This window comes from Scomber japonicus, chromosome 23 (assembly GCF_027409825.1).
Source record: "Scomber japonicus isolate fScoJap1 chromosome 23, fScoJap1.pri, whole genome shotgun sequence".
NCBI lineage: Eukaryota > Metazoa > Chordata > Actinopteri > Scombriformes > Scombridae > Scomber > Scomber japonicus.
Genome location: NC_070600.1, coordinates 19,839,565 through 19,911,168, shown reverse-complemented (window position 1 = coordinate 19,911,168; position 71,604 = coordinate 19,839,565). Strand labels below are relative to the sequence as shown.

Below are 71,604 nucleotides of genomic sequence, written 5' to 3'. Positions count from 1 at the left end.
GTGTGACACCCATAGCGGGCCTGTTTCTGGGCGTCTGTCTTAGGGTGATGGGTGCTGCCGAAGAGGGGCATTGTGACTCCCAGCGAGAGGAGGGGAGTGGAGGTTGGGGAGGGTTATTGTCCCCAAGCCTGCGGGAGCTGCCATGCACTCCGGGGCCAATAGCAACACAAGAATGCTGACAGGACAAAGGCCATAACTCCATTCTATAGCAACACAAGCGGGGCATTGTGTTCATACAGGCACACACACACTCGTACACGCACATGCATGCATTTGCCATTACTACAATAATACACACACACATACAACTATACCGGAGCAAACTATGCATCTGTGCAAGCATGCCAAACACTCATTCATCAACTAGTTTCCCACACCATGCAACCCCCCACAGGACATCTCCATCACAGGCTGAGAATGGCCAGTCATTCTGGGGACAATGAGTGAGCCAGCGAGTAAGAGAAAGAGTTGGAGAGCGATGAGGTCCTTGGTTCAACTGCAGCAGTGCATGTGTTTGTGCCTCCCCTGTTGCGTCTATGCTTCAAGGCCAGTTCCCACCACGTAAAACAACTCCTTCCATTCAAAACCTGAAGGTCTGTGCTGAGCAGTGGTGGAAGAAGTAATCAGATGCTTTACTCAAAGGGGTTGTGTCATGGTGATTTCAAGATCAGTTGTATATTTTTATTCTGGGGCTCAACTGGAACATTTTTGCATGATTTATAGTTCAAAAACTCCTTATTTATCTTATACTGGACTTTCATGCAGCCCCTCAGTTCAGCCTCTGTCTGAAACAGTCTGGTTTAGCACCTGTCTCTTTAAGGCCCCCCTCCTAATTAGCCCACTCTGCTCTGATTTCACTTCTTCGTCCCATTTTTTACTTGAAACATGAACTTCTTAAATACATGATGGAGCCCGAATCCGATTTGAATGGACGGCCATTTGTGGGCATGTGTGAAAGATCTGATGTAATCATGAGGAGAAAGTAGGAGTAAAGTTATAAACTTTTGGCTTTTGACCTGCAGCGAGCAAGTTTTTCATCTTTGACCATGTTGAACATCTAATCATCATAACAGCATAAACATCATGATATGACCCCTTTAAGTAAAAGCATCTGTTCAACAATGTAAAAATATTCCATTATAAATGAAGTACTACATTCAAAATCCTATTCGTGTAATGGTATATAAGTATCTAAAGCAGTCGTAGAGGTGGAGCTAGTTTTAATTACTTTATATACAGTTCAGTTTAATCCACTGGCTCCCAACTAAGGAGTCGAGCCCCCTCCAGTGGGTCATTAGTTAAATCTGAGGGGGTCATAGGATGATTAATGGGTCTTTAAAAAAGAAAAGAAAAGCTTTGTGAGACAAACCTGCCTTCATTTTTATACTTTTCTCTAAGATTTGCTTTTTTGGTGATGAAAAAAAAGTTGAATAATTTGACCTAATTTGGCCATAAAATGTTATTTACATGAAACTTACTGAGAAGTTTAGAGGCAAAACATATTTTTGCTGGAACTAATAACAACTCAGACCTCTTAAAGTGAAGTAAAAAGTGCATTTTTAGAAGTTTAAAGTGGCATAAAATGTAAATTCTCAACTTAATTACAAGTGCCTCAAGATTAAATACAGCACATCAGTAAATGTACTTAGTTACTTTCCACCGGTTGCACTGAGGCATTCCCCCCAGTCACATTCCTCTTCCCTGTATGCACTCGTTCAACTTTTCCCCTGCTGTCTGGAAACAGCCCGGCAGAAACTAGGAGGAGCCGTGACCCCTCTGCCACAAATCTGTGAATGGACCGTGAATGAGGAAATGTGGGTACAAGAGGCTATCCGGCCTCGGCTGCGAGTAAAAAAACATCCACTCCTCTTCACCTCTCGCTGTCGAGGCGAGGCCGGCAGACAGGTGAGTGACCTTTGACCTGGCCTGCTGCAGAGTGCTGCTCGACGCGCCAGGAATGTGTCCACACCTCTCAGCCAACCACGTCACGGCAAATGGGCGAGGAGGCGGCAGAGAACACGCACTCCGCCTAAACCCAAACAGAGTGTGTGTGCTCGCCCCGGCCTCTCTGTTTTGGTCTACATTCTGTGGCGCTGTGTGAATGTAGGGGAGAGTGTTTTGGGAGCGAGAGTGATGGATGACTTAATCTGAAGGGACACAGTGAGAGGAAAGAGAGGTGTGTGTGTGTGTGTATGTGTGTGTGTAAGAGAGAGAGAGAAAGAGAGAACAGGCTGATAAGGATATTTTTGTCCAATTTTTGTGAAGTATTTCAAGGCCTGGGTGGTTATATCAACTGTTGTTGAGAGTTAGTGTTCATGTGACTCGAATGTGTCTGGGAGTAGTTCTTCCTCAGAAAACAATGTTTCAATGACGGGGAGAGACCTCTGCACGCTATTAAAAGATAATTCATCACAACTTGGGTCTTGTTTTCTGAGTTTTGGCCATCGTTACTGCCAATAAAAATCTTGCATTCATTGAGTTAATTGCAGCCATGTGGAAACCAGTGACATCTCTAAAAAGAAGACAGACATAGTAATAAATATAAGCCAGACGATCATTGTGGTTGTAAACAAGCTCTCGGGTAAAGGGGACATATTCTTTTTGGGATGTCTGTTGTTTTTATGCTGTCATAATGTTGGATGTCTTTGTTAAACCTCGTAAAAGTACCTAAACTTGAGCTGAATATAAAAATGCTCCCTCCAAATGAAAAGTAAGCTCTGAACACTAGCTCGCTAAATAACTTTAAAGTTATAATATGTAAGATTTGGCTCGAATTTTAGTTTAAAACATTTCAAAATTGACTTAAATTTACAGCAGAATGTGATTAAATAACTGTTTTGACATTGGTGTTGCAGAGATATCTACTGAAGTTAGCATGCCCCGCTTGACCTATATTGTCTTGTAATACCACGTTGTTCCTCAGGGGGCGATAGTGAGTCACTGTGGAGTCCAGTCTGCCCTCAGTCCAACATGAGAGGAAGTAGAAGTAGTGTTGCCCAAAAACACCGGCAGTAATGATGGAGTCAGGCATAATCATGGATGTATTATAACACCTGGATATGGCGTCTCCGCTTTTTCCCATCAGCCGATTTTTCCCAGTGGTCATTTCAACGAAAAAATCCCCCTGTGGCCCTCAAAGCATTTTCCATAGACTACCACTGTAAAAGAGACATCCGTAAAACTGATGACAGGACACCTTGAACTGCAAAACAAGATCAATTATGACTCTTTCTATTATACATTTTTGATTAATGGAGGTTTTATATGTGTAAAAACCTTCCTTGAGCCAAGAAAAGCATTACAGAAAATCCATAAATGTAAAGCGGGCACCATTTTTGGTCCATTATCCAGCTCTTATAAAACATCCATGGGCTAAATGTTGTTGAAATCATCACTATAGGACTGTTGTTTGGATAAACTGACCACATATTGTGAATCATAGTTACTTTCTCACCTTAAAAATATATTAAAACTTAATAGTGACATATTAACACCTGTTTGGAAAGCTGCACAGACGCTGTTGGAGCAACTGTCTGCAGCTGGCCGGGAGAGACATCAGCTGATCATGTCAGCTGATCCGATGAAGTGCACTGGGTGTGTAAACTGGAATGAGCCATTTGGCATTAATGGCTGGACTGATACTGAAATATATCAATAAATGAGGTCTCTGCTGGAGTACTGTGTTGTAAAATTGCGTGCAATTAAATGAAAAAAAAAGATGCTGTGTGGCGAAAAAACTGCTGCTTTATGAGACAGGAGTTTAGGGTAGAGTCTTGGGTGGATTTACACCTACCCTAGAGCCATGTGTGTAATCATTTTACATGTTATGTTGTAACTTATCTTGGTGTTGCAACCACTTTCTGATCTCACTGTCTGAATTTACTGTCTCGAATGCAGCATTTTGGTATCTTTGCACAATCATAGCACATATTCACTGTCAGCAGTTCATATAGTTACAATCTGCAACCTCAAAGCTAGATGCCACTAAATCCTACAAACTGATCCTTTAATGTGCAAAATAATGGCTACATACATGATGTCATGCAAAAAGACTGAGGCTAAAGCTGCTGCGAAACCTAGAAATATAAACCCAAGTTGTCATAAAGCGGATTAGCCTTTGATATTACCATACACAAGGACAAAGAGGAACAATAATATTTATATAGATATATACAAATAATACTGTACAAGAGCACAAAGGAAGGAATAACAAGAGTTTTCTGAATTCAGCAGTGGAGTGTAATATGATGATTCAATATACATAACGCTGTATCATAAACATTGGAACGGCTGTTTTTTTTTTTTGTTGAGTACACAAACCTAAAGAAAAGCTGCAGAGCTGGACTGAATCTGGACTGTGCTCGTAATATACCTCTGCATTCAAACATTTCCTCTCTCACACACTCACACACTCACACACACACACATTCAGACACACGCACATTCGCAGGCAAATACATTCACGTTTGGGGTAAAACCCATTCACTCTGATTTCAACACAGGCACACCTGGACTGGCTAAGATTGAACCACCTGTAGTGGCTTGTATGGCTTGTTCAGCGTCACTCTGGTTGCTTTGCACATTACATCTGCACATCACACACACTGCTGCCTCTGTGAGTGTGTGTCCACTGTAACTGAGCACACACACACATGGATGAGCTCCATTCCCAGTCACACTACACATACTGTGATTGTATATGTGTATGTGTGTGTGTGTGTGTATGTATGTCCTTCTCTCTTTAAGTGTCCATATGTCCTCAGTCCATCTTCGGCTAAAGTGCTGCAGAGAGGAAGAGAAGTTTTGTGTGTTTTTTAAAATGTGTGTCAGTGGGTCCTCAGGGACATTCAGTCACTCAGATTAGAGAACGATTGGCCATAGCGCTGAATTCCTCAATTTCTCGAGCTGCAGCAGCGACAGCAAAGAAGATTTTTGCATGAATCTTACACATAAATGTAAGAGTGACAGTTTTTCTCAGATGTGAGACAGATATGTCTTTATAAAATTAGGTCCTGTGTGCTTTTAAGCTGAAACAATTCACCAGCAGAATCATGCTCCCATAGGACAAAGCAGAGCAAAGGTGGGGTTTAAATCGTCAGTTCGTTACCCCAAAGAATCTCCCACAGCCCAGTGCGATTTAATCCACATCTGGAGGACAAGAAAACACAAATCCAGTTTTGTTAACAACAGTCTCGTCTGTCCACATGTGTCCATCTGTCCCTCCAGTGTTTCTCGCCGTCCATCTACCAGTTGCAGTCTTTCTTGAGTAGCGTAAGGACTTTGCGCCCCAAGCTGGCTTTCCAAGGCTTGACGAAGCTCTTCATGTTGACCAGGAGGCGACCCTGCTTACGGTCCGAGTGGCCCGCCACCAGGTACTCCACCCCTGAGAAATGAGGGCAACAGGTCAAGCATACTTTACCACACAGAATGAATCACTGTAAATAAAATTTTAAAAAACGTTGTGAAATATACCGACTGTTTCAAGAGACAGCTGCATATCTAATCAGGATGTTATCAGCCAGCTAAGGAAAACACTGGTGTCTGTTTCTTGTTTTCTTTGTAAGCCTGCATACTGGCAACATCTTGACACAAAATATTATCCTATTTCCTAACTGCAGTGTTCTTCCACATTTCATAACATACATGTTTTGCACATTCCCTAAATTGTCAAACCTCAGATACTGACTGCTTTGACATTTGAAGGACGAGAACGTGCCTCTGTGGGCCGCATGGAAACGAATGTACATGATTGTCATTCAGAGATGTTTTTGCTGGGTTTTCTTTTCTACTTGTACATATGGGGGTAAAATATGAAAGTTTTTTTTCTTTTTGCTCTTTCAAACCCAACTACCAACAGGAGCTTGTATCAACATATCAGGTTGTTTGACACGTGTTGCTGTAAGGATCTTCGAGCTGTGCGTGTTGGCTCCCCTGCAAGACTTCGTGACTTTAGATTTACCAGTATCTGCATTGATCTGTAGACCTTTAAGTTAATTTCAGAAACACTAAACTCCACCTTCACATACTTTTCAAATGACATGTACTTAAGGTATATTCAGCTGCAGGTAACCATAGCAACATCTCCTTTTTTGGCTTGGCTTTTTGAATTTTCTGTTAAGAGACGTCTCATGTCATCGTTAATACAGTGTCATTTTTTTTTACATACTAGAAGCATGTTGGAAAAATAAATAAATGAAAATTGCTTAAATGTTCTTTTTGTGTCTGTAATGTATAAATAAATCACATCACAAACTGACTGCAAACAACCTGTTGCCCTTTTGGCCTGTGGTTGGTGGCCATGGTGTAGTATAAGTGCAATAATACACTCTGAGGTGTGCTGATATAGAAAATAATAGACCCGAGGGAGGAAACACCACTGATCTGCCTCTCCCTTTTTATACCTTATCATATTTTATTGTCATTTAATCAAAGATCAGATACGGTCCAGACATGCTTTGCTATTGTATAACTGATATAATAAATCTTGCTTGATTCACTGTTCACCTGATTAATGCTATACCAGCACCAAATCACATTTTGATCGCCTTTGTAACACACATGGATTCATTTATTGCCCTTAACTTGTGTTAAGTGTTAAGTAAAGGTCATTATTAATCATTCATTGATATTTTTTATCCATTTCAATCCAAAGTATTCGTCTTTATAAACTGGCTGCACCCTAATCTTCACCTCTGAGCTGTACTGGAGGAGGGTGACAATGTGTGTGTGTGTGTGTGTGTGTGTGTGTGTGTGTGTCTGACCTGGGTTGAGGATGGGGCAGGTGCAGCCCCGCGCTGTCCAGGACTCGGGGTAAAGGGTGACCCGACCCCGCTGTATCTTCACCTTGGCGTTCTGACTGAGCACCTTCTGAACTTTGACCTCCACCTCGGCATGGGAGCCCTTGTCGTGGGCCGACAGCACCTTCACCTTCAGCACTGAGGGAGGGAATGTGAGGAAGAGGAAAGGAGGAGTCGGGAGAAGGAGGAGGGAAAAATGTAAGAAAAACATTAGCGTACTAGTTTGTGTGCCAAGTGTCAAAGTTGGGAGCACTTTTAAGCTAAAAATTATCTCTTGCCGGCTACCAGAGGTGATATATTTTACACAGGAGGACTTAAAGATGGCAGCTGCTGTGTTTTATCTGTGGAGTTTTATCTGATAATTATAATTCTTTGTAATTGGAGCTGAGTTGTATCTTTATTGCTATTACTCATGTTTTTATCACCAGTAGAAGCGATGGCCAAAACTATATATTCTAATTACAGGCTATTTGTAGTACAGACAGTGTGTATGAATTTCCATTATGATTCTTTTAATTAATTCCAGTAATATATTAGATTTTTGACACTTGAATCCAGCTGATGAGTTACAGTTATGTGTGTAAGTGTGAGGAAATCTTACCGTATGCATAATTCATGGTGCAGAAGAGTTTACTGTTGGTCAGGGCTTGCTCTTTGCACTCACACTTCTCTGCAGGGGACAGACACAGGCACACATTAATATTTGTACTATAACTGATGTTATGTGTGTGTGTGTGTGTGTGTGTGTGTGTGTGTGTGGTCTCAGATCTTGTACATAGCGTCCTAAGGATGCAGGAACATTGTGTGTGTCCAGTGAGGAATGTGCCTATGAAAGCTGGTGGTGGTGTGGGGGGTCTAAGAGAAGGGACATTTGGAAACGACACACACACACACACACACACACACACACACACACACACACACCTTTGTCTAATGTCCTTCTGAGGCCCTATCAAGACTTTCATTACTTAACCATTAACGCTTGGTCACTGGACTGTGGAGGAGGATGAATACCACACACACACACACACACACACACACACACACACACACACACACACACACACACACACACACACACACACACACACACACACACACACACACACACACACACACACACACACACACACACACACACACACACACACACACACACACACACACACACACTTTCTGCATCTCACCTGAGTAGTGGAGGGCAGAGAAGAGTTCGTCCGCTCTGAAGATCCTGACCGGCTCGCTGGAGTTTCCGTCTAAGTTGTACAGGTCCAGATCCGAGCTGGCAACACAAACACGTTGCTCCATTAGCACACACACTCCAAGGAACGATAATAACGAATGTTGAACTACCACATCTATTATACGAAATTGTTTGATAAAGGTTTGATAAGATCTAGCTAGTGTTTGGTTTATGCTCCAGAGCCGGTTATCTCAATAACTACCAGCTACAATGTCAGGTCTATATTTTCCTTTGGCAAATAGAAATAATTTCAAAATACAATAGCCACCATTTACATGATTCACCTCTTTTCCCATTTAGAAACTTCTTCCTATCTGACATTTACAAAACGACAGAATTAACAACTTTAGCAACGAAGACTATTGAACAGACAGCTGTTTATGATGTCATCATGAGGAGGATGTTGAGGTAACTTTGCAAAGGAGGCTGATGTCTTGGCATTTTTACATATATTCACCTCACGTTTTGATGCTTTGACCATCGACATAAAAATCTGACATCATAACAGGATAAAAAATAAACATAAATAAGAGAGAACCACAAACAGCATGATGTGTCTCCGTTATGCCTAAGTTAACAGGGACACCAGATCTCTATGAAATTTGCAGATGTTTAAATTTTTGTTTTCCTCTGAGCATTTTGTGGTGTTTGTTTTTCCGATTCCTGTCTCCAAGGTCAAGAATAAACTCATGAATCTTAATGTTTTGGCATCTCTATCTGCACCATAAGGCCAAACTTTCTATTTTAACAGAAGTAATCTTGTGGTCACATTGCAATAAGTTATTTTGAGCTTTGAAGGACAAACTTTAAGAATTTAACAAGGACACAACCTCAGTTAGACATTCAATTCTTGTCCTCTAATTCCTTTTAAATCTCTATTTTCTATTCTTTATCTCTTATGAAGTGGATGCATTGTGATTTTTTTCTTCTCTACTCACCCAAACATGCAGTCTCCAGTGAACGGATCACAGTCTCCTGCACAGTCACAAGGACGGCAGCCATACTCGTGGAAGCCCCAGTATCCCACCATGCAACGGTCGCAGTGGGCTCCGCCGACTCCCGGTTTGCAGATGCAGTTTCCGTTGGAGGGGTCGCAGAGCGAGCCGTCGGCCAGGTGGAACGGCATGGAGCCCAAGGGATGACAGTTGCATGCTGGGAGAAAAAAAAGTTGACAGCGTGAATATAAACTTGTAGCATTTTAACATAGTTTTTGGGGTATTTTCGCCTTCTTTTTTTTAAGCTAGAGGGCAGACAGAGGGCTGGCGTGTTTTCAAGAGCGTGAAAGGAAACACCCGGCACTCCTTTTCCAGAAGATCCTGGATCCAAATGGAAAAAATGTTGGCTCAGGGCTTCAAACCGGCTCTAATCAAAACCAATAGGTGACGTCTCACCTCACTACATCCATCTTTATATACAAGCTATAGGTCAGACAACACTTCACATGAGCTAATACTTTTCAAGCATAACTTAGCCCTTAGTCATACTTATAATTCATATGATACTTGACATTTTGTTGGCATTAGCAGCTGTGAAACTTAGACTGTTTATGTTTAAATTTCCTCTCGTCTACACCACTGACCACTCCTGCACCAGCTCCATTTATCATTAAAACTTCATTTTACTAAATCTATATTAAAGAAAACAATCAGGACTTTAAATTAAAAAGTCATGAGAGGAGTGCAAAGGTCCTTTACTGACCTACAAATCCTTATTTATCACCACAATTTAGTATTTCATCAGTCATCGGTTTTGTCTGTCTGGTATTGTTGCAGGAGCTTGTAATACAAAGGCCTCTCTCCTTTTCTTATCTCAAAACACACCTCTGCAGCTTTCTCCCTCCCTCGTGTCCCCTCTAATTGTGTGCTGATATGGTGTTCCTTAAACAACCTCCAAAAACAATATACTTGCATGCACACACACCACATACACACACACACACACACACACACACACACAGAGTACATAACACTCATCCGTGTTTCCCCCCGGCAGTCTGAGAAAAACTAGTGTCTGCCGTCTTTTTTCCCTACTGTTGTGAACGCAGAGAACCAGACCCCTGCAGGAGGTGTCGGTCGGGCCTCCCCCATAAATCTGTCCCTATCTCGGGGGCAGACGCAGAGGTAGGACGCGAAGGGAGGGAGGGAGGGAGGGAGGGGGAGGCAGTAGGTGGAAGGGGCGAGACGTGGTGACGGAGAAGCAGAAGACGAAGAGGGAGAAACAAAGAGGGGGTGTTGTTTTGGAGCCATTTCTCTGCAGTTTAATGATGCTTGAAGCTTCACTGGCAGTAAATGACTCCAAGTATTTACAGTAAACTCAAAGCCCTGTCTCCCTGCCTTCTTACCTCTATTTTTTTTAATGAATGCTCTTTTTCATTCTAGGTTATAAAAGGGAAAAACTCAACTTTAAGTCATAGATATAATGACATACTCATGATATGCTATTAAATTCACTCACACATTTAAAAAAAACACCCATAATGTATTATTTCTTCATTCTAAAATGTGAGTATTTATTGCTTTCCTCTATCTATTATTGTAAATCAAATATCTTTGGGCTTTGACATTTAAAGACATGTATAATTTCTTATTATTTGCAGACATTTTATAGACTAAAGTATGAATAAACTAATAGAAATAATCAACAGATTAAAAGATAATGTAAAGAATTGTTACTTGCAGCCATTTGAGGGTTGCAATTTAAATATATATCACCTTAAAGATATGATGTACTTCTGTGCTGTACAGGGTGAGTTGCTGGTTAAACTCCAAAAATAAATGCAGGTAAGGTATTTTTTTGCAACACTTACAAGAAAAAAAGATGTCACATCGGTCCTGCTGACTTCCCAGACATGTTGCTGTCTTTATCAAACAAATCACCCGGGAGAACAAAGATGAGATAAGATAACCTTATCATAAAGACTAAAGTGTACAATATCAGTAAAATCATAAAGATATCGGATCTATGGATGAAGACATGCGCATAACCGCTCACAACTACTGAACATACAGTATACCGACTCTTAAAGGGGTAATAAATTCCAGAAGGAGAAGAGCAAGAGGTCTGATATCAGTCCGAAAAGTGTGTTTTTGTGTGTCTGTGCTATTGTTTAGTGAGCAGTTTGTATATGTTAATAATTAACAGAGATTAAAGCACAACCTCAGTTGCATGTAAAGCCCAAACACGTGTGGTGATGTGTTTATATAACTGTGTGAGAATTTTTTTATGGGCATATGAAAAGGGGTCATCACACAAGGATTCCTGTATGTAAATATTGGTATATATGGGTATGGGTGTGTGTGTGTGTGTGTGTGTGTGTGTGTGTGTGTGTGTGTGTGTGTGTGTTGAAGAGAGCTCTGCAGGGATCTTTACGAAAAAAAACTTAACGACTGTGTGCTGAGACATGACAGGACACTTGCCTGAACAACCCCCCCCTCGATGTATAGGCAACAAGCTCAACACAAACACATACTGTAACTTTCCCTCCTTTAAGTGTTTTGGTGTGTACGAGCTTGCGTGGAGTATTTTCTTTCCCGGGCCCCTCGGAGCCCTGGTATGAAAAAAATGTTCCTCACAACCGAGGGAAATTCCTCCATTGTCAGCAAGCGTCTGCGGCGGGATTTCACAACCTGCACCTTTCGTCTCAGGGGTTCTCCAAGCATGCCGTCGCTCCTTTTTTTCCCTATCAATCAGCTGTCAGTGAGGATCGTTAGCTCTCCAGCCTCCACTGTTAAGATTACAGGTGCAAAAAAAAAAAAAGAAGAAAGAAATGGAAACACAGCTCTGACTGATAAAAATTAGATGTTTCCAACTAAATGTTTTTGTATGGTCTGGTGCAAATTGACAGTTGTTTTAGATTCATAAGACGGACTTGACAATCTTTCAAGTCCTGTCTTAAGACAACAGTCAGGTGCTCAAAATGAAGTTTTTCCTCGCTGTAATCATTCCTCCTGTTCATACTGACTATTAAAAAGATGTTTTCAAAGTAAGTGACGGCGGCCAAAATCCACACAGTCATTTAAAAATTGATGTGAAGCTTATATTCAGAGTCAGCAGTCTGAGTTAGTCATATCAAGTGATATCTGGCACATTTACAGTCTTTATAGCATCAACTTCCCTCTTTGTGTTTCCTTGTTGAGCTGTGGTGGAAGTATAGTAACAAAAAGAAGGACTTTGGCACTAAAAAGACTTCATATTAGCTTCAGATCAACTCTTAAATACATTTCTTTGCACAGAAAGAAGGAGGACTGTGGATTTAGTCCTCCATCACTTACATTATAAGTACATTATGAAGAGATCTTCTAATGGTCAGTATGAACAGGAGGAATGATTCTATGTTCATTTGAGCACCTGACTGTTGTTTTAAGACAGACTTGAAAAATTGCGAACCCATCCTTTAAGGAGACGTGTGTGCATACATGAATGCACACACATGTCTGAGCGTTTAAGTCCAGCATACCTGCAGGACTGAGCATACTGGGTCAAATCTGACAGATAATCGGAGGGAGAATGTAGCCACTGCTCTGTGTTTATAGATGCCTATCTCGTGTTTACTTAAGACTTGTCTCATCACTGGAGGACAGCACGCCGCTCGACCCACCCACACACACACACACACACACACACACACAAACACAAATACACACACACACACAGAGGACCCTCACACATTTACAACCAATGATTACCCTGAAGCTACTCGAGTTGTGAGTCACATATGAAATATGGCAAAACAAGCTGAGATGGACAAGTGGGCTTGTGTGTGGAGCTTCCAGTCAAGACTCAGGTATGCCACCATCTGATGATTAACTATGGTGTAAACTTTGGACGCAAGCATGGGTTGTCTGCGGTCTCACACACACACACACACACATACATACATACAGACACAGACAGGCGCACACACACACACACACACACACACACACACACACACACACACACACACACACACAGCCAGGTGCCCATCAGGAATCAGCGTCATCCAGCACGTCCCGGCTTGTGATCGCAGTCCTCGTACTTTCCTTTGCGAGGATGAAATTGCATCGGCATTGCAAATGTGTACGAGGTTATAATTCATACCAGCAACATTTTATCAACACTGGATATGATGAATTACGCTTTATGACATCTTACAGTGTGTTTTACATGTTGCACTTGTGGGTTTCTGAGTGTCAGATTGCCACAAAAACAAGCGCAGGTTGGAAAAGCCCCTGCATCTAATGCCTACCAGTGAAATTCCTGAATTCCTGAGGTGATGTTAACATTTTGGGTGTTTAACGGAGCAGTGACTGAGATCATTATGAAGAACCTGGATTACATTTTTTAAGATACATTTCTCCATATAATTATTTTTGAATGATAAAAACTAAAAAAGTGGGAAATATATGCTATTTCTGAACATGAAGACATTTCTACTTACTAAATGAAATCCCAAAAATCACATTTGAAGTTAGGAGCACATCTTTCAACTTACTTGTATTCTTTATTTAACCTTCATGTCATCATCCCGGGTCAAATTGACCCTGTCTGTTTTGACTGTTCCTTCCTTCCTCCCTTCCTTCCTTCAGTCTGTCTTTCCTTCTTCTCTCTTTCCTCCTTTCTTCCTTCCTCCCTCCCTCCTTCTTTCATTCCCTCCGTCCTTCCTTCCTTCCTTTCCTTCCTTCCTTCCTCCCTCCCCTCCTCCCTCCTTTCCTTCCTTCTTCCCTCCTACCTTCCATCCTTCCTTCCTTGACTCGAGGACAACAGGAGGGTTAAACAGGAACATAATAGATGTCATACTTGAAAAGGTAGTGCATACATCACAGCAGGTGCAATCGTCTACTGTAAGTGTGCCATGTATGTGTCAGCCCCTCTAGAGTTGCCCCCAAATCTAAATATTCTTTAACATCTCTACAAACTTGAGCAATTTAAGGGTTTTTCATTTTTTATAACTCAAAGGTAGATGAATTTCAACACTAGAAAAACTTCTCAAAGCAAATTCTTTCACAGTATGCTCACTTTTTCCAACTAGAATACATCACTAACTGGCAAATTAACTCGTATAACTTGGTTTTAGCACAGTAAATTTATTATGGTTGACATCAGTGGTGGTCATAATTTCACAACAGGGATTCTGTTACCAGTGCTTCATTCAGATCTCATTTCCTAATAATCCCTTCCTTCATTAAAACAAGATGAGTATATAAGATTTAAACAGATTTTTTCCCCAATCTTCTTTCACTGTTTTTTCATCATGTACCACAACCAGACACTCTGAAACCGCTGGTTCAGTTTATAGCCCCCTTGTTCTGCTTTGTGCTATAAAACAAAAAAACAGCCTAAAGATTCAATCCAGATGCATAAAAAAGGTCAAATTTGGGGCGGCAGCTGGCAAAGTTTTGCTGATCTACTGAGTAATGGTCTTGGTTGCTTAAATCAAATATTGTGACACTTTGAAATGAGTAGAGTATTTATGAGATACACAGAGCAAATTATTGACTTTGTTCTGGGTATTTTTTCTTTAAATTCATCTTTCTATACCCCAAAAGATGCCCACGCATGTTTACTTATGATTGCTTGTGTTTAGTAAGAGGTGAATGATGTATGTTTTGGTGTATGTGTGTGTCTTACGTTTGCAGGAGTCGGGGGCGGTGGGCGGTCGCTGGGGGTCTCTGAAGAAGCCGGCCTTGCAGTTCTGACACTGGCGTCCTTCAGTGTTGTGCAGACAGTCACACACGCCACCGCTGCGCTGGCCGGACTCGCGCCACGCCGACCAATCAAAATGGCAGCTCTGAGCGTGTCCGTTACACTTGCACTCTGCGTGGGTGAGAGATCGCACATCGTCAGGGATTTGAAATTAAATCAACTTTGAGTCACTTTAGTTTGCCGTATGGTGCATCCTACTGTCATGATGCATTAACATAGGAGATATTTTTGTTTCTTACAGCTAGCAGTAGTAAATAGGTATCTGTTAAATTTTGTTCATTGTAATATTTCTTTGTTGATGCCAAATCTGCTTTACCAATCATTACTGACAGAACTTCTTTCACTACCTGAAACCTGAATGTATCATCCTGAGCAGAGACTAAAGGATGAAATAAAAGTAGTACAAGTGACTATAGCTACACATTACATGAGATGTTATTAAAGGGAATCTATTGTGCTCATTTCTAGCTCCATATTTTTATTCTGGGACTCCACCAGAGTGCCTTTGCATGATTCACATATACTGGCCCTTTATGCAGCTCCTCAGTTCAGCCTCTGTCTCTTAACAAGCAGTCTTACCTCCTGTCTCTTTAAGACCCCCTCTACCAATGAGCCCACTCTGTTCTGATTAAATTAGCGGCTGTATCACAGGTGTGTTAAGTTACCGCTGATGCAAACCCAACATTTCCTGCTTTACTGCTTCATATTAAAAGCTTTTAAATGACTGAATCAACAGAAGTCCAGTCCACATTTTACAGCTAAACTACTTATTCTTTACCCCACTGCGTTATGGTGTAATGGAAAAAAACATTCACAAGTGTGCCAGCTCGACTTGCGTCATAGCTTGGTGTGACTAACTCCAAAAGAATGAAAAAAATGCCATAATGTTAGCAGAGCAGAGCAGTGAACATATGACCATATAAGGAAATCTGTCACAAGTTGACGTCAGATTGGGCTAGAAGTAGAAAAAAAGGTTGGAAACTGGTGCTTTTTGCTCACAGGGATTACTTCTACATATCTCATTATTTGGCATTTTGTCCACGTCTAACATGAGCATCCAGCATTGTAACATTTGATATGTACTGTATACTTCCTGTAGTGGAAAAGGTGTCAATGTAAGACTCACTCCGACATTCTTGTGGAGCCCCCGTCAGTCCGTCAGCGGGCTGCCAGGGTCGGTCGTTGTAAAGAGGTGCGCAGAGCTCGCAGTGATCACCTGCAGTGTTGTGTCTGCACACACACTTCCCATGGACCTGAGAGAGAGAGAGAGAGAGAGAGAGAGAGAGAGAGAGAGAAAGAGAAAGAGAAAGAGAGAGAGAGAAAGAGAGAGAGAGCGCTCATTAGCAACAGCCGAATGATAGACAGAGGTAGAGATGGAAGGACGGGATGAACAAAGAGGTCAGTGTGATGGAGAGGAAAGTTTCCCATGTGAGAATAGGCCTGTTGGAGGTGAGGACTTCCCCTCCTTTCCATCTTAACATTTCTTCTTCTCTCTCGCCTTTCTTTTCCATAACTCTCCATCTCTTTCTTTTCCTCTTCCTCTTCTTCTCTACTTCCTCTGATTTTCTCACTCCAATGCTTTCCAGTCTCTCTCTCTCCCTCGCCTGAAATTAGTGAATGGAGATTGATTGTTTGGCTTCATCACTGGAAACAAGAACGGGCCTCTGGACTGAAAAGCCTTAGTGTGTATGTGTGTGTGTGTTTACAAGTTTGTGTGTATGAGACGAGTGCAAGTATGCGGCACTGAGAGCACAATAACAATCTCCTTGTCATTCCTGTGAGCTGGAATGCCATGCATGCTGGATAATGATTGAAGGGGGGGTAGGGGGCAAGGCATCTGAGGAAGCTCTTTATTTGTTTGCGTTACACCGTGCAACTGTAATGTAGGACACACACACACACACTCACACACACACACACACACACCGAGAGAGTTATACAATGATTACAGAGGTAGACACACACACAAATATGCACGCTAATTTCACTAAATTCGTTTCCCACGGTGTGCGATGTGTCACTGCCTCACAAAACAGCTCTGATTCATGCATACACACACACACACACACACACACACACATATACATATACATATAGAGTTAAACACATCCACATGCTATAGGAATACAACAAACATGTCCTCTGTCTGAACTGACCTCGGATCAGTCCAGCACTGTGCAGGTGAACTCACACACACACACACACACACACTAACACACACACACACACACACACGCACACACAAATACACGCACACATGACTGATTTTACACACATCACACACCATTTCAATCACTCTAATAGGGCAAGCAATTGCATAAATGAGAGGTAGGCATGAGACCTAATGACACATATCTCAAAAAACCGAAGAAGGAGAAGTAATTAATGAAAGTTGAAGAAGTCCAGAGTGGAGAGAGAAAAGGAGGGGCATGGAAAAAGAAAAAAAAAACGACCAGGAGGAAGGAAAAGAAGGGGAAAAGGCCAGCAGTAGCTGGCTCGGGTCCAGACAGCTGGTATTTCAACCCATTTCATATGTTTACCATACCGTGATACGGGACAATTAACACATGTACACACTGAGAGCCGCACACACGCAAACCATGTAAACTCTGCCATACAAAGGACAGAACAAGGCTGGACTGATACAGGACATTGCTGACAGAGATATTTCTGGAGGCTGCTGATAGTTAGCATGTTTAAATTCCACACTACTTTCATGCTAAAAATGGGGCAGCTTTGAACTCATTTGTAACACATCCAAACGCTCTAGGCTTTTTTCTTTTTGTCTGGACATCATGAGGCGTCTCAGATGTGGCAGCATTTGTCGTGTGGTGTGATGGATGAATAAAAAAAAAAATTGTGCCTATTTTTGATCCTGATACTCTATCTGCTGGGTGAGGCTCATGCCATCATCCATTGGATTGCTTTGAAGCTGTGTGAAGTGCAGAGTTGAAGCTTATGATCAGCTCGGCACCATCTTCTCTGTTTGGAGCGACGACCTTCCAAATAATGAATGTGGGGTGTTGCTTTTCATGCTCTGGAAACACACCACGCTATCTCAGACTATAGCTTATATGGTGCACACTTGGGCTATATTCTTTAGTTAAATTGTACTAACAGGGCAAGTATCGTAATCAAGCAACAATAGTCCTACTCAGTATAAGTCTTCAAATCTTATCAACGGAGCGATAATTTCTAAAATGACCAGCAGCACACTTATTAGAGGCCCCCAATTTAGAGATTAAGATCATAATGATTAGCTGGAAAAAAAGATTGACTTTGTGTTTCTAGAGAGAAGTTGATGCTTTTTGAATGGGGGTCAGTTGGATCAGATAGTGGCCTTCAACCTCAAGCCTTGGGAGCGGCCGCGCTTGGTCCTTATCAGGAGAACATCGTGTCGTTTGAATCTGGTATAGGAAACAGAAGCTGAGAAAAAAGATTACGTGCAACCAAAAAAGAGAGTCGAATAGTAATGTAGATGAAAAGTAAAAGAAAAATGTGGAAAGAGATGCAGATAGATACACACACACACACACACACACACACACACACACACACACACACACACACACACACACACACACACACACACACACACACACACACACACACACACACACACACACACACACACACACACACACACACACACACACACACACACACACAGGCTGAACTAATTGCTGCTAACGCTCCAGTAGCTGTCCCTGGATGTCATTATGTGTGTGTGTGTGCGTGTATGTGCAACTATATGTGTGTGTGTGTGTGTGGCTTTGTGTCAAACTAACAGACAGTGTAATCACCCTGGACCGCAAAACCCCATGTGGGGGGGACAGGAGCGCAAAAACACAACAACAAACAAACCAGTCCCTTCATCCTCGTTCACACTGTCTGGGCAGTAATGACGCGATGTATCAGGGCCACTTTCACACACACACACACACATACACACACACATATACAAAAACAGGCACACGCACAAACAGACACACACAGACAAACACACACACACACTCAGAGAGCAGACAAAACATTGCATGCTTAAGCACACACACCTTACACATGCAACAGACCAAACAAACATAATGTACATTATGTTGAATAGGCTAGAATAGATTAGACCTGGCTAGAATAGAAAAGACTAGAATAGATTAGAGTAGAATAGAATAGAATAGAAAGCTATATTATATGTTTGCTGTATATGCATGTATGAAAAGCCACGAAAAACAGACAGACACACACACACAAACACACACACACACACACACTCATGCCCTTCCCTTCCCTTCGTAATCTCTGCCCTCATCTCCTGTCTTGTGCTGCTCTGCTTGTTTGGGTTTTGCCAGAAACATCGGCTCTGGCTCGAAACGGAGACACAAAACAAACTGCTGATAGGCGGGAAAAGGCACTTATATAACCTCTGTGTGTTTACCGAACGCTCCCGCATGGCACACACACACACACACACACACACACAGACAGACAGACACACACACACACACACACAGTGCAGCGACACTCTGATGACCTGAGGTAATGTTGCCAGGACGGTCGAGAAGTATTTACTGTTCAAACTTTAAGTCAAGTGCGCAGTTAGACTAATATTTATTGGTCAATTTATGTAGATAAATGAGCTGGGCTTAAAGTAAGCTTTAAAATATTTTTTATTTCTATTAATATAAAGGATAGCAGAGAATCGTTTTACAGTCTTGAGGTCTAAATATGGCTTTAGAGGATTTTCTATCCCTCAAAAGAAGGAAATCCTGATGAAAACACTCCTTGGAATTTCTTGGCATGGGAATAAGTCAGATTTGAAAGATTTAAAGAGCTCCAACTTCCTTCCAAAAACACATATGAATCGTCGTGTTCATTCATCATGTAAAATACCAAACATGTTCTCTGATTCATGTCAGTTAACGTTTTTCCAGCTGCTTTTCATAGTGCAATATCTGCACTCTAGTAACTTATGTTGGTATTTGTCTTTTTTTAAATCGTTTCCTGCACTATATGATTGATTTAGTATCTGAAAGGATAACAAGTATGAGCATAAAATAATCATTACTAAGAGCTCTTCATGCATTCTCCTTCACATATTGAGTCTTATTCTTGTGAGGGATATTCCAGTGAAGGTTTTTGGCTCCTGAATCTGACTCAATAACTTATATCTGCTGCCCAGTTCACATTCAAAGCCACATCCTAAAATAAGATAAGAAAAGGCCACGACCTGGATGTCGGAGAATCTTCAAAGACAAGATAGAACTTAATTCATCCCAAAAGACATTTTTATTGCCAATGATGTTCAGCCAGAATAAAAAAATAAATATATTCAGAACAGTAGAAGACACGCAACACTGCAGCTGCAGCTACTAAATGTGGCTCACATTATATTTTACAAGCTACTGGAAGTCCTGCTTCAAAATTATGAATTCGATTATCTTAAATTGTTAATATGATATAAATGAGAGTTCAACTTGGGGAATGTAACTTCTGAAATTCATGTAAAACCAGTAAACTTGCAATTATAAAACATTGTTAAAGTGAAATGATTTTGTGGCCGAGTACAGACAGCAGTGTGCAGAGAGCGCATGTTTAATGTTGGGCTTCTGACAAGTTACAGGATTAACAATAATTAACAATAGCTGATATGAACACTTGCAACATTTTCTCATTTTAACTAGAGACGGTAAAAATGAGAAGCCGCAACCTGAATCTTTTGTACACTTCAATAACACAATAGAAAGAGATTGGCCACCTAACAAATTATTATGAGATATGTAGCTACTGATAGCAATCAGGAAAAACAAAAGTGCTATCCTCTTTCCTCTTTTGGTTGACTCGCTTCCTTTGTGCCGTAAAATCGAGGCTTCATTTTCCCATGAGATGGTACGGCGGCAGACAGAATTGCATGGTGAAAACGAGGCTTGTAGGAAACCAGTCTAAACGTCGATGGTATCATTATTCTATACCCATTACACTGCAATCTACATTTACTCCATAATGATAAGATAGAGCAAAAAAAGTGGTGTACTTCCACTTTAATTTGGGGAGTACAATGTCTAAATAACCAATATAAATGATGTCTGAAATGGTGAAAATTAGACTCAAGTTTTTGTCTGGCTGTAAAATACTGTGACTAAAAAACTATTGCTAGTACAGGCACAGGCAATAAAAACTGTGTGTGTGCACTAATGTGAAATCCAGGAGAGATGTTGCATCAGAATTAGTTCAGATTGAGAGCATCTCATAGAAAACCAGCCACAAATACACATTAATATGAACCCACATCAATATTTTTCATGTTAGAGGTGAAAAATTGACTGAATTCTCATTAAGAAAAAGGCCAGTATCTGTCTTTGTGTATACTGTAGTACCACTGTTTATCTAATGTCTTTGTTTATAAGTTGTAAGGGAAACTCCTTGTTGACTCTCACTTTCCCTGTCGAGCTTCACTGATTGCAGCAGAACAGCCGCTCTGCTTCAAAGCCGTCCAGCGATTCTGTTTGTGGAGATGGCCGTGATAGGAACCCGCCTATGAAACACTTATGGTTGATCTCCAAGTGAAAACACTGTCTGTTCGCACCTTTATCAACGCGCAGACACATCATCACCATCATTAGCCCTCGGATTAATCAATATCTACATCTCTCTGGTTGTCTTCCTATCAGGAAAGGCAGCTCTTTATCTGACTAGACAGAGTCAGAAGACCAGAGGAAACAGGAGAGTGAGAGAAAGGTGATCCTCCCCCCTCCTCCTCCTCCACCACCCCTCCCTTCAGTCTGTTATTAAGACGACTGCCAACACAAAGTGACGCAGAGCAAGCATTTTGTCTGGTATCAAGCATTATAATCTTGATTTACATAAAAACAAATGGAAAAAGCCTCCATGATAATTATCAAAACAAGTGAAACTCAAAGAAAGGAAAGAAATGTCAAAACAAGTCAATTTAAGGACGAGTGCTGAACTGCTTGACCTCTTCTCTGGGGAAAAACTGCTGTTTCTTAAGGTTATGAATGAATGAACATTCACACAAAGTTACGACTGATTCAACTGTAATTTTATAGATGTAATTTTTCATGTTTTTAAAGTTAGTTTTCATAATTTACCAGCAGTCTTTGACTACTATTAGTGCTATGGAGCAAGTGTGTTCCTATTTTGTTGTATCTTGTGCTCTTCTACCACCAATTGGTGTCGACAAAAGTGTAGTACATGCTATTCCATTGAGTGACAGCTGGTGGCGGTGATGTGCTGAGAATATAGCGATGTGCTGGCAAAAGGCCAATAAGACTGCTAGCTGCTGTGAAATGTTTTTTTCTTTTATAAAAGGACACATTAGTTAGTGAGAAACACAAAAAACTCTATAGTGTACTTTTAATAGTTTAGTAAGATTTAGCGGAATTCCTCCTAACTCAATATCCACGTCTCTGCTCTCAACTGCAACTCACAGTCTTCACTCGAGGACGGAGGTTGTTCAGATGCCATAGAAATATACGACCAGCTGCTATCATAACTCACGTTCCATACGAAGGTCATGTGATGGCAGCTGAACCATCTCCGTGACAACTGAGCAAAGTCCATCCATTGATAAGACATTGAGATGTGGCTCTGGAGAAAGCTAGGATTTCAAGTTAAAGGCTGTTATTTATTTGAATTTTCAGGAATTAATTTTCAAACTCAATAAAAGAAAAAGTTGGAGATTTTTTTCGAAACACGCCCTCGCTACACTTCACTTACCACGTGGTTGGTGCGGTCTCTCATTGGTTGGTACCCTGGAGCGGGAACACACTGCTCGGCGTGTCCGTTACAGAAGCAGCTTCCCTTCACAATCAGGTCATAAATGGCAAAGTGTCGAGTGGGAAGTGCTTCGTGTACAGCGGTTGGATCTTTGGCCTGGCAGGGACACGACTGGGGTTTCAGCAGTCGGATTCGGACGTTGGTCACCCTCAGCTGCTGCTGGCCCTCCACCCCAAACGGATCCAGGGACTCCCACTTCGGGAGGGTACGGTAGATCACCTGCCAGTCAAAAAGAGAGACAGAGAAAAAGATCCAGTGTCACAATTTATAATGAATCAGCTACATATAGAGGTTGTACCACCTTCAGAATTTAGGGGATTCATTTCAATGGAAAACACAAAACAATTCGATTAGTTCACAAAACCAGACCTCTTTTTTTTTAATCAATGTGGTCTGATGAAGCCCAATCTACATTTTTTAGCAACTAGACTGTAAAACAGATGATTATTGGAGCGTGCCACTCACTGAGCCATCACTAGTCTTTGCTTCTGAGTTTCAATACAATGAATTTCCTCTCAATTATCCAGCAAACTTGGTTTATGAATGAATTTGAGATGGGGAAACAGGCAGTGCAGGTGCAGAATCATGTGTAGCTTTACATAGTTTAAATAGTTCACAAGCTTTGGGAGTTCTAAGAGGCAGCAGGTCAGTACCACTCTAATTAGACTATTGCTTCAGGCTATAAAGCTAAATTAATTCTCAGGGGATGTTTTCCAGACAAAATTTGCAGGCATGTCAATAACCAGTTGTATCAAATCAGACTCCAGGTGTTGCTCTGATGTGTTGTTGAAGTGGTACAAGAATTCGCACGCTGTTCATTTGAAACAGAAATGAGCTGAAACTCACTCCTTATGTAGCCCCACTTCATGATTTAGAGGGTTCAGACGAGTGTATTTAGTGACACAATCGGTTTCATTGATGCTGCTCATGTTACTACATCTGTCATGTTAATGGGGTTTATTTTGGTGCCATTTGTGCCACAAAACTATGGTCTCACACCCGGTCGTCATTGACTACATCCTCACGTGACCATGAGGGTGCTGGGTGTCCTTGAATGAATGCACACAACCTTTCTCTCTCTCTTTCTCCCCTTTTTCTCTCTCTTCACCCTGTCTGGTCCCAGACCTTCAAATCGAGGATCCCTTTATAGGCTGCCATCGCCATGGCTACTGCTGCCACTAGCAACCAACACCGCTGCTGTTGTCAGGGTGAAAAAGTTGGTGTCTGCCCCAACTCTCGCTGTGAAACAAAAGTGTGTGTATTTGCAGTGTGTCTCTTCACCAAAGTGTGCGTTGTTGTCACTGACTGGCTGTCATTGATATTATTGGATGAGTATTGTGTATGTGTGTGTGTGTGTGTGTGTGCGCGTGAGTGTTTTTGGTGGAAGGTTAGGGGGAGATGCAAGCAAAGCCCCCATGCTGCTCCCTCATTGGCTAGATGACTGGCCGAGAGTGTGATGGGAGGAGCACTATTAATTTCCCTGTTGTTGGAAAAGGTCACGGGGTCACGGCATTGTGGTCTGCAATTAAGAGAACACGACAAATAGGACGAGGGGCGCCGGTCCGCGGGAGAGCACGGAGAGCAGGACCAGACAAAGACAGGGACGGAGATGCAGCTTCACATAACTCAGGGCTGGACAAAAGGCCTGCGACAGCACGGCGACACCACAGCAACACCAGCACACGCGCGTGCACACACACACACACACACACACACACACACACACACACACACACACACACACACACACACACACACACACACACACACACACACACACACACACACACACACACACACACACACACACACACACACACACACACACACACACACACACACACTGGCCTGCACACAGAAACACATCAGCATCGTGCATTCTTTAACACAACAAACATTGCCTAGAGAGGCCTTCGTAGAGCTTTTACTACACAATCCTCATAGTTTCCTTTTGAATGTGAAGGCAGAAAAATAGAGTTCGCAAATACGCTGATGACACGCATGTTTATGTTACTCTCTGTGTGCTGCAGAGATGGCAGTCCATGGATGCCCAAGAGTCTGTAAAATCATATTTAAGAGAAGTTTAACTAACCTATAAATATCTGTGTTTATCTTCTTTTTGTTTTTAAATGGGTGACATTTGGGTTTAAAAACATAAATGATACCAAACGCAGGGTGAAACTGGATGATGAAAATAAGATCTGAAACAGAAACAGTCAAATGTTCAACAGCTTTTTGTCTTTTCTCTTTTTATTAAATGAAGCCTTTTCAGAGCTGTATGAATGAATCTGCTCCTTTCTAAAAATCTGGACATTTTTCGGTGAAAACCTCAAAAGGTACAAAGTTTTTGAGCATTAGTGGCCTTTTGACGCAATATTTTGATGTGAGAATCTGTGTTTTATTTGTATCTCATGCTCTACTAGCATGCACATTTTTGCACATGCATGTCACAATACATACTCCTAACAATTTACTGCTATGACAGAAAAGTAGTGCCACAAGAGGCGGTAAAGAGGAGGATAGTTACAAAATGTGGATATAAACTAATTCAGTTGGATTTGTTGTGAATGTTACCATGAGTGTTATTTACAAAGAAATTGTACATGGAAGCTTTAGTAATACTGAAATTCACTGAACATTACGAGTAGAGAACACAAAGCATCAACTATTTTAATCTACCTTTCATCGCTACTGTACCACTGCGGTTCTTCTAAAGTCTTTGAACAGTTGTTCTACAGAGGTCATTAATCATTAGTATCATTATAGAGGTTGGAAACATCTTGAGACATGATGGAGGTGCAAAGTCGAAAGTACACAGGTGAAAAAGTTCTAAAATATGTAACAAGAAGAAATATGTAACAGGTTAAATGAGCTATCATTCAATTTTATCTCACTGAGGCCCGAGGCAGTGGGTTCACTATGGGCCATGTGTCTACTCATAATTGTTCTTCCTGTTTCGGGCCGAAAACTAAAGTAAGTCTGGCTTTAACAGCCCTAATTCCATCAAAGCACTGTGGACTGTAATCTGGTAAACAGGCACAATGGGCATTGATGGAAGGAGAAAGACGACGGAGAGAGAAACAGAGAGGGGGGATGGGTGTCTAGCCAACAGTATACCGACATCCATCAGAGCAACGGCACTTCCTCCCCAGCAGACAGACGGAGAGCCGACTGTATGTGTTTATTTGAAAGGGGCATGGAAGTGGATGTGTGTGTGTGTGTGTGTGTGTGTGTGTGTGTGTGTGTGTGTGTGTGTGTGTGTGTGCTCGAGGAAAAAAGACAGAATATATGTGTGCTCCCTCACTCCCTTCCCTAAGGAGGTCAGTCTACAACAAACACTCACATTCTTCAAGCCCAGCTGACCTCATAAATAAGACAAGGAGCTCTACACACACACACACACACACACACACACACACAACCTTTTCTCCACATTACAGGTGAACATGAAAAGCTTCCAGCACAAGAGATGACATGCTTTCATGTTTGCAGGAGAAAGAAAGGAGGCAGAAAGCTGAGAATACCTGCTCCCTGTAACCCCCTCCGCCTCCTGTTCACCCCTCCACCCCTCCACCTCCAAACCTTCCCTTCGCTGCTATCCATCACAGCTCTCATCATCTGATCACGGAAAGCTCAGACGCTCACATGCAACCCAACATGCTTTGATACACGCTACAAAAATGCACGTGAAACACTCAACAGCGATCCCGCACACATGCACGCATGCAAACGTGAAATCGAGTTATCAGTCATGTGATGTGTCTTTTTTTTTTACATCACTTAAATAATTCAGTTCATATTGTTGATGCAATGACATTTTATCATGTTCATAGTTCAAGTTGCCAGTTTTTAAATCAGTCAATAAAGTTGTAATTCTGCATATCGTGAAAAATTTGAATCACAAGTTTTTGTTTGACCAAGAGTTCAAATTTATGATGATATAAAAGAGAATGAAAACAGTAAATCCTCATATTTGAGAAGCTTAAAGTAGCATTAAATGATAAGTTTTTTGAGAAAGGGGTAAATAAATGATTAGTTATCTGAAAAATGCAGTAATCAAATGATTAATGTTTCATGGTTGTTATCAATGACAACTAAGTCTGCTGATGGAAAAGCTTTTAGAGATTTTTAGTAAATGCTATTTATGTGATTTTTTGTCAAAATAAGATTTCAACAGCCAATACTGAATCTTGAGAGGTTACACTGTGCAGGTGCATATTAATGTTCATACATGCTCTTCATATTTGTGTATAAAACAAAGAGGAAGTGAGTTGTTGTAGCCATAAAACACTTAAATTTAACTTAACACTTAAAAATAATCTTGTACGTACCACAGACAGTATAACTGTCAGCATTATAGGTGATTCACCACCACAACAAAAATACAAAGAAGCAGAAAACGTGTGAACAGCTGAGCAGCAGCAGCAGCTGTAGCAGGTCTGTCAGACACTTGACCTCTGTTGACCTCTGGGTCACTGATGCAGGGGTTGAATAACAAAAGTCATGCTCCTAAGCACAGGTGTGTGAGGAAGCAAACATGCAAAGCTCAGAGTCAGAGAGAGAATAAAAAGAAAATAAGCTGCTATTTTCACACCTTCATGGACAAAAAGTAGAGAAGAAATCATGTTATAAATGCAGTTTCTGGCTTCTGTCTACAGACATGCAAACTCGTTTACACATACAAACATATAAGGAAACACAGCAGGAATACATAGAGGAAGATTTATGTTACAGCAGCAGAATAAGGCCATAACAGCTGTCAGGAATACTTGGAGGGAGTCGAAACAGGGAGAGCCCATCAAAGAGGGCGTAAACACACATTACATATGAGAGCACTGCAGGGAGCTTCACCACGCTTGGCATGCGCCTCCACACACATCTGCAGAGCAGCTCCTGACACACACTGCTTCAATTAAACATCAATAGGCTTCAGGAAGCCCTCTCGTGCTACAGTCAAAGTACGCCTATTAAACACTCACTCATGCACATACACACACACTCGCGGTGCTACCCCCACCTGGCAGCTCAGTGTGCTAAGTACGTCGTATGACTCTCGCATGTTGCGTGACTTACTGCAGAGAGAACTGAAGTTGTTCCAGCAGGCACTGTGATGATAGAGAGGGTGCACTTTAAATCATCTGTTTAGAAAAGAGCGAACATCTATCTGTGTGTCCAGAAGCACGGTTTACCTGCCATAGATTGCATGTATGATATGACATCATTAGCACTCTGTAATACAGAGAGGGAGAAGAAGCTGCCTACTACTGAGAAGGAAACTCCTCTGGTCGCCCCCTCCAGCGATCCACTGCAGATGTGTATCTGCCCTCCTTTCCACCTGCATTAACCTGCTTTCTGAGTGATCTGACTGTGTTTGGGTTGAGGAGGAAAAATGTATGAAATCCAGATGGGAATGGGACTAATACAAATCGGATCATGGCATGCAAACACCTCTAGAGGTTGCATGTTATTTGGGAGAAAGAAAGAAGATTGATACCACTACTACTTTTTTCAAATTATAAACATAGAATTGAAATCAGATTTCACTGTGTAAATGTGATACAGACACAACTGAATTTATTACACGTTTTAATATACTCAATCGGTCTAATGTCGCTCATACAGAGAAGTACTTTAGCATGTTTCAGCTCATTATTTTAGTCCTTGCACTGTGTTGGATCATTAACTGTGAAATTCGGCACACTATCAATCACTTGCACTCACTTAAGTAAAGACATTTCAGTCCTCAGACCTTCATTAGGAAATGTTCCTGTCATGATTAAGTGAGTTAATTAAGTGAGTTCATTAAGTGGTCAACAGTGCAGGATTTTTTGATCCTTTCACAGCTCATTGTTTTGGAAAGCAGCCAAGAAAACCTGCCGTTGCACGTTTAAGAACTGTAACTTTAAAGAGTGGAGCTTATGTGGAGTTTTCCCCTTATCTGAATTGAGGGTATAAGCATAGTAGATTCCATATGTTGGCCAGATTTGAGCCCTTTTACCCCAATTTCTGATTTTTGCTAAAGATAAATCAACTTGAGACAGACTTTGATATCTTACAATCTGGACGAGACACACAGCTTCCACCTCACCTCTCCACGGTTGCAAGGATAAGCCCCGGAGTATTTGGAGGTGCAGATGGCTCCGTCCCGGCCTGTGACTGCCTTCCCCTCCTCTAGCCCGAAGGCGGAGCTGCAGTTACTGGCGTAGTACTGCAGCATCTTCCACGTCCGCCCAAAGTCCTGTGAGCGCTCCAGGGTCATGGCTGCAGGCCGCGGCGACCGAAACACTATGATGAGATGCGTGAAGTAGAACTCGGCCTCCAGGTCCAGCTGCACCGTCTCGGACTCCACTCCCTCAGCTGACTGCCACCAGGTGTTGGGGTGACGGAAGGAGGAGTCGGACATGGCGCTGGCCAGGTGGGACATGAGGGGCAGGGCGGCGTTGCACTTGGCACACTTGGCTGAGGTGCAGGCCAGGTTGGCATTGGGGTCGGCGTAGGCGCAGTAGAGCTCGGTGCCATTGTTACCGCAGACGGTTTGGGTGAGGACGCGGCGGCCCAGAGCCAAGTTGCCCATGCGGGGGTTACAGGCTCGGCTCTCACAGCGAGGGGCCACACCTGCACGAAACACCTCCACTGACAGGCCTGAATGAATGGATGGAAAGAAAGCAGGGGAGGGAAAAAAAAAGAGTGTTTACACAAGTACCTTGACAAATATGGGCTGAGGTGACATAACAGCTTTGTAGAGAAAACAAGAAAAAAAAAGTGAATGTGTGGGTGTGGCAAGGTGTGGCACTCAGGATGCCTCAGCATAAAGAGTCAGTTCACCCAAATATCACTCATCTCTAGTTTTATCTAGCCAGGCAGATGGTTTTGATTTGCCCAGATTTTGTCTCTGAGATTTCTCTCTTCAATGGAGGTGAACTCAATTTCACTTCTGGAGCCCAGAGCTTTAAAGAATTTCATTTTACAAATTCAACACCAACATGTTTTTACAGAAACAAAGCCCTGGTTACTCGAGATAATCCTCAGAGCTCATGGTTTTCTTTTGGACTACTCCTCTGATAGAAAGGAATATGTGTCAGACATGAATATCATAAAATCTGGACCTACATCTAATAATTGGTCAAATTAACCAATTAATAATGACTTGTTAAAAGAGAAATAATTGGCCACTCTTTGAACTTTAGTGGACAGAAACACCTGAGTATAATATCTAGTAACAACGTGTTTGTGAGAGTGAATGGGCAAGCTGAGAATAAGAGTGACTCACTATATCTGTGTGCGTGTGTGTATGTACACAAGTCAAGTGATTTACCTCAATCGGAAATGTTATGCAAAAAGGGATAATGGAGGCATTGTGCACCTGCTTGCCACAGACTGCAGCCAGCGTGGTGGACTTTGACACAGATAAAGTTTGGCAGCTCTGGGAAGATGAGCAGCATTCAGACGCCTTCCAGACGCTTCTGCAACCCCCCTCAGGGCTACAGTGTCATCTTCCACTGTAGGATTAATTATCTCAAAACCTGCAGCTCCCTTTTTCTTTTCTTTTTTTTCCAAGTCAAAAAGACCTCACCGATGGACTCATAAAAAATTAAGAGGTTTTGCACTCAGGAGGGATGCTTTTTTTGTATTGTTGTTAGACTGTAGTTGAAGCTGAATTACATAACTGTCTGTGTAGGTGGAGGAGGTCACAGCAGGAAGACTAACATTTGACATCATTTATAAATTATTCACCCATTGTGGTAAATATAAGGAAGTAAATTAACAGTTAAGAGAGTAGAATTATGTTAAATTAAGGTATATGCCATTTTACAAGAACTTTGACATACCTAATTTGTAAACTATTCATCTAAATGTAAATTAAAACCACATTTCTTTCTTTTTTTTAAATACCAAACCTCCATTAAAATCTATGCCAGTTAACAACAATGACATTCAGACATATTCCCTGTTTTTCTGTTCATCTATGAGGTTAATATGGACACAGGAGCTTGATCATTTAGTGTAGCGTTATATGATACACTTTTAACTCTGAATAAAAGAGAGTTCCTGTGTCAAGACTCTGTGAAAAACCACTCATCTCGTCAGATATTAAATTGCACGATAATTCAGGCGAGTTCTGCACTGCTGCACTTGTCCCTGAAGTGGTGGAAGGACTCAGCCACAATAAATAAACTCTGACAATGTGATGTTTATACATGTGAGTTATAGATGTGAAAAAAACACCACTAACCTGAATCTGACAACAAGGCCAGACTGATCACAACTAAAATCAACATGCTGCAGCTTCTTGTTCCTGAATTAATCCAAAATATGTGGAGAAAACTTTAAAAGCGCAGGATCCGGTTGTAGTTATTCAGACATCAAACATTTAAATATCTCATCCACGGTGGCACACAAAATTAAAAAAAAATAAAATAAAGACAGGTGCGCAGGTTCAAATCCAGTGTGGACTTTCTCTTTCACTCAGCTGCGATCCAATAAGGCAGAAATAACTCTGTCTGAGGAAAAAACATGATCCCGCACGGTGCGTGGCGTCCCGCAGAGAAGAGAGGAGAAGTGGAGTGAAGGAAGAGGAGGAGAAGAAGGAGTGCTGTTGTTGCTGCTGCTGGCGGTGGTGAACGGCTCTGTAGCTCAGTTCCTCTGCTGCTGCTGCTGGTGCTGCTGCTGCTTCGGGACCTGCAGCGTGTTTCATTTCCCTGCAGTGTGAGCCTGCTGCCTGCTCTGCTCCGCACATCTATTTCTAAGGAGCTCAGAGAGGAGAGGGAGGTTGTGTAGTGACAGCGCCGTGCAGCAGCTCCGCCTCTCATGCTCATTTCTCTCAGACTTAAAGGAACATTCCAGTTTGTGCAAAAAAAAAAAAAAGAAAAGAAGAAGACAGAAGCTGTGAGTGGATGGAGCACAAATCCTCCTGCTCATGGCCTTAATTATGATATATATGGAGGGGAGGGCGAACAGATCCTCCTAATATGTAAATATGCTTAAAATGTTATGTTATGTTAGAACATGCAACCATGTAATGTTGTCTGTAATAATTATTAGCAAATGTAATCATAGTCATATTTCAACTTAAAGGACCAGTGTGTAAGTTTTACGTAGATCCATGCGCAAAAATGGAAAATAATAGTCATAAGTATGTTTTAATTAGTGTATAATTGCTTGAAAATACGAATTGTTGTGTTTTCTTTACCCAGAACGAGTCCTTTATATCTCACAGGGAGTGAGTAGATGTTCTTTTTAGTCACTCAGTAACTCTGGCAACCCATTTTATTTATGAGCTTATCTGTCTGGCTTTAATTAATCACTTTATTGATCACTGCAGGTCTGATGTGACTGCTAAGCTTGTGAATATATCTATCACCACTAGGGGACAGCAGAGCACCTTTGACAGCAAATCTGTGAACATCACATTTTTCCATCCTAAACGAATCCTGAACTCTACACATCAATAATATAACTCAGACTGAAATGTGCTACATTTACATCTAAAAAAGTAAAAGTAAAAATAGAAATAGAAAAGGATTTATCAGTCACACATTAAACTTCTTTCCCAAGTGAATTGCAAGAAAGGACATAAGGAGTGATGTGGATGAGAAAGCTAAACACATAGCCTATTACATTTTATTGAATGCTACATTTAGACAATGACAAACAGGTCATTAATCACAAAATGAATGTGTTGGTTGTAACATCTTTAATTAAAAACTCATAAAGTGTTCAGTTAGGTAGTTACAGTAATATCAACAAAAAACTAATCAACCCACAAAAAGATGTAGAAAACACATCAGGAGAAGCGTTTTGAAAGATTTTGACCTACCCAAAATTCAGCCCGGATTAGAACTGTAACCACTGATTATACTTTTTATTGATTCATCTGTTTAATCGATTAAACTACTTTGTCCATTGTTAAATTAGTTGTTCCCAATCTAGGGATCGGGCCCTCCAACAGACCACAAGATAAATCTAAGGGCTCGTGAAAGAAGAAAAAACAAATGTATTTACAGATTTTTTGGGCTTTCCTCTAATCTTTGCTTTTTTGTGGACACTGGAAATATTAGACATCTGAACCCCCAGGGGTGTCTAAAGCCAAACACAATGGGAACACTGATTTCATCTTTACCAAAGTGTTGCATTTTATAAGCTTATGATTGGTTTCTATATGTGAAAAGTAACATGAAACTGTAGCTGTAAAATAAATAAAATAAAAAGTAAGAAATCAAGTCAAGTGAAGGTACCGCAGTTGTACTTAAGGAACAGCACTTGAGTTAATGTTCTTACTTACTTTCCATCACTGCACATAGCATCAAATCTGACTTACAGTTTTGAAATATGATTTTTAAGTGTCGAGATGCATTAGGTATCATGTGCATCATGCATTCAGCTTGTCAACTTCTGAATGTTTCAGAAAGATGAGGTATCAAATATAAAACAAAACAAAACAGCTATATAAACAATTGATGATAGAAACATGAAAAAGGCCGCCAGCAGAAGGTTACGAAACTTGTGGGAGTTAATCATTTACACTCACGCAGAGCTACACTCACTGTCTGTCTATCTCCCCGCTCAGCAAACACCCACACACACACATTGTCATCATACCATATCTGACACGGTGACTGACCGGCGGATTAGTTAATTACACAGAGGGCAACTCAAAAAAGGGGTGGGAAGAGGAAAAAAAACTAGGCTAAATGATGTAAGGACACAAGTATTTCAAACATGCAAAGAAAGCTCTGGTGCAATTTCTGAGGAATTTACTGTCAGAGTCAAGCCCTCCACTGTAGGAAGTTAGATGTTACATTTTATTCAAAGTATCAGGTTTGAACCTGTCAGATGTTTTAGTAACAGATGAACGCTTCAGCGCAGAAAAATGAGGGACTTCTCAGACTTTTTGTGCCTGGAGAGAAAAAGCTGCCCAGACAGAGAGGCAGCGTAACCCATATATGACAGTCGTTTCACATTTTTTTGCTCCTAAAACAGGCCACAGATGTCAGAACAATTCTTTGTCATAGTTTATGTTAAAGTGAAATATTTTACAGAGCAGGTATTGTACATAGAGTTTAGTTTAGTTCAATGTCAGGGCAGATTCAGATTCACACTGAGGCTGGATTGTATTTGCTTTGGATTTAACAACACTGTAATCTTATGACAATTTTAAAAACAATACAAGAGGAAACAATATATATAAATTAAATATTGAGTACTACAGGTTTACTGAAAGTTGTTATAGCAATATCTGTAATGATGAGTTGATTACTCTGTTTGTAGATGGACATAAAAAGTTTTGCTGCTTTTCTTTGTCTTCACTTAACATTTTTTAAGGTTTGGATTCCTGGTCAGAGGTGACAAGCTACTTGAGAATATTACCTAGACTAAAGTTAAAGAAAATTATAAACATAAGCATCAATGATGAAAACAGTTGTAACAGTTGTACAGTTGTTACAGTTGTATTTATATTATTGTAAATCAAATGTCTTTAGGCTTTGACATTTAAAGACATTTAAAGATTAGAATAAACTAATAGAAATAATCAACAGATTAAAGGATAATGTAAAGAATTGTTACTTGCAGCCATTTGAGAGTTGCAGTTTTAAAAAAATATGTACAATATTATGATTATATCACCTGAATTAAAGATATGATGTACTTTTGTGCTGTACAGGGTGAGTTGTTGGTTAAACTCCAAAAATATATACAGGTAAGGTAGTATTTATTTTTTGTTTTTAAAAAACTTACCAAAAAAAGTGTTAAACACGTAACCTGCTGTGTGCGGCTCTGACCTGCAGTGTGCGGCTCTGACCAGCAGGTGGCGCTGAGTAAAAACCATGAAACCTCCTCAGAGATCATCAGAGTGGTTCACTTCCGGTCCGGCGGTAAAGCGTGTGTGCAGAAGCAACGTTATTGTGACGGAAAGACATCAAACATCTGATTTATACGGTTAAATAAAGACATATACTAAAGAGAAATGGTGAGTATAAGTTACTTATGTTTTCTATCAACTCATTAGATACTTTTTCTGTGTATTTATCTTCAACATCGCGCTGTGTTAGCCTGTTAGCTTGTTAGCATTAGTGTCTCATTCATAATCTCCACTGAATGAATGAAAACCTCACATTTACGCACATACATAGTGTTACAAGTAATATATAGGCATTTAATCAGTGTTAATGTACTTTACTACCCCCTTTGTATGTATTAGTGTAACTATGCTGCATTTTGGTCCATTTTTTTGTGCAGGAAACATCGCACCAAACTTAGAAATCTTGCAGTTTAGCTCACATGGCCTAAAAGGCTTTAATACCGAGTAAAGTTTGACTTTGCTCCAGTCTAAATCTCTACCAATGAAGACTGTTGTTGGGCTGAATGAAAGCTAATGGTGGAGGAAGTATTCAGAGCCTTTATTTGAGTTAAAGCACCAATACACCAATACAGCAATGTGAAAATTCTCCATTATAAGTAAAAGTCATGCATGAAAAATCTTAACTAAAAGTACATAAGTATTATTAAGGGCCAGCAGATAAATCTGAGGGGTCATGTTTATATATTATAATGGTAGTAGAAAGTATAATATTTACCTCTGAAATGAAGTGATGTGGAAATATGACATGACTTAAGTACATTACTTTATCGAAAGAAGAAAACTACACAACCTGTATGAGCCAAATATTGCAAAAAGGAAACTCATCTGAACTTAAAAAGCACACAAACTACAATAATATATGATACAGGCAGCTCAACATCAGCCAAGTATACACATCAAATCTGACAATATAGATTCCTCTAATTAATCTAATTGGTTTTTGACCCTCATCCATCAAAGTACAGTGCTATACATTTACTTTATGTTTTGCCAAAAGCCAGGACACAGTTATTTGGCAAGTGTTTAACAAAATTTGCTTTTTAAAAGAGAAGAACAATGTTGTCAAGGACAACTTTGCAGACAGCTATAAATAATGTAGCCAAAGACTCTTATACTAAATTTAACATAATGTATTAAACCTGTTTCATTTTGTTTTATCTGTAGAGTTTACCGCTGAACCCAAAGCCATTCCTGAACGGCCTTACAGGCAAACCAGTGATGGTGAAACTGAAGTGGGGTATGGAGTACAAGGGCTACCTGGTGTCAGTGGACGGATACATGAATATGCAGGTGAGTGTATTCATCATTAAATATTAAGAGCGATACTTCTTCAACTTGAGTTGCAATAATTTTTATAATTACATAATGTGGTTATTTTAAGCTTTTCTGTGTCTCATGATAGTTAACATAACATTTTTGGATATGAGCTGTAAGAATTATAACAGCATTTTTCATGATCGCTCAGATATTTTATAGACAAAACATAATTGATACGTTTTTCGGCAGAATGATTGATGATAGAAATAATCTTTAGCTGCAGACCTACACTCAACACAATCAGAACAATGTCCTTTATACATTAAAGCATAGTTATCAGATAAAATCAGGCAACATTTTGGAAGAGGAATGAGGCACTTGTTAATTTTCTTCTCACAGAGGCAGACAGACAGAACTTCTAGTTGTATTTAATATAAAGAGCCTGCTAGTAACTACATGTTCTACTATTATGAACTGCATGGTAGATCACTTGCACAACAAATTCAGATCTACTGTACATCCTGTTACGTCAGAATTCCTCCTTCATATATTTGGGATTTATAATGGGACTTTTAACCATGCAAATAGCCCTTCTATTGGTAGTTTTTTAACCTATTTATTTTCTTTCCTTTCAGCTGGCAAACACAGAAGAATACGTTGATGGAGCGTTGGCAGGTCACCTTGGTGAGGTGCTTGTCAGGTATGTTGTACATCTGCTCATCTTTATTCCTAAACTAGATCAGAGTCATTTTTACTTTTTTACTAGTTGATCAACAGAAGATTAACCTGCAGTTATTCTAATAATCGTATCTTCATCTTAGTCAAACATTTGCTGGTTGCAGCTTCTCGAATGTGATGATTTGAAGCTTTTATGTGTCATACAGTAAAACAAGACATTTGAAGATGTTACATTGGGCTCCAATGAGTTAAAATAGGCTTTTTCAAATCATTTTCTGACATTTTATATGATTCATTAGCAATATAACTGGCAGCCTTTTCAACAACTCTTAAACAGAATTGTCTAAAATAAAGTTTAAGAGGCCTGTCAAACAGCAGTGTAGATACACACAACATCAAATTTGCCTTTGATGTAGAGAAAGTGTCTTTTATGTCCTGAAGTCTGTAGATTTCTAACTACCTTAACTAACCTGGGGCAATAATTAACATTTTGTTTGCTTAGAGAAATCAGTGTAATATTATATGATAAACACACACTGTGCTCTTCTCTTCACTTATGAGAATAAACATGTTTTATCTCCCCCACAGGTGCAATAACGTTTTGTACATCAGAGGCGTAGAAGAAGAGGAAGAGGACGGAGAAATGAGAGAGTGATATCGCTGAAGAGGTCTCGGCCCGGTGTTCTGTCTGAGTGTGATTGTACCTCGTAGTTGAGTTAATGTGTGTTTGTGTTTTCACCATGTGAAACAAATGAACGATTGGGTTTTTTTTTTTTTTTTTTTTCAAGCTGTTTTTGAAAGCGTTTTTTTTTACCTGTATGTGAGACCAATTTTATGTTGTGAAGTTGTAATACAGACACAATAAAAAAGGATTATTGTACTCTTTCTTAAACGGGACTCCTGTGTTTTTTGAATTATAAGGTCTGACAAGAAAAGATAAACTGTAAATCCTTTAATTATTACACTGCTGGACAGTTAAACTACAGAGGCAGACTCACAGTTTGAATGGTTGCGACTGAAGCACCGCCCCTCTTTGTGCACTTTAAACTCTGCCTCCCCTGGACAAATATTTGCCTGTTTCCTAAACTACACTCTGCAACAACAGAATCTGAAGAAACTGAATTAAAATGTCCAACAAGTACAGACTACTGGTGAAGAACGCCAAACAGGTGGTTCTGATCTGCAACAATGGAGAGAAATACCTGACGAAGACTGGGATGCAAAGTCTTTGTGTGATTGAAAATGGGAGCGTTGTAATAGGGAGGTAAGACCAAAACTATAGTTAAATCAAGAAATGTGACAGCTTGTGTTAGTTTGCACCCATATAGCTGCTCTCTAATCTGATCTGTTGAAAATTTAACTTGAAAAAGCAAAGTCAAAATTATTCTCCTGCAGCATTTACAACGGTGTAGAGTAGGCGGCCATCCTAATGCTGTAACGACTCATTACACACCATAAAACAAGAAAATGTAGATAATCTTGCCATTATGATTCATTAGTATCTCAAGTATTTGCTGACAAATGGAATAAACATCTTTATATATATAAAAGTCAGGGTTCAACGTGACCAATTATCACATATTTTATTAGTGGTGACTTGTGGCTCAGATTGACACTCCTATAATTATCTCCAATTATAGCTAAATTATCTTTTTTTGAATGTATTATCTTTATTGAGCAAGTGAGGACAGTGTGCAGATGTCACGTCATCCTCCCACCAACACACCTGTTACCTTTGGATGATCTGTTTTATTATTATCTTGCATTTTTCTTATATAACTTCTATTCATATTTGAGTTCATTGACAATGTCTATGTACAATGTAATGGGTTCACAGCCAGAAGAGGGGAAGAGTGAATCAGAAGATGTTATGTGTACCTAAATACCTTTTTGCATGCACACACAACCTCTTACTGTTAGTGGGGCAAGAAAATATAAATGTACAAAAAACTGTATTATTGAAATTAAAAATTGAAGTTACTGGAAAATATTCACATTTTCATTTTTACTTTAAAACTATTAGCAGCAGCAGGTAGAAGGCTGTTAGAAAAAAAGGCTAATAACTATAAAGTGTGCCAATGAAATGCTCCATTGCATCAATTAGGCTGATATTACAGGCCTTACAAGTGTTTGTAAAATTGAGCATCAACACCCACTGCTCACTAGAAGCAAATATTCTTCTGTTTTTTTAATTTACTTTAAACAAAAGTTGAATCTCCTAGTTGCAGGAAAAGTATTCCTCTGATACAAGTCACTACTCTTTGTATGGAAAATGGAAAGTTTGGCTTGAGGTGCAAGAGGAAGAGGAGATCATGTTGTTACCTAAATCAGTGAGGTTTATCTTCTGTAAGGCTCAGACTCATCAGGCTCAGTTCAGCTTTAATCAGTCTAAACTGTGCACTGTCTGGCTCAGCTGTATCTTAAATTTAATTAATTAATATCTTCTTCCAGTGATGGGCTGATTAAGGCTGTGGGGCCTGCTGACACCATCAGGGCTCAGTATCCAGAAGCGTCTTTTGATAAAGTGATTGATGCAACAGGAATGTGTGTCCTGCCTGGTGAGTATCAGTTTTTATGGTACCTGCACTCAGGCTCAGCCCAGTCTACATGCATGTGGTAGCTTTGGACTCTTGCATAATATTTGTCTTGTTTCAGGGTTGGTTGACGCCCACACTCATCCAGTTTGGGCTGGTGACCGGGTACATGAATTCGCAATGAAGGTACAACATCATGACCAATATGGTTTTCCACTCACTTCCACAACTGCATCTAAGTAATGAAATGAATGTCACTCCTACAGCTGGCAGGTGCCACCTACATGGACGTACACCGGGCCGGTGGAGGGATCCACTTCACGGTGGAGCACACTCGAGCTGCGGCGCCCTCGGAGCTGCTGGCCTCACTGAGCAGCAGGTTGGTTCGGATGCAGCGGGCGGGTACCACTCTGGTGGAGTGTAAGAGCGGCTACGGCCTGGAGCTGCAGACTGAGCTCAAGATGCTGGAGGTGATCGAAGCGGCCAGACGCACCCTGCCCATCAACATCTCCTCAACCTACTGTGGAGCCCATGCAGTGCCCAAGTATGAACTCACCTCAGAAATGATTTCACTTTACATCTTCATTGTTATCTTCCTCTAATCACTGTTTCTCTGTCCTTTATCCAGAGGGAAGACAGTAGCAGAGGCCACAAAGGACATTCTGCAGGTTCAGCTGCCTCTGCTGAAGGATCGTATGTCTGCTGGGACTCTCAGAGTCGACAACATTGATGTTTTCTGTGAGCAGGGAGTGTTTGACCTTAGCTCAACACGCTCCATCCTGCAGGCTGGCAAAGACATGGGCCTCAACATCAACTTCCATGGAGATGAGCTCCATCCTATGAACTCTGCTCAGGTATTGTTCACTTCTGCATTTATTGATGTTTTTGGTGACACACTTGGAAAAACCCATATTTCTCAGATGCTGCTTTTCCTCCAAGAATACACAAAATACAGCTTTGAAAATGTTCATGTATGACATCTTTTCTTGATAAAGGTCTTTAGATTATTATTATTATATTATTAATCATTATGAATAATGTCAAATAACTAAGTTTTAATACTATACTGCAACAATTGCTGATTTGATTGCCAGTTCTGTAAACGTGTGTGTGTGTGTGTGTGTGTGTGTGTGTGTAGTTGGGAGCAGAGCTTGGAGCCTTAGCCATCAGTCACCTGGAGGAGGTGACAGATGAGGGGATTACTGCCATGGCAAAAGCAAAAACCGCTGCAGTCCTTCTACCAACTACAGCTTACATTCTTCGGTATTGTAACACACACACATTAACATTCCCTCACACTGACCCTTTACAGCTGTGAGGTGTAGTAATATATGTGTTTGTGTGTGTGTGTGTGTGTGTGTGTGTGTTTGTCCAGACTGCCTCAGCCCCGGGCCAGAAACATGTTGGAAGCTGGAGTAATTGTTGCCCTCGGCAGCGACTTCAACCCCAACGCCTACTGCTGCTCCATGGTGAGTACATCAGAAGAGATGTGAGGTGTCAGTCAGCACTTCTCTAGCTTCCTGTTTATGTGCATCCTCCCCTCCCTTTCTTGTATCCTCCTCCAGCCAATAGTCATGCACCTGGCCTGCGTCAATATGAGGATGTCCATGCCTGAGGCTTTGGCAGCGGCCACCATCAATGCAGCCTACGCCCTTGGGCGCTCCCACACACACGGCTCCCTGGAGGTCAACAAACACGGAGACCTGCTGGTCCTCAACACCACACGGTAAATCAACTATGACAGAAAAACATAACAATGACTAAATTTACACACACGGGAAAAAACTCTGTCCTTTTGATGAAAGATTTCATGTTTTTCGTCTTGCTTTTGGTATAAGTTGATTAGACATTTGTGTTTAGCTGTTTTGATAGTTTGATCAAGGAAATCAGAGGTGATGTAATGTACAAGATTTAAAGAAATATTCCTAATATTTTGCCCTCTTTATGTATATTTATAGGTTGTATAAAATATTTGTCAATATAATGCACTCCAGTACACCAAGACCACCCACCACAATCTCAATAATAAAAATAAAGGAAAATGATCACCTTTTTGACAATGCCAACAAAAAAGCTTCATAAAACTAAAATTTATGGCAGAGCTGTCGTATTGGATTGCACAGGTGTTCCTAATAAAGTGCTCAGTGACCGTGTATTTAGTTACTGCAAAGAGGAATAGTTAAAGTTAAAGCTTGACTTGAGTGCATTTTAGTTAAGATCCAGTAGAGGGCTTCAAATACCTCAAACTAAAATTAGCAGCTAGGGAGTCAACTGAGACTACAAGAATTTGATCTGATACATGAATCTGGAGGAGAGTAGTTGTAAGATGATTTAATCTCTAAGACTGAGTTTATGAGAGGCCATTTATATAAAATTATCCATGTGGTTTAAATGTAAAATTAGGTAGTTTCGTCTTCTGAGCTCTCATCTCAAGGAAAGTTTGAGACTTAAAGTTCATTTGGCCATAAATTGCAGCTTTGCAGAGATCCGGCTGTGTAAACATATATCTTTATTAAACAGTTACAATTTTTTTTTTTACCATTTATTTCAGACGGGCTGAATAACACATTCTTAAGTGATGGCAGGAACAGCAAAATCAGTGTGGGATGTTTTACTAGCTGTTGTTTTAATAAGATGTTCCAAACATTAAAAAGGTTGCACATCTGAAATTTCCAAGACAAGGACAATTTATATACCAACATTTCATTTATTTGTTTGGCATTTCTATTGAGATGTGAGCCAAATAAACAAGTGAAATGTTGGTATTTTGTCCTCATTGACTTGGAAATTTCAGATTTGACCTTTTCATATATTTTTGAAACATGCTCACTGGATATTGGGTTTTGCACTCCACTGAGAATCCCATTGTTGAAGCACAACCAGCTTTCCCCAATTCTTTTTCAATAAGACGTTTTGAGTTGTTGCTTTCTTAGTGTAGACACATCTGCTAAAAATCTTCTGATTTGGTTTCAGCAGCTAATCTAAATAAACCTAAAGTGTTATTATGTTTTACTAAATGTGTCTAAAGTCCCAGTGAGTATCAGCCTGTAGACACACTTAAATGTATTCATCATTACATAGGTGCTGCTTCATCTGTTTATATGACATATTAGTGTGTGAAATGAGTGCTGTCCTCTGTTTACTTTAATGCAGATGGGAGCATCTGATCTACCAGCTGGGTGGACATCAGGAGCTCGTCCGATACGTCGTCATCAAAGGCAACGTAGTCTACGATAACGACAAAACTGTGGACTTATAACCAGGGAGAAAGATCATTCCGCCTATTAAGAAATGTGCTAAGTCCAATGAATCAATGTTACTATCTTAACAGTATTAATGAATTCTCCACAGATCAATGTTTTTAAAGGTAAAATGTCACGTTTGATGTCTCTCTATTCATGTATCTCTGTTACTGTGATGGCTAACAGACATTAGGTCAGCTTATTCAGTGATTACACATAAGAGGAATTTCATTATCAGCACAGAAACAGGTTAAATATTTGGCACCTCAGATGATCAGAGTTTATTGATTTAGTGCTATCTGACCTGTAGCTGTAACTCTGCAACGACCTGGTGTTCACTCCGCTCTTATCCGTGTAACCAAAGAGTGTTTTGTGAGGTGAAAGCAGACACAAAAAACTACAGAATAAAGATTGGTGAAGCAAAAGTAACAAAAGTCAATGAGTCACTATCACCTGAAACTAAACATCAATTAAACCTTTCACACATGTGTAAAGAGTGCTCTCTGCTTTTATTGACACACAATGCTAGTTTTTAACTAAATGGATCCACAGGCATGGCTTAAAAACCAAATACTGACACAGACCAATACTCTTCAAATATTTTACATTTTACAACACTCACTATATAATGTGATTTAAAAAATAAAAGATGCAATATTAAGAAAACTAGATTAAATGCTATTCACAAAAATAAATGATCAGAACAATGAAAAAAGATCATAGTGGCACACATGATAACTAGATTATTATAAACAACAGATGTATGTAACAGATATGATGTACTGTGGCACTGAGCAAAAAAAAAAAGATATATTTTATGTAATCAAAGGTTGAGTGCATTAAATGAGCACAAATCCCTTCAAGCTTCGTACTTCTTCCCTCCTCGGTGGATCTGTTGGTAAAGCGTCATGGAGAAAGCCATACCAAGGAGCTGGAAGAAGAAAACCACACTAGGTCAAAAATCATCATTATCATCATCATCTAGTGCTGTTTGTAGAGTTTGTATGTAAGCACAGTATTAAATGACACTTACCTGTATGACCAACACACACATGGCGATGGTTCCCAGGACGTGTTTGTTGTCATCCAGCCACTCCTCTACTTTCTCATAGCAACCCTGAAAAAACACATATTAACAGTTTTTAGCAAAGGAGAAGGGAAAGTATGGAAGTAAAGCAGAATTAGATGAGAGGAATCCAGTTTGAGACCAGGATCAGGTCATTCATGTAAAGATCGTTTTAAGAAATGGGTCCAGGATATCCTTTGTTTTTATGTCTAGTGTCTACTGTGGCCTGTTTTTCAGTTTCATTTCCCTGCAGATGAGATTTGATAAGGACAGGTCTCTCTCCCTTCTCCTTTCTCTCTTAACCCAACTGGTTTAAAGAAGATAGCTACACACCTAAAGCCCAGTTTCCTCTCATTAAAGGGGAGTTTTTCCTTCCTCATGTAGGTCTTCTGTAGAATGAAAAGTCCAGTCCTCGTAGCCAAGTGGTTACAGCTCATACCGAATACCCACAAATGCCTTTTTTGCATGTCATACCCATTTCTCTTTCTCTCCCCTTGTTTCCTGTTGGCCTCTCTGCCCTGAACTGCCCCCAAAAAAACCCAAAATTATTTGAAAAAGTGCCCTGAGGAGAAACTTCTGTTGTGATTTGAAGCTATATTTATAAAACCTAATTGAAACTGAATTTAAAAAATGTGTTGGCTATGATACAAGCTTCAAAGTTCCTATGATTAATTACCAACATTCAGAGGCAGTATTCACACATTTTACTTGACTAAAAGTAGTAATACAACAGTAGAAAAACTCCAATTGTGAGTTAATGTATGTAACATCGGGTGAATTTACTTTAAAGGTGCAGTGTGTGGGATTTAGTGACATCTAGTGGTGAGATTTCAGATTGCATTATTAACCAAGCGGAGCTGAGTGTAAAGTTAAATTCTTTTTTTTTAACAAAATTTGATAAGACATGTCAGTTTAACAGTTTAAAGATTTTATGACCACACACACACGTATATACACTGACCCGTGTCCAGAAGACGTTGGAGGCGTTGCGTCCGCAGCCCTCATAAATCTGCTGGCAGCAGCGGTCAGGAACCACGTTGACTTGCAGGGCAGTGTACCAGTCATTGTGATTCATGACTCCACAACACCGCCACTAGTGCACAGACAGGAGAGGAAACCACAGTCAGTTATTAATAAGTATCAGAAAAACAAGTTTTATCTATCTTTAAAAATAGCTTATAAAAGCAACAGAGAGACTAAAAACAGGAGTGCATACATTTAAAAAGAAGAGAACTGGTTAGAAATAACTTCATAAAGCACAATATAAAGCAGCAAGAGGATTTTAAAATACACCTCCATGCTTTCCCAAACCTTAATATAACCTTTGCTATATTGTGATATGTGTGTTTAAAGCATACCTCTCCTTGTATGGTGTTCCATGCATCCTTCAGTCCAGCGTTGTTTTCTGTGTTGTAGAGCACCAGCCCTTCTTTCAAGTCCCGTCTGGCATTTTCACTCACCTGCAAGGACAGAGGGTAGAGAAGTGGATTATGGGATATGTAGGCACACTCATCTATAGTGCTTATTAATAGATATGAATGCTCCTTTACCTTGTCGGTGTAGACAAAGAACAGGATGAGGAGGATCAGCTCGGCCAACAGGATGATCAACAGAACGATGAAAAACTGAATAAAATTAAAAGAAAAAGAAGAAAACGTCAGTTCAACTTGACCAGAAACATGCCTGATATACTAAAGTTGCATTCAGTCAATACAAAATATGGGAAATATGAGCTTCTTACTTAAAAAAAGAAACTTTATTTTAGCTTTTTAATGTAAATCACAAAAAATAAACATGAGGTTTGGTGGAGGATTCTGGCTTTTCTGATATCAGTGGCACAAAAGTTTAAAAATTACATCAATAAAATAGATTTAGAATATCAGATTGTTACAAAAGTTATAATTCCCACACACCCTGAACTAAGACACTACCCTGATACAGAAAACCACACACCAGTGACACATGGGCGTTGCAGTATAAGTCTACTCACGCTCAGCAGCAGGCACTTGTTCTCCTTGATTGCACCCAGGCAACCCAGGAATCCCGTCACCATGACAACCGTGCCGAGGGTGATGATGAGGTTGGCGGCGGAGAGCGACGGGAACGAGGGCGACAGCGTGGCAAAGCTACCCTGGGAAACCGACAGCCACACGCCAACACCGAGCAGCCCGCACCCGCCCAGCTGAGAAACGAACAACAGGAAATTCAAGAAACTTCCTGCTGATTTAATGATAACTGAGTACTTTAATTGGTACACTGATCTTTCTGCTGATTCACTGGAACATCAAAAGGTGTATTTTCTGTCTTAGTGTGCGTGTGTGTGTGTGTGTGTGTGAGGAGCCGATATCTTATAATTACCCAAAAGAGCAGGTTGAAGAGGAAGAGCATGTATTTAACACAGCAGATGCAGCCGCGAGCCATGATTAAATCGACAGTCACTGCAAAAAAAAGGAAGAAATTAAATATTTAAGAACCTAAGATAAAACTTTTATCACATCAAAGTCATCTATTAAAGGGACATCAGAGCTCACCAACCCTCTTTATTCTCTTGTTAAATCACGCTTACTGCAAACATGTTGCTCTCTTCGGAGCGTCAAGCTGCAACCACATCAAAAAGGAAAGGATAAAAAACTCACCACTTCAACAAGCAGATGAACCGAGAAGCTCGAGTGGTCTACCTGCAACACAGAGAGGGCATTAAAATTCATATTACACTGTATTTTGTATACAAGTTATCACAGAAAGCAAAGTCTTAAGTTCACAGAAAAAAACTCCTCAGTTGACTATTATTGTTATTTTTAAAGATTAACACATTATTCATTGAGTTTTATGGCAGATTTTAGAGACTGATACCAATACTGATGCTTTAAATTACAGCTATTAAACTAATCAACTATTTTAAATAATTGAATTTAGGGTCATTTTTTAATGTGAATATTTCCTGGTTTCTTTAGTCTTAAAGGAAGTAAACTAAATATATATTTGGGTTGTGGACTGTTGGTGGATATCTGACACATTTACAGTCTTTTTAGTATCAAATTCCCTCTTAGCGTTTCCCTGTTGAGCTGTGGGGGAAGTATAGTAACAAAAAGGGACTTTGGCACTAAAAACACTGTAACGTTGAAACATAGAAGACTTGATTTGACTCATTTGGATGACTGAAGCTTCATATTCGCATCAGATAAACTGTTAAATAAATGTTTTTCCACAGGAGGAGGACTGTGGATTTCGTCCTCCATCACTTCCATTGTAAGTGCATTATGAACTTCTAATGGTCAGTATGAACAGGAGGAATGATTACAGGAAGAAAAAGTGGTTTCACTGTTCATTTGGGCTCCTAACCATTGTTTAAGACAGGCATAATGTCAGTGTTTGTTGAAGTCATTAAAAGATCAGTAATGTGTATAAACTCAGAGGTAAAACTATATTTTTAGTCATGAGAAACACACAACATGCTTATTTTTTCAACAATAGGTCAATCTCTGCCAGAAAGAAACAGTATTTTTAAGTAATAAGTCTAACTGTTGTTTTGTGTTCAGCACAGCTGGTTTTCATGGCCGTGAACTCATACTGTACAGTTAACTATTAAATGTTTCATGAGCACAGTCTGGGAGTGTCTCGATAACAGTGTTACATGTTTATACAAAATTCATTAACTGACTTAAATAGACTGTTTGATTGTAGGTGTGCCATAAAGCACAGCACTTTACTAAGAGAAGTACTTTAGCTACCATTATTATTATTATCAGCGAGTGGAAGAAGTATTCAGATCATTTCCTCAAGTAAAAGTACAAACACAGCAATGTTAAAAATACTTAAAATTAAAAAGTCCTTCATGAAAAATACTACTTTATTATCAGCTTGATGTAGTTAAAGTATTACAGTAAAAGTACTGCAGTATTATGAGTGATGTAGTATGCAGTATTACAGTATTACAGTAAAAGTAGTGATATATTATTATATATGACAGTTAGAGCAGCATGTTACTGTTGTAGCTGCTGGAGGTGGAGCTAGTTTATACTACTTTATATACAGTTAGCTAGTTTATACTACTTTATATACAGTTAGCTAGTTTACATTACTTTATATACAGTTAGCTAGTTTACACTACTTTATATACAGTTAGCTAGTTTACACTACTTTATATACAGTTAGCTAGTTTACACTACTTTATATACAGTTAGCTAGTTTACACTACTTTATATACAGTTAGCTAGTTTACACTACTTTATATACAGTTAGCTAGTTTATACTACTTTATATACAGTTAGCTAGTTTACACTACTTTATATACAGTTAGCTAGTTTAGTCCAGTGGCTCCCAACCTAGGGGCCGAGGCCCCTCCAAAGGGTCAGCAGATAAATGTGAGGGGTCGTGAGATGATTAATGGGAGAGGAAAGAGGAAAAATCAAAGTTCTGATAAACAAATGTGTTTTCAGTTTTGGACTTTTTCTCTAATCTTGTTGTTTTGGTGAAATATTGGATCCATGTGAGAAGTTTAAAGGGAAAAATCACTATTTGGTGGAGCTGTTAACAACTCATAGACATCTGAAATGTGACCCTGACTACACACTGCTTTTTGTAAGACGTCAAAATGAAACCATGTGAGAAGTTCAGAGGGACTTTAGAGACTTTGTTATATTATTCATTGTGTCAAATCTTCTTTTGAAAAGAAACTAAAGCTATCAAATAAATGCAGTGGAGCAGAAAGTACAATATTACCCTCTGAAATGTAGTGAAGTGGAAATATAAAGTAACATAAAAGGGAAAACACTCAAAGTACAAATACCTCAACATTTCACTTAAGGGCCTGAGTAAATGTAGTGACTTTCCATTTCTAGAGTATTATTATCATTATAACAGTGATTATTATAATAACAGTGATTATTATTATTACAGTATCCTCCATCTCCAATCTTGTCTCGACGTGACGTCACTGGATTGAACTTCAGTCTGTGGTTTGACAAAAGTTTGCGCAAAAAAAAGACAAAATAAACCTTCTTAAACTCACTAAATAGACTCGTTTGATACGTAAACCATATCCAAACACGAATATCTTTGCCTCTAGTCAATTTCAGCACTTCCTCGCTGCTCAGGGCCATGATTGTTTTCATGCCCATGCCCTCGGAAATGAGACAAGAAAAGGGGGAAAGAGAGAGAGAGAGAGAGGGACAGAGAGGGAGAGAAAAGAAGGATACTTTCTCTTACCTTTGGCTACAAACCGGAGCTCATTGTCCCGGTAAAATGTATCAGCCGCAGTAACTTTCACATGCCTCCCTTCACAGCATCATCCGGTGTGGAAAGCATTTAAAATCCGACGTTAGTGAGCTGTGAAGTCGGCTTTGAAGTTTCGTCGATGGCTGCAGAAAGAGGAGGAGGGTATTTTCTCTGGAAGAGGGCGGAGCGCAGCGGAGGACTGAGGCCGACCTGGAGGCGTGACCGTCGGCGGGGAAGAGAGGCGAGCAGTCGGCCAATGACCCTGGTTGTGTCAATGTGACCGTGGAAAAATAGCAGAGGTGGAAAATAACTACATTGACTCAAGTGATGTAGTTAAGTGTCATTTTGTGGTGCTTGTAGAGCTACTGTACTGGAGTATGTTGCTTTACACTTCAACTCCACTATAATTAAAAGGGAAATATTGCACTTTCTACTCCACTACATTTATTTGACAGCTTTAATTACTTTTCAGATGATTTGACACAACAGATAATATAACAAGTCACTAAAGTCCTTCTAAACTTCTCACATGGTTTCATTTTATTGTCTTAAAAACATTTCAGATGTCTGAGTTGTTAACAGCTCCACCAAATAGTGATCCCCCCCACTAAACTTCCCACATGGATCCAATATTTCAGCAAAAATCAAAGACTACAGAAAAAATGAAAAGACTGAAAACAGATTTGTGTATCACAACTTTGTTTTTGTCTTATTTCCTCTCTGTTGCCCTTTGGAGGGGCCTCGACCCCTAGGTTGGGAACCACTGGACTAAACTAGCTCACAAGAAAACATATTTTGACCTCATAAAATATCCTAATGATGTACACACTTTCACTATATGTGCAATAACTTTTATAATTTTTGGGCTACAGAAAGGCAATTGATTTGTAACACAGACCTTGATTTGTATATATTTTTAGGTATGTTTTTGATTATTAGTTTTGAACATAGTTTTTTCCTGTGATTGGTGGATAATCTCTCCATTTACTAAAAATTCAGATCAGATTTTTTGTAGTAAAGTATATCTTCATGCCTCCTGTCATACATTATGATTCTCTTGCCACATTTCTGAGATAACACAGCCTCTATACTTCATCACATCTGGATTTTATATAACCTCTAATCACACAAAAACACACAAATCCCAAAGCCAAACAGGATTTTAATAAAGGTTCATCATTATAACATTGATATAAATACACGACTCTGAACATAAAATCCCAAATAAAAGTACAAAATATACAAAAAACATTAAAAGCATGTTTCTCTTTCAGTTGCCTGCCTTATAGCATCCATGGCATTTAAAGCAGGAGTGTGTTTCCTGTGTTTTTCTAGGGTCGAGGAGTAAAAGCAGTTGTCCAGTTTCTGCTAGCATCCTAGAGGCAACCGTTCTCCAGTTAAAACTGGGATCTGTGTTGGTGCCCCCACTCCCACAACAAAGAGGGAGAGGGGTGAGGGTGGGGGTCAAAGGACACATAAGGAGGTGGACAGTGACAGTACTATCACTGACTGACTGTTCCTCCGTTATTGAACTCTTTCTCTCTGTTGGTGTTTGTTTATCCGAGCACCCATCGATCAGACTGGGAGGAGTTCAGCTGCACGGATTCACTTCTGTCTCCGCCTTCGTGCTGAAAGACACAGATATTAAACATGTGATTTGGAATATTTATTACTGCACAACAGCATGTTCACATTTGACAGTGTTAACGAAGATTTGAATAGGTAAAAATGGAAGTGTTTTCATGATAATTTTGCCTTTTTTTGTAACATTTGGGCAGTTTCCTCAGTTGAAAGGTCAGGCTGCATATCAATAAATTGCCCCTCTAATTATGATTGAGATCTGTGGTTTATGGTCTGATTTCAGTGCATCTGACACGCAATGATGGGTGAATGATGACCATAATATAACGTAACCCAAAAGACTCAGTAATGATCATTTTTTCAGTGTTGTTATAGTGTTTTTGGTCTTGCCTTAATGTAATAAAAGCATGTTTTAGGATTATTTTCCTATGCTAATTTGAAGAAAAAAACAAATTGGCTAATTTATGATGGATTTGAAACTCCAAATTTGGTTATTTGGTGTCAATTAAATCTCACAACACTTCCTTAAAGTGTCATAAAAGTGACAAATTGCATATACTATATGTTATTAATTAGCACATTTACATGTAATTTACTTCATAATTGAGACTTTATTCATATTTTATGAAAAGTTCAATTAAAATCTACATTTTCTTAATGCGTGACCTTTCTCTGTCACTATGTGGTTCATATAAACCTTTGTGGCTCCATCAATCTGCATTTAATGACACTGAGCTCTACATTGTTGCTGCTTAGCATCAGTGTAGTTTTGAATATTTCTTTTAATTTTACACTCACCAAGCACTTTATTAGAAACACCTGTGCAATCCAATGCTATCCAATACAACATATATGACTTTTCAGTATTTGTTCATGGTCAGAAAGGTGATGATTCTACTTTAGTCAGTCACAGTGGATGGTTGTGGTGAACTGGAGTGCATTATATATTGTCCCCCTCATGTTTGTTAATGGGTTGGACAAAATGCTCAGTGATTGTATATTAATGTTCATCTAATGTTGTGTTTTTAGAGCTCTGCTGGGAGGTTTTTGAGGACAAGGCCAGTCTCAGTCAAGCTTGAACAGATTTGTTCTGGAGCAGCACACGATTAGAGCCACACAGTCTGTTGTAATACTCGATAAAAAACCTTGACGTGACCTGAGTGAACTTCTTTCATGTGATTCCAGTCAATTTTTTTCAAATATCTATTTACAATCATCATTTCTTAATAACATTGTACCAAAAAAGCTAGGTGGCTAAACAACTTTAAAAAGTGAATCTGAGAGTTACTGGACACAAGTTAGGAGAACATGCAGTTTATGCCCAAAATTTAAAAAAAATGCACACCTTGTTGGCGATAGCTCGGAGCTTTCCCAGCAGGGAGGGTTTCTGGGTGTAGACCACGTCATCGTCCTGCTCCTCTCCTTCAGCCAGGGCACAGCTGTCAGCAGCTGGCAGCTCACACTCCTTGTTGGCAGACATCACCAGACGAGAGTACTTGTATTCCAGCCTGGCCGCAGACCACAGGGACACAGTCATCATGAGACAGCAAATTATTATTTGGCACAGCGTTGGTGTTGTGAAGGATACAAATAAAGATATTTTTGGACTGATGTTTTGTTTCAGTATCCAATAAGCATTAAAGTAATGGTCCTAACTTTTTTCTGCAGTCACAATTAGACCTGTGGTTCCTAACTTTGGTTTCAGGACACCATAATTGGCCTAAGATATTTCTGAAGGGGTCACAAGATTACACAAAATTATGCTTATTATTTTTAGACTTTTCTCTGATTTGTGCTTATTGTGAAATGCTGGAAAGTTTCAGTCCCTCGGGCTTCTACAACACCTTCAAATGAAATAATCTAAGAAGTAAAAACAACTTTAACTGAGGTTTTGAGATGGTCATAAAGTGCTACAAGCAGTCTTTAATTTGTCAACAGCCATGAAGCCCAAAACCAAGTGACATTAAAACTGTCTATTAAAACCAAGGATTTTATAAATAGGAATAGAACTCGTGCTTTTATAGCCTTCAGGCCTCAAAATCAGTCAGACTTATTTTCATTAGCACGTACACTAGTAACAAGCAAAAACAGTGTAAAAACATGCTTGGATGTTTAAAATCTGGAAACATCTCTCCCTTTAAGTAACAATTTAAGTTAATCTTGTTGAGCTGGGATAAGATATTACAGGTATTAGCGTGTCCTTATTGTTTGGTGCTTATTACCTCTTGTTTTTCTTCCAGAAATAGCAGGTGAGGGAGATGAGCAACACGGCCACGAAGGCTCCGCCACCAACCCCGACCTTCAGCCACAGAGCGATGGCCTCACACGGGGAGGAGCTTCGAGCAGGCAACAATACACCTTTGGTGCACAACTTTGGCTCGTTCCAAACATACAGAGTTTCCTGGAGAGATAAGGATGAGATAAATGGAAAATTTCCGCATTTTTTCCCCATTCAAGCAGAGAGTAGATGCAGAAATCAGGTTAAGCTCACAGATGTCTTATTTAAATGTCTATACTGAGTAAGTTATTTGTAAGTTTAAGTCAAAGAAAGACAAGATGTTTTCTCTCATAACTCGTGAATTAAGATTTAACACTAATGAAAACATACTTATGCATATTTTATTCCATTTCTGCGAAGTCTGTTCCTGTAGATGCCACTAAATTCTACACACTGCACCTTTAATCTGAAGCAAGTGATGCATGAGGTGTGTGCGTGTTACCTGGACGCCTCCTTTGCACGCTCCCTCTATCTGGTGGTAGTCATCCTCAGTGCAGCGCGGACACGCACTAGCGCTCTCCCACAGGAAGTGGAACGAACACCCATCACATGTTCCTGCAGGACAGGAGCTGCAGAAACACACAGGTATGATCACACATTTAAAAAAATACTGATATGTCACATAACTCCACAGATTACTGTAGTTCAACTATTTCCATATTCACATGCTTTGATATGGTATATATTTGCAAATCAAACCAATTTACATTTTAGTTTTATTATGTTTTACTACTTATATTTTCAGCATATGTGCAAAATACATTTATATTTCTATTAATATTGTATTGCTGATTGTGTTTTGTTTACACTCACAATCACAAATGAACAAAAAAATTAAGAAACTGGACTTTTCTGATAGAATTTACACACACACACACACACACACACACACACACACACACACACACACACACACACACACACACACACACACACACACACCTGGGCACAGCCAGCTCTCCACGTTCAGACTTCTCTGGGTTGCAGCGAACACTGATTACTGAACTCCGACCCTGATCACAGGAAGCTGTCGGCTGGTTTGACCTGAAAGAAAATAAGAACACAGTTAAGACTTAAATACTAAAACACACACACTGCCTGTCTCTGTTTTTCATGCTATACCTGTAGAAGAAGCTGATGTCTGGAACATTCTTCAAGTTTTCTGGGAAAAGGTCTGGTTTAGCGTTCACACCATCGAGGACGGTGTCTGCTGTCACTCCTGGAAAATAAAAGCAAAGTCAGACACTTCAAAGCCATTATTAGCAGCTGATGGTCAAACAGCAACAATATCTTACCGATGAAAGTGTCTGCGAGGCTGATGGACTGGGAGGAAATGGCCATCCTGAAGCCCCGCCCATCTGCAGGGATGATGGTTGATTGACAGATGAAGCCGTCCACTGAGTTGACGAACTGAGCCGAGTCAGTCTGGTCGTCTTTGCTGGAAACATCGGTGACGTTATCTGTGCAGATGGCGGCTCTCTTCCCCTGTGGCAGACATGCATATGCAGATAATCTGTCAGTTGCTATGGTTACACTTGATGTTTCCATGCAGCTTTATAATCAATCAATCTAACATTAAATCTCTTTTCTGATTTATATTCCAGGCATCAAAGTGATGCTTTGATACAGGCCAGCTAACCTTGAGCAGATTAAGTCTCAGTTCCTACATAATCAGCTCTATACACACCAAAACATAAACTAGTGAGTAAAAACTAGGTCAAAGATGAAAGAAATAGCCATTTATTAACATCAAGGTTGAGAGAGATAATAACGAAGATACTGACAGATCTCCAAAACTGCATGTAAATAGTAGCTGTAGTTAATAGTTAATGTAGGAATATTAAATCAAGTGTGTGTGAGTTACCTCGTGACCACACAGGCTGATATTGAACACATGAAGGTACTTTGTGCCTTTAGAGGTGAAACTTGGGCCGATAGTCATCGAGGCAACATCGCTCAGAGCGCTGAGGTCAAAGGTCAGCGTGCGGTTGTTGTCTGTGTAGGAGAAGGAGCAGTCGCTGTAGCAACGTGAATGCTCCTAAAAGAGAAGAAAATACAATAGAATCGAATATTATATTATTAAATGTACTTTGGAGAGTAGTTCAGACTCTGCCTTAGTTCAGAATAAATAAAATGCTTCTACAAGAATTAATACAAAAATGTCATAAATCAAAATCATTTAGCACTCAAGTTGGTTGTGCTATTTAGTGAGAGTGTGATTATTAATATAATAGACATAGGAAATCACTGATATACAATATTTCATAAGTGACAGCTTGTTCTTAACTGTTACGGTCTGTTACCATTTGTTTTATAAATGAGGACGAGCCAGTTATTGATTAAATTCACTGTAATTTCTGAACATCTAACAAGGTTTATAGATCCAAGCATCTTTTATGTCCTCTAAAATATTAAAGTAAAGTAATATAAGTGGCTTAGCTGGCTCTCATATTCACATATTTTGTATTAATATATGTCAAGAATATTGTATTTATACATAAATCAAACATATAATAATATATCAGTCTTAGCAACATTGTGGCTATCTTGTGGCTGAAAAACTAAAGCTTAAATCAAAGTGAGAGTGAACTGGAGAAAAGAGTCTGAAGAACTGTCTCCACCTTGTTGCTGATGCTTCCCGGCCCACACGCCACGCAGGCGTCCTCTCCGTAGGTGTGACGTCCTGCCAGGTGAGTGTTTGGCGGACACTCCAGGCAGCGGTTGGTGTCTCTGTCGATGTAAAAACCAGCAGGACAGGGAATGCAGGCGGACCCGGCCCGCTGGGAGTTCTGGGGTATCAGAGCACAGGCCCGACACGCAGACGCCACCCCGTCCAGGACGTTGGTAACGCTGATGGAGTAAAGCTTCACCATGTCACCGACATAACGACGCATCTGCAAACACATGCAGGAAAGAGACAGAAACATATGTTAAAGATATTTCATTTAAGTGCATATTTACTTTCCACTTTTTTCACACAGCTTTTAATTTTTACTTTTATAGAATTCAAATCTTTTAGTACTGGAATTGTCCATTTTAGGTGAAATTGATGCAAAAAATGAAGAATAAAACCAGTCAGTAATATGAAAATATGTATGTTTTTTTGAGTAGCTAAAAAACTAAATTAGATTTGCAGAAAATAAAGTAATAATGGGAAGTAGGGCTGGGCAATTCATCAAAAAAAATAATTGATCAAAAAAAATAATTGAAACCGACATTTAGAAACTCTAATCGACTCAATCTTGCTCATGTCAATTAATTGTGGTGTTCACTGTTGCCATGACAGCAAAGGTTGCATATCTTTAAGGAATTTGAAAACTTGTCTCCAGTGATGATTTTAACCCAAACCATGATCTTTACATAGTTCATTAACCACAGCGTCACACCTTAAAACATCTTTATTTTCCCTCCCTAAAGATCCTCATGTGTGAGGGCAGCAGTGGAAAATACTAAACTAAAGAAACTGTGAAAATACATCATTGTTCATCAAGGGTGGAGATAATCTTTCATTAATCGTAATGGAGGTTAAAAGTTCAATTAATCGTGATTTTGATTTTTGCCATAATCGCCCAGCCCTAATGGGAATTATATGATTATTAACAAGATTAATCAGAGTGTAGGAAGATACTCCAAGGTCACCATCTTTAGTGTGTTGGCATGCTGACATTTACTAATTAGCACTAAACACAAAGTATAGCTGAGGCCAGCACATCTTTTTCATCATGAAACCATAAAAATTTAGAGAAATTACATTTTTGACCTGAGGATGATGCTAGATGAAAATTCAGGAGATATTACAATTCTTGAGCGGGAACGTCTGATACAAATGTCATGTCAATTTATCCAGTAAATATCAGGACATTTTAATTTCAAACCACAAATGTCATCCTCATGGAAAAGTCAGATGATCACCAAAATCCTTAGCCTCTGGGGAACACGAATATCTGTATGAAATTTAATGGAAATCCATCGTGTAGTTGTTGAGATATTTAAGTCTGGTGCAAAGTGGTGAAACAACCAACATTTTAATATAAAATAACATTAATTAACCCTCCTGTTGTCCTCGAGTCAAGGAAGGAAGAGAGGAAGAAGGAAGGAAGGAAGGAAGGAAGGAAGGAAGGAAGGAAGGAAGGTAGGACGGAAGGTAGGAGGTAGGGAGGGAGAAAGGAAAAGAGGAAGGGAGGAAGGCAGGAAAGAAGGAAGGGTGGAAGGTAGGGGGAGGAAAGAAATAGAGAAGGAGGGAGGGAGGGAGGAAGGACAGAAGGAAGGAAGGAAGGGAGGAAAGAAGGAACAGTCAAAACAGACGGGGTCAACTTGACCCGGGAGGACGACACAAGGGTTAAAAGGAATAAGGTGTTTTTGGTGTGTTTACTCACGTCCAGAGCGTGGTTAGTCCTCTGGAAGGCCCACGTATATGTGACAGAGGCGTTCCTGGTCATGCTGTGTGAGTACGACTGTTTCCCCTTATTTCCTTCCCACGACTCCACCACTGTAGTGCTCTTCCTGTTCACATCCTGCAGGGGGCGCCACAGTAAAACAATTAAAAAAGGGAGGAAATGTGTGTGGTGGATTAATGAACAACCACGTGTAGAGTACAGTTTATTTATAGACTGGAGCACAGTGAGATATTGTCACTGTTCTGGCTTAGTGGTGGAATTAGTCACCTAATTACTACCTTCTGCTTAAAATACAGACACAGAAACACATATATAACTGAGCACGCACCATCATGAAGTAGAGCTCACAGTCTGAAGAGCAGATGGTCTCAAACACAAAGGTTATCCGGCCAAACTCAGTACCGGTCATCCCTGAAAGTGAGGCGGGGACCCTGCAACAAAAAAACACAAAGAGGGGCAGAGGTTTAGTTGATACACACTCACAAACACACACATGAACTGTTTTACTAAATCAGCTAAGAGATTATAACATTTGTGCTGAAATCACCTCTTAAAAATCTGCTACTTACTTGAAGCCGGGCACATGCAGGCTGAGGATGAGATAGTCGTTATCTGAGCTGCCGGCTCCACTGCGAATGTGGTCGCCTGCTACTTCCCACCCTGATGAACAGCAGGTATGATGCACATGTTATTAATCACATGACTCTCAGGTACATTGTATGATAGTATTACACAGTGTGTTAGTTAGTGTTTGTATAGTGGTCACTCAATTCGTGTCGTCCTCCCGGGTCAAATTGACCCTGTCTGTTTTGACTGTTCTTTCTTTCCTCCCTTCCTTCCTTCCTCCCTTCCTCCATCCCCCTTTCTTCCATCCTTCTGTCCTTCCTTCCTCCCCCCCCCCCCTCCTTGTCTCTTTCTTTCCTCCCCATTACCTTCCTTCTTTCCTCTGTCCTTCTTTTCTTCCTTCCTCCCTTCCTCTTTTCCTTTCTCTCTCCCTCCCTCCTACTTTCCTTCTTTCCTCCCTCCCTCCTTCCTACCTTCCTTCTTTCCTTTCCTCCCTTCCTTCCTCCCTCCTTTACTTCCATCCTTCCCTCCTTCCTTCCTTCCTTCCTTCATTCCTCTCTCCTTTCCTTCCTTCGTCCCTCCGTCCTTTCCTTCCTTCTTCCTCCCTTCCTTCCTCCCTCCTTTCCTTCCTCCCTTCCTTCCTTGACTCGAGAACAACAGGAGGGTTAATGAGCTAGTTAGTAGGCATAGATTACTTATTTAGTTAGTAGGTATAAGCTAATAGGTATAAACACAAATGTAATTCAGATTTTTGTGATGATTTGTGGTGTGAATGTTTCCTAGTAGTAGTTAGTAGGCTGATCGTTGGTAGTGGTTAATAGTTAATTATTCAATAGATTAGTGAGTAGGCATATGATGGTTAGTTACTCAGTTAATTACAGATTTAGATAGTAGTAGTGGTGTTATTTAGTTAGTCAGTTAGTTAGTTAGTTAGAGTTAGTTAAGTCTGAAGGTTTCTTAGTAACACAGATGTTGTTCTGCTCACCGTTCATGTCGTCACAGTTGGAGTTTCCCACGTTGAAGCAGGAAGTCTTCATGTTGGAAGGCAGCACGTTCCACCATTTATACTCGTAACCCAACACTGGCTCTGTACCTGCAGGACACTGGGCGCACGCTGGTACACACACACACACACACACACACACACACACACACACACACACGCACACCTATGTAATTCACCTATTCATACATTTCTGTATCTCTCTTTATATCAAATTCCTTTAAAAATGAAAAATGAATGATAATTAATCTTGGGTGCCCTTTAGTTGACTTTCCTTTGATAAATAAAGACTTAAAGGAAACCAAACACTCATTCTATCAATCCAGCTCCAGTTTAATACATGCCAGCTGTGGACAGGTGTGAGCAGATTTACCGTTGGTGCCGTCAGAGTGGGTTCCTGGTGGGCAGGGTAAACAGGTGGAGTCTTTGCTGTTGTAGTAGCCGGGGTTGCAGGGAGGGCAAGGCTCTCTCTGGCCGGTCGCAGGCAGCTCCATGGCCCCCGTTACGTTCTCCACGCAGATCTTTGGTTCCACCCACCGATACAAAACCTGCGTCTGTAACAAGCACAGACAAAGAGGTTAACAACAGGAGAGGAGGTGCACTGCTAGTATTTTACCTAAAGCTTCAAATATATACATTAAAGGAGAGGTGTTTCTTTTCTGTTGTTTTTTAATCATCACGCTTACTCAGCGCTTTTCAGATATTTGAATCAAAACAGGCCAAGGTCGTGAACGAGCGCCAAGAAAGTTGACTTTGGATCAGATGACATGCAAAGCTTTTACTGAGCTACTCATCACTTCCTCTTCTCATCACACTGTGTTCCTGCTCTGGTGTCCGATGCAACATATACAGAGAGCTGACGAGAAGGTTTTACTCCATCAATTTATCATCAATTTAAATGTAATGCAGTATTATCCTTATGAATAAGCAACGATCTGGGACAAACATATGGAAGGGTGAATTTAAACAGGATGAATTATTAGCATTTGCTCAAATTGTCTTGTTTCGAGTCACATTGTAAAAGAAATTCAACTAATCTTTCAAAAATTATTAAATACCACCATTTGTATTTGCACGCTTGCTTTTATTATACACTGCATGAGAAAGGATATGTATGTAATTATGTATGTCTGTCCTTGTCCAGATGAAAAAAAGGTGAGGACGTTTGTGTCTGTGAAGTGTGAAATGCGAAACGTGTGGATGTTGCTGACCTTCCCTTCGCTGTCGCAGGCCGTGTGGATCTGGAAGTAGTCTCTCTCCGAGCAAGGCGGCCTCACCTTACACTCAGCCCATCCCTCATCTGAGAGAGGAGAGGAGTCACGCACAGAGCAGAAGGAGACAAGAGGTTAAATATCATTTAACAGTCTTTAACTCTACAAATCTTTAATATTGTAATTTGTTTTGCATCTTTTGATTTTCAAAAGCAAGGAGTAATATAGGAGCAGGTTGACCAGCTCAACACAGATATACTGGTATTATATATGTCTTAACTGGAAAAAGAGTAATGCCCACATACTAGGGCTTAACAATTAATTGAAATTTGTCTCAAAATTGCAATATGTTGTACTGTGATTTTCAAATCTCAGAATATTTGTTAAAGGTGACATATGTGTCATAATAATAATACATTAAATTTAATATTATGATGCTGGTCTACACATTATATTCTACAGACTTAACAAAACATCTTTCTTTAGTACAGATCCTCACAAAAATCACACCCTAATCATTTTAATATGTATGTTAATGAAAATAAGAATAATGATGAAACATTATCATGTCCTATAATCATACAAACTATGTCCCAATTGCAATATCTGTCAAAATAATCTAAGTTATATATGTATTTTTAAATCATTAAACCCTACTTCACTCTTTCTCCAAAGCCACAATTTTAACTCAAATAAAAAACATTCCAATGAAACCAAAACATTTTGATTTGATGAAGTTTGACTTGGACCAAAACATTTTATATGTGAATTAAAATTGTGGCTTTGGGCTAAATGTGCAAATGTTAGTCTTTTTCTATCATGCTTGAGTTGATATAAATACTTTGAAGGCTGCATGTTTTGCATTTTTGGATTGCTTTCCCATTTAAATTTTATATACAGTAGTATTTGTGTTTTTACTCATAGCTTTTATTTATAATATGTTCATTTCCAGTTGTGTTTACTTTGCAAAATCTCCTCTCATCTTTTATTTACAGTTACTTATTGTTCTTCACCGCTGCTGCTGGATAAAACCAATTATACCGATAACACAACCACAGCTCCTAACAGTGCAAATATTGAGACGGGTCTGAGCTTTTATGATACACCACACGCCATGCTGCTATTACGTGTGTGTGCTTACGTGAGTAGTGGTTTTCAGGGCAGGCGGTGCATGAAGACGCCCCCTTGGTGGAGAAGGTGTTGCTAGGACACGGCTGGCAGGAAGAGGAACCGGGAGCCGAGCTGAACCAGCCGGGCCGGCACAGAAAGCACTCAGATGTGTAGGCTACACCTGGGCACACAAAACATGTCACTTTTAGTCTTTTAAACTGTTAAATGTGCATTCAACAGTCTAAACATGTCTAAATATGGATTACCTTCTATTTGAATGTTCTTGAGCAGCACAGGTTTGACCATCTTCCCTCCCACCACGATGCCGGTAGTTCTCCAATACAAGATGTTTGTCCCGGATTTCAGACTCACCTAAAATAAACACACACATGAGCGACACCTACATCTTTATACGGTCGCTTGGATACAGTCAGGATGACAAACTCACCGTGTGTGTGTCCCATTCTCCATTATTGGTGACTTTAATCCACTTCTGGTCATCAGTCTGGGCCATTTCCTGGCACTGCTCATTCTGGACCTGAATGCAAAAAAAGCTTTTCTAAATAACAGCTGCTGCTCCTCATTTATCCACAAATAAACCTCGACTAATTAATTAGCTGTTTATGAACCAGTTTAGAGATTTTTGGAGATGAGTATTTTTATGGCCAACAGCTGCTGACAGGTGATATATTATTCAGTGTATTTAACTTTTAATACTAAAGTATGAGAGAAATTTAATTTATTCTTTTTCTAGGGTGCAAAAGGTGCCTCTACAAAAGCATTTTAAACCTTTGAAGTCTTTATAAATTAAATGACTCGGCCTTGATACTTAATTAAAGCACAGATATCCCTGCTTTTACAGATTGTTCAGGAAAATCCTCCTGTAGGAGGCAATTAGAAGCACTTACATAGAACTCAAAGAAGATGTTGTTGTCTGGATATTGGTAGGTGAAGGAGACGGAGCCTTGTTTCTCCAGATGAACGGCGTAAACCAGAGACACCGTACACTCGTCACGGTTTGACTCCAGATACACACCCTGGGGCGCCCACGATGAGCTGCAGCATGTAGAAAACAAACATTAAGCAAAACAGACAAACAGCACCCATCTCCATCTTTATCTGAATAATAGTGTCTATGAGTGTGTGTGTGTCACCTGTTACAGGCCTGAATGTCGTCTCCAGTTGGCCCAGGATCCAGGAAGCTGGCCAGGCTGGTGAAGCCTGCAGGGATGGCGTCCCATTGGTCAAAACGAAGGCCGCTACCCAGTGAATAAGAGCCAGATGCACATGGTGTGCACTGCTGTGTAGACATCTCTAAAAACTTCCCAGACGGGCAGGAGAAGGCTGTGAGACAGAGAGGAAAAAACAAGGTCATGTTGGCTGCTTTTTCACTACAGGAACAACATGGAAGTCCCATACTGCACAGTTTTCCCATTGAATTTTACAAATTGGGAAGGATCGACCGTCTAAGTTAGACATTGCAAATTGAAATTACAACCAAGTCTTGTAAAAGTTAAATAGAAAGGACAAGAACAAGGCCTTTAAGAGGGAAAAAAATCAATCAAAAAAAGAAAAGAAAGAAAAGCAGATTATGTTCTAAATGTTCTTTAAAAAATGAAGTTATAATAATTTAATTCTGCATTTTTGCTTTGAAGATTTTAGAGTTTTGTAAAATATGTAAAAAAGAAGATCATGGAGAAAAAACTAAAACTGTTTCCATTATAACCATTAAATTGACAATAAAATCAATCTTAAAGTCTCTGCATTTACATATGTTAGAATATAAGTTTTTAGGAGGGGGAAATGAAACAAAAACCCAAATTTGGCTGCAAGGTTGAGTCATTCAATTAATTTTCTACCAAATGTAGAGTTAATATCAATATCAGCCGAATGTGAAGACATAAAAACATGTTATGTAGGATTTTTAAATGTACTTCTCTAGTCTAATTAAGTATGTAGAGTTTATAAGGTAATGGTGATAGACATTGGCAGTACTCACAGCAGTCTGTTCCTCTGCTGGGAGGTGGGAGGTCTGAGCAGGAGCCTGAATTTAGAGGGATGGCGACCCTCCATCGTGACCCTGTGCTGTCACACTCTGTGTACTGGTAGTAGTAGTCTGTCTGCAGGACACACACACACATAAACACACACAAATGCATAAAAACATTTTTAAAAAATCCATAACTTTTACTGTTCATCTCTCTCTCATTACGACAAATCCACACAGCCAGTAAACCCAGTAAACCCAGTAATAAACCAGTTCCTCTGCATTCACATACAGCTCTTATCTTCATATAAGCATCCATGATTTTTATCTGAAAACAAAAAACTGGTCATAAACAAGAGACATTTGAGGAAGGAGAGGAAGGAGGGGGTGAGAGTGGTGGCTGCTGACCTTGATCACCACGGCAACCAACCGCTGGATGGAACCCTAATGGTCCATTAAGAGCATGACAACAGGGGGTTCATCTGCACGGTCGCGCCTTTCCACGGACCGCCGGTTGTGACATTACGTGCATGGCTTTGGACTGATAGAACATTACTTTACATTCATTTAGCAGATGCTCTTATCCCAAAGTGACTCACAATAAGTGCAGTCAGTCGCCTCGGAGACCAGAACGACATGTCATGAAAAATGGTAAACAACAGAGTGTTCGGTGCTTCAGTGCAAGCTAGTGAGGAGTTATATAACATTTCTTTGTTTTTTAAAGCAATGTTTTCTGTTTTTAATTATATTTTATATGTTGTTTCCATGGTATTTAAAGCTTCTTGTAAAACTTTTTTTTTTTTAGAGAGAGAGAGAAATCCTCACTTTAATAACCTTCTGCACAATCATTTGCTTTTTTGGCTGGTTTATTTCATATTTATATAAAACAAAAGTTTTGGTTTAAACAGCCTTCACAGCCATATATAAATCTTATTTAAATTAAATGAGCAATTATGAGACAAAGTGCAGGAGATCTTTGTGTTGTGCTACCCTCCAACAAATCTGTCATATATTTAAATGTGCAAAGATATAATTTATACTGATTTTAAAAGGGACAATGCTCTGTAAATACACTTCATTATTTAACAGTTGAGACTCTCAAATATGTCTGTTAAATTAGAGACACTCTAAGTTCCTCTCAGGGACTTTAAAGTTTTACTAGCTGATATTCTTCATCATTGTTTTTGTGATTTTAGTGAAGTTGTGGATCTGTATCTGAAGTGTGTATGATTGTGATGTGATTGAACCATCTTATTGTGACTGTGAGTATGTGTAACCTGCTCTCAGGTCTCTCTTGTAAATAAAACTTAGTAATAATAATAATAATACAAGAAATATAAAGCTACTGTAAAGCCAGCAGCTGATTGGCGTAGCTTAGCATAAAGACTGGAAACAGCTAGCCTGGCTCTCTCCAAGTGGAACAAAATCTGGCTACCACCACTTTTAAAGCTTGCTAATTATCTTGTTATAGCTTGTTTGTTCAATCAGTACAAACAATTAAGTCTAAATATTAAACATACAGATATGAGAGTGGTATTGAACCTCCCGTCTAACTCCTGACAAGACAGCAAATAATCTTATTTCCCAACGGGGCATATTATACTTTTTTATTATTTCATACTGTTATGGAGTTGAATGTCTATGTTAAACATGGTCCAGGGTCAAAGGTCCAAAACTTGGAAAAGGGAAAAAATAGCTCCTGGAAAGTCATGCTCTGTTCACTTCTACTTCCTCCTCTTGGTTAAGTCAGATTGTTCGCCCATGCCCAAAAAAAGGGCGTCCATCCTGTAGTCTTGTTGACCACTCTAGTCTTGTTTGGGCTCAGATGTGTTTAAGAAGTTGGCATTTTGAGCAAAGAATGACAAAAAATGAAATCCTGCTACTATTGTTTGCTTATGGGAGCTAACCAACCAGAACAGAGTGGACTCAACAAGGGGGGTGGGGGGGGGGGGGGGGTAATAATACCAGTATAATATAAATAGTATTTTCTAAACTGTAAATCACACCAAGCTGTTCCAATAGAGCCCCAGAATAAAAATATAGACACAGAAATGTGCATGAGACGTCCTCTTTAAATTATCACTGCTACCTAATAATGTATTTCTAACCACCAGGCAGCCATTTAGGACTTTGGCAACCTCACAAGTGCAAACATGATTTAAGAGCACGCCGAGGATATATTATATTGACTTTTAAATGTCTTGTACTTTCCTGTGGATATATTGCATTTCGCCCTCTAAATCACTTTTCCACCGTACGCAATTACTGTAGAATCAAGGCAGTAAAACCTGTAAGCAAATAGCACTTTGCATTGGACTTTTAATGCTCTGGCAGGACTCCATCTCCTCCCCCGAACCTGCTGCTGCTGCTGCTCCTCGACTGTGCGGACAATCAGCAGAGCGAGCAGAGCAACTGGCTACGGCCGAGCAGAGCTGTGACATTAAAGTAGCAAACTAATTAAACTGGAACAATCAGAGAAATGACCTGCGATGTGTGGACCGAGGAATTAATCAGAGAGACAAGAGAGAGATGCTTTGCAGATGCTGTGTGTAGATATGTGTGTGTGTGTGTGTGTGTGTGTGTGTGTGTGTGTGTGTGTGTGTGTGTGTGTGTGTGTGTGTGTGTGTGTGTGTGTGTGTGTGCGTGCAGATAAGCTTGAGCTCTTTCAAATGACTAATCACCTCTCTGGAGCTACAAACATAGCCATTCATGCTGCACCCCCCCCCCCCCCCCCCCCCCCCCCCCCCGACTGAACACACACACACACACACACACACACACACACACACACACACACACACACACACACAAATTGTGGCGAAGCAGCAACAGCAGAATGAAAAACCACTTCATTAACATGTAGCATGGCAAACTGTGCTGAGATTCACCTGCTGTCTCTGCCTCTGTCTGTACACGTGGACAAACAGGAGGGGGGCTATGGGTGCCTGTGCTAATGTGTTGACAGTGAGGGGTGGAAAGGGAGGGGAGGGGAGGGAGGGGGATTGGGGGAAAAGGTGAAGCTGATAAAAAGGACACGGGCTAATGTGTTCTGCTGGTCTCCTGGGTGACTCACGCTGGTTGTCATGGAGACTGATGACAAGAAGGAGAAGGAGAGGAAGAAGAAGAAGGAGAAGGAAAAGAAGAAGAAGGAGAAGAAGGAGAGGGGGGACAGGGGATAAAATTCTGTGATACTGTGAGTCAGGAGATCGTATGACAGGATGGTTTTTGGGATTAATGAAACCAAAAAGATTTTTAGGTGAGGCTGCGGACAGACTGGAAGTTTTTATAGCCTTTTTAGTCCCAGAATTTACCCGTTGTCCGCCTCTGAAACCTCCATCACTTACTGAAGGCCTGAATAATAAAACTGGTTCCAGATGGGTTGGACATCTCCTAAGGCAAGTTTTATTGATTTTTTTTTTTTTTTTTTTTTTTACAAACTGACTACAATGATTGATTGGTAATATAAATGAAAGGTCAGGTCAAACAGACAAAAGTGAAATCCTGTTTCATGTCCCTGCCGGATGAACAAATCTGGATTTTCCTCTTATTTGGACTTTGATGAAACATCAGTCATTCAAAAAAAGAGAGAATTGTCTTCACATATTTAACATTTTTTTGGGATGAATTCACACCTCAATGGCAGATGTGACTAATAGAGCGTCTCTCTCATAAAGTAGAGCTCATCTGACTGGACTATCCTGAAGTAGCTTGCTTATAGTTTTATGATTTTTTGAGGAAAACATCTCTATAAATAAACATCATTATTTATTAGAGGAATAGGAATATGCTTCTTCTCTTACTTGCCTACAGTTCCTTCCTTCAATATGAGACTGGAGACAGATAGCTTAGCTTAGCATAAAGACTGGAAACAAAGGGAAACAGCTAGCCTGGCTCTGTTCAAAGGTAACAAAATCTGCTTATCATCACCTCTATCTGTGTGTTCAGACTGAACTAGAAACCATATTTCAAAAGGTAGCAGGACTACATTTACAGTCAAAGGAAGGACGCATCTATTGTTGCAGTCGGTAATGTAGCAGGGGCACAGCAGGCTTTGTCATCATGATTTGGGTTTTTTTTAAATCCTATTTCATGACTCAGCTTTGTGCATTTGTATTGATATACTTACAGTTTTAACGTGTATTTCTGTTTGTTATGCTGGTGAATATGTGCCAAATGTATTATGTGTATATTTATGACAGAATAAAACCAAACCAAATGGAGCGAAAAATGTGTGCGTATCCCCCGGGGGGCTGTTTCATAAACATACAGAGAGGAGAGGATAAAAGGAGAGAGTCTCAGAGGAAATAATAGAAAGAACCCAAATTTGAACACATGAACTCCCAAAGACATGGTGAATGTGTGTGTTGGGTCATTTGGGGTGAATAAACATAAATAGTCAAATAAATGAAAATTTGCTTCACATTCTGTCTGAAAACATAGTAAAACTCCTTCCTTGTTTAATCTGTACAAAAACTCCAATTGTTAGAGGTGAATTATGTGCCGGACTATTTCTTGGCCGGGAGAAGTGACTTCCTGGAGTCTTCTTGTCATTACAGTGAGGCGGACAAACAAGCAGTGGAGGTGCTCAGAGGGCTAGGTGTTTCCCCTCATACTTGGCAACTATTTTTTATAGTCAATTAATCATTTTGACTTTTTTTTAAAGAACAAAATGTCTTCTTAAATGTTGAATATTTTCTGGTTTCTTTGGTTGTCTGGGATAATAAATTGAATATCTTTTTCAATTTAGGCTTGGATGGACATTTTTAACCATTTTTCAGATGGACCAAACAACTAATTAGTCAATTGAGAAGATAACCAACTCGATAATAAACTAGATTAATTGATGATGAAAATAATTATTAGCAGTCTTATTCTAGTTCAACTGGCTGCTGGCTGTATAGTTTCTCATTCAGCTCTGCATGAAAGCATAAAAGTGCATTTCGCAAATTGTCAAACTATTCCTTTAAAACCACCAAATATCACATACATTGCTGTAAAATTAGAAAATCTAATTGAACTCGGTCTTATACATCCTATAACTCCCTCACTTTGGCTTGTAGAGCCCTGGAGCCACTTGAACTCCCAAATCCAAGAAGTCAGCCTCCTGTAAGTGAAGAAGCTGCTTTTATTGATCTGCCTGGTTAATAGAAAGAGCCCTGAACAGGACAGTCTGGTCCTCCTCTCCTCCTGAGCGGGTAATCCTGGCCCGTGTGGCCGCTGCAGAGCGTCAGGATGGAGGCCAGCAGACGGAGCTCAGCGCTGGAGCCTCATCTTGTTATGGAGCGTATATATATGTCAACACATGAACCGCATTTTAAGCCGATCAGCGGCGTGAAGGAGACGGTGTGTCCTCGCATTTACAGTAGGTTAGATCCAGATAGTATTGAGATTTGCAGCCTGTCAGTGATTTTTTTATTCTGCATTAGGAGCCTTTTTGGATTGAATCTGTTTGTTTCTATGCATACATAGCCATTTTCTTGTCTGGATTCCCGCATTAGGCTATAAATAGGCGATACATAATATAAGATCGATATAATAATAAAAGAAAACAATAAGGAGGTTGATTTCTATCCTGCACAGTCATATATGTTAAAGCTGATGTCCAAATGCAGGATATTATAAAAAAAGAGGATAATAATACCAATACTAAGCGGTGGATACTCACCTCATCACACGGCCGCAGCTCTCTGTCCGTGGACGCTGATGTGTGAGCAGTGATGATGAGCAAGAGGCAGCGGGGGAACCAGGAGGCCCACACCTGCTGCTGCATCCTCAGCTCGGATCACAAACAGCCCGCTGCCCGCTGCCTGGAGCTGGAAACATGGAAGAGGCCGAGCAGTGAGAGAGTGTGTGGTGCTCCTGTCATTGATGCCCGGCTGCCTATCTGTCTGTCTCTCTATGTCTCTCTCTCTCTTTCTCTCTCTCCACCCACACAGCAATCAAGTCACACACATACGTCACTAATTGCATTTCCGGCCCTGGCTTTCAAATTAAAACCACGCCTGTTATAATATAAGGTAAAACCAAGATTTCTTAAAGTCGCCCTCCACTCAAAAATGTGTTTTTCTTCATTTCCTGACAATTTGGATGAGAGTATGTAATACATACTTATGTGTGTGTGAGTATGTGTTTGTGTATTTGTGTATGAGTGTGTTCCTTTTTCTTTTCTGTGTTATTATTGGTGTGTGTACTTCCTCTAGCTTACTTCTTGTTTTATTATTTATTAATTGTACTATAAGTAAGAACTGACGTGAATATATGAAATGCATAATACAAATAAAAAGTTAAATGTTATAACATAAGCTAAAACAGAGATCTCTTAAAGTCGCTCTCTCCATTTTCCCACAATTTGAATGTTTGAGCTTCACTGTGCAGAGTGATGTACGTGCAGAGTTTAATACTTTAAGGGTTGTTTTTTTATGCATCTCGTGAAAGTGGAAAGTTTTCTCTGAGCTCATTGATAACCTGATTTTAAAAGCAGGGCTATGAGCATGATATGTGACATCACAGCTCATTTGCAGTCAATCATAGTCCTGTATACAACTGACCACAAATGTGATATGAAGTAGGAGCATGGATGTATTTCATGAGGTGGATAATAAAGTAGTTTCTTGCAGTGTTGCAGTGAAAAATCCCCCTGTAGCCCAAAAAGCATTTTCCCCCAAGACCACCATTATAAAAGATATGTTGACAGTGTGGTGGGAGGAAGGTATGAGGAAGGTATGAGAGAACTATAGAGGTTGTTGACAATGCCACCTAAGGGAATTTCACCCCCAGGAATTTATGAAAAAAGGAGCACAACTATGAAGGAAGAGGAGGGTCCAAGGAGAGGGATCAAGAGAGGCCACACAATTAAGGTGCTAGTGAAGCTCACACAGTGCCATGCAGTGTTGGGGCGGAGGGCACCTCAGGGTGGCTAATTATGAGTCTTTCTACTATGAATTTTAGATTCAGAAATGTAATGGAGTTGATGTTTAAAGTAGCATAAAATGGAAATGAAAACTAATTAAGTGCAGTAGTTGAGTAAATGTACTTATTCCAACACTGATTATCACATATTTTGATTAGTAGTTTTACTATCCCATTATAATTAACTATTAGCCTAATTAAATTACAGTGGTGGAGTGTAGCATTTACTTAAGTACTGCACTTATATCAGGGATGGATGAGCAATGTACTTAAAAAAACCTCAACACAGGCCAATAGCAGACTGATGTATTCACAAACAAATAAAATACAAGCTCTGTTTTTCCGCCCTCTACTTGTGTCTTTTATTACACAATCACCTTTTTAAGTGTGCTGTCATTTTGAAAGCACCACTGTCTGTCTGAGGCTGGTTAATTTTCGGTGCTTTCACACATCTCGCTGCTAAAATCCTCACTTACCCTCAGCTACGCCACCAGTGTGATGACATACGTTATCTTGATTGACAGCTGGAGATGGAGAACAGGCTTGCTGTGGCTGCTGAGCTTATTATAACTCTGCACTGATAGAGGAGGATGGGCCTGAATGTACCACCAAACCTGACACGTCACTGGATATTATAGTTTAGATTGGAAAGAAATGTGCAGGGAGAAGATATTAAAGCATAAATCCATATTCAGATATTTCTATTACAACCATGCTGATCCATAGTCAGTGTCATTTGCCACCAAACTGTTCACCTTGTAAAATGATTAGTCTTCATTTAATGATTATAAATGTCAAAATTTTACCAGTGGTCACTGCTCTCAAACTGCAGGTAGAACTGAGTCACCATGCAGGAAAATGAAGATTTCCAATTAATAGTCAAGACAGGGAAACAAGAACAGACACAAACATAATTCAAAGTGCTTTACATAAGGCATAAAACAACATTTAAATGACAGCAAGAGCACAAAAATGAGCTAGACAGAGAATAAAATAATGTATATGCAACATTTCTGCTTTCCACTGTCCGGTGTAATCACTTCACCTGCCTATAGACTCATATAACGCCTCTCAGCTGGTGCTCACTGGGTTGAAAACATCATAAGTGTGTAAACCCTGTAAACACACTGCAAACTAACAGTGCAGACAAGAGAGTCCTGCATGTTCCTTGAGGACATTTATCGGCCTTTTACTTCCTTCATTGGTCATGCTTCTGTGTAGCGTGAGGGGCAAAGAATGAAGAAATGGTTTTTAACCTGGTGATTCATTATCTTTCTGAGATCGATTAGATTAGATTAGATGTGTAGATTGACGATTAACTGTGAAATTTGAGACATTGTGTTGATCACTTCCCTGTAAATGTCTGCAGGTCAAGAAATGCAACTGACTTTTTTTTAAACATCTAAGCAACATATAAGCATTGTTTCAACATCACAACACAATTTAAACGATTGTATTTCATTGTTAAGCAAGTCCAAACTACATGTTGAAAGATAGTTATTTAAAATGCTTAAACAAATGTTAAAATATACCAAGACGTCCCAAAAATGTTCACATCCAAATCAAAATGATGATAAAAAACCTTGTGACAAACTAATATGGTGTATTTTAAATTGGTGATAATTCACATACTGGTGTTTAATGCAAAACTGATATTTGGAGTAGCAATACTGTCCACACCATAATGAATCATTATACTGATAAACATGCAAACAATTTGAGGTCGAATGTCAAGTGAATGCTGCACATTATCTGCTAAACGTTTTAAAAACAGGCGTAATGAGTGGAGATGAGTGGATGTAATACATATTTTACTGGTATAGTGTGTAAAGGCTGAGTTTGAGTACCTTTTAAAGAGCTGTATCAATAAAAATGAATTAAAAATGCAACATTATCATCTGTGAAGTAGCACACAGTCACACCAGTCACTGCTGTTGATCACCGCAATGATTTTTAAGCATCATAGTGTTTGTTAAGCTGTGATATGCTTCAATTAATGCATTAACACAGTGTTACATGTTATTTATAGTTTATCTAAATTATGATTAGAGATTTGAGATTGTTTGTGCATGTTCATCTCTCATGTTGTGTGTATTTTTTGTTGTTGTTTGTTTTCTCTTTTTGGGTTTGTGAACATTTTCACTGTGTTGTTATGGAAAAGCTGCCAGTCTTCCCCTTTTTTTAATGACAGTGGA

At 39.9% G+C, this 71,604-nt stretch overlaps 5 protein-coding genes across 6 annotated transcripts; 2 read left to right on the top strand and 3 right to left on the bottom strand.

Annotated features, from left to right (window-relative positions):
- Positions 1-4,143: 4,143 nt before the first annotated feature.
- ntn4 (netrin 4) lies at positions 4,144-31,227 on the bottom strand. The gene is made up of 10 exons (XM_053314155.1): positions 30,749-31,227; positions 28,604-29,157; positions 22,456-22,734; positions 15,851-15,977; positions 14,650-14,835; positions 8,979-9,192; positions 7,985-8,079; positions 7,399-7,467; positions 6,762-6,935; positions 4,144-5,383 (listed from the first exon to the last, which is right to left on the bottom strand). The coding sequence occupies exons 1-10, from the start codon at positions 30,792-30,794 to the stop codon at positions 5,244-5,246; spliced, it is 1,884 nt and encodes a 627-aa protein (XP_053170130.1). The 5' UTR covers positions 30,795-31,227; the 3' UTR covers positions 4,144-5,243.
- Positions 31,228-34,370: 3,143 nt separating this feature from the next.
- Positions 34,371-37,196, top strand: snrpf (small nuclear ribonucleoprotein polypeptide F). The gene is made up of 4 exons (XM_053314176.1): positions 34,371-34,483; positions 35,540-35,665; positions 36,268-36,332; positions 36,899-37,196. Exons 1-4 carry the CDS (start codon positions 34,481-34,483, stop codon positions 36,963-36,965), a joined length of 261 nt encoding a protein of 86 aa, XP_053170151.1. The 5' UTR covers positions 34,371-34,480; the 3' UTR covers positions 36,966-37,196.
- Positions 37,197-37,383: 187 nt separating this feature from the next.
- Positions 37,384-42,574, top strand: amdhd1 (amidohydrolase domain containing 1). Its single transcript, XM_053314165.1, has 9 exons — positions 37,384-37,574; positions 38,762-38,868; positions 38,966-39,030; positions 39,111-39,388; positions 39,473-39,698; positions 39,983-40,107; positions 40,220-40,313; positions 40,410-40,570; positions 41,998-42,574. The coding sequence occupies exons 1-9, from the start codon at positions 37,438-37,440 to the stop codon at positions 42,101-42,103; spliced, it is 1,299 nt and encodes a 432-aa protein (XP_053170140.1). The 5' UTR covers positions 37,384-37,437; the 3' UTR covers positions 42,104-42,574.
- A 2-nt stretch (positions 42,575-42,576) lies between these two features.
- Positions 42,577-48,529, bottom strand: LOC128353468 (tetraspanin-9). Its single transcript, XM_053314171.1, has 9 exons — positions 48,361-48,529; positions 45,789-45,830; positions 45,511-45,590; positions 45,143-45,334; positions 44,703-44,777; positions 44,511-44,612; positions 44,114-44,245; positions 43,120-43,203; positions 42,577-43,017 (listed from the first exon to the last, which is right to left on the bottom strand). The coding sequence occupies exons 3-9, from the start codon at positions 45,571-45,573 to the stop codon at positions 42,946-42,948; spliced, it is 720 nt and encodes a 239-aa protein (XP_053170146.1). The 5' UTR covers positions 45,574-45,590; positions 45,789-45,830; positions 48,361-48,529; the 3' UTR covers positions 42,577-42,945.
- Positions 48,530-49,700: 1,171 nt separating this feature from the next.
- elapor2b (endosome-lysosome associated apoptosis and autophagy regulator family member 2b) lies at positions 49,701-68,270 on the bottom strand. 2 transcript variants are annotated; one of them, XM_053314149.1, is made up of 22 exons: positions 68,166-68,270; positions 62,513-62,633; positions 61,668-61,857; positions 61,422-61,569; positions 60,962-61,051; positions 60,780-60,885; positions 60,545-60,694; positions 59,404-59,492; positions 58,566-58,746; positions 58,175-58,303; positions 57,195-57,285; positions 56,954-57,056; positions 56,605-56,742; positions 54,850-55,122; positions 54,093-54,266; positions 53,524-53,713; positions 53,351-53,447; positions 53,171-53,272; positions 52,671-52,797; positions 52,173-52,351; positions 51,296-51,458; positions 49,701-49,997 (listed from the first exon to the last, which is right to left on the bottom strand). In XM_053314149.1, exons 1-22 carry the CDS (start codon positions 68,268-68,270, stop codon positions 49,926-49,928), a joined length of 3,018 nt encoding a protein of 1,005 aa, XP_053170124.1. In that variant the 3' UTR covers positions 49,701-49,925. The 2 variants fall into 2 exon arrangements, with proteins under 2 accessions (XP_053170124.1, XP_053170125.1); XM_053314150.1 differs by lacking the exons at positions 62,513-62,633; positions 68,166-68,270 and having other exon boundaries at positions 49,701-49,990; positions 51,292-51,458; positions 61,668-61,840.
- Positions 68,271-71,604: the final 3,334 nt, after the last annotated feature.

Coding starts and splice junctions, on each gene's coding strand:
- snrpf (XM_053314176.1), top strand. Junction 35,666..36,267: donor ACGGATACATGAATATGCAG/GTGAGTGTATTC, acceptor CTTTCCTTTCAG/CTGGCAAACACAGAAGAATA. Junction 36,333..36,898: donor CTTGGTGAGGTGCTTGTCAG/GTATGTTGTACA, acceptor TCTCCCCCACAG/GTGCAATAACGTTTTGTACA.
- amdhd1 (XM_053314165.1), top strand. CDS start 37,438: ATGTCCAACAAGTACAGACTACTGGTGAAGAACGCCAAACAGGTGGTT. Junction 37,575..38,761: donor GGGAGCGTTGTAATAGGGAG/GTAAGACCAAAA, acceptor ATCTTCTTCCAG/TGATGGGCTGATTAAGGCTG. Junction 39,031..39,110: donor TACATGAATTCGCAATGAAG/GTACAACATCAT, acceptor TCACTCCTACAG/CTGGCAGGTGCCACCTACAT.
- LOC128353468 (XM_053314171.1), bottom strand. CDS start 45,573: ATGGCTCGCGGCTGCATCTGCTGTGTTAAATACATGCTCTTCCTCTTC. Junction 44,613..44,702: donor TCTTTGTCTACACCGACAAG/GTAAAGGAGCAT, acceptor CTGTCCTTGCAG/GTGAGTGAAAATGCCAGACG. Junction 44,246..44,510: donor GGAACACCATACAAGGAGAG/GTATGCTTTAAA, acceptor TCTGTGCACTAG/TGGCGGTGTTGTGGAGTCAT.
- elapor2b (XM_053314149.1), bottom strand. CDS start 68,270: ATGCAGCAGCAGGTGTGGGCCTCCTGGTTCCCCCGCTGCCTCTTGCTC. Junction 60,886..60,961: donor GAGAATGGGACACACACACG/GTGAGTTTGTCA, acceptor TGTTTATTTTAG/GTGAGTCTGAAATCCGGGAC. Junction 58,747..59,403: donor CCTGCGACAGCGAAGGGAAG/GTCAGCAACATC, acceptor TGCTTGTTACAG/ACGCAGGTTTTGTATCGGTG.
- ntn4 (XM_053314155.1), bottom strand. CDS start 30,794: ATGTTGATTTTAGTTGTGATCAGTCTGGCCTTGTTGTCAGATTCAG. Junction 29,158..30,748: donor GGCCTTGTTGTCAGATTCAG/GTTAGTGGTGTT, acceptor CCATTCATTCAG/GCCTGTCAGTGGAGGTGTTT. Junction 6,936..7,398: donor CACCATGAATTATGCATACG/GTAAGATTTCCT, acceptor TCCCTCCCTCAG/TGCTGAAGGTGAAGGTGCTG.